General features: G+C 38.2%; 4 protein-coding genes across 7 annotated transcripts in view; 1 reads left to right on the forward strand and 3 right to left on the reverse strand.

Moving 5' to 3' along the window:
* The window catches only part of LOC111884496 (proteasome subunit beta type-6), a 2,636-nt gene extending 1,527 nt beyond the window's left edge, over window positions 1-1,109 (forward strand). Inside the window, exons 5-8 of the mRNA XM_023880815.3 lie at window positions 183-294; window positions 387-460; window positions 558-632; window positions 845-1,109. Coding sequence (XP_023736583.1) covers window positions 183-294; window positions 387-460; window positions 558-632; window positions 845-976 — 393 coding nt within the window. The 3' untranslated portion in view covers window positions 977-1,109. The remainder of the gene's footprint in view (window positions 1-182; window positions 295-386; window positions 461-557; window positions 633-844) is intronic.
* A 1,964-nt stretch (window positions 1,110-3,073) lies between these two features.
* On the reverse strand, window positions 3,074-5,108 carry LOC111884495 (AIG2-like protein D). The gene is made up of 5 exons (XM_023880814.3): window positions 4,711-5,108; window positions 4,075-4,147; window positions 3,908-4,000; window positions 3,749-3,832; window positions 3,074-3,380 (listed from the first exon to the last, which is right to left on the reverse strand). The coding sequence occupies exons 1-5, from the start codon at window positions 4,893-4,895 to the stop codon at window positions 3,270-3,272; spliced, it is 546 nt and encodes a 181-aa protein (XP_023736582.1). The 5' UTR covers window positions 4,896-5,108; the 3' UTR covers window positions 3,074-3,269.
* A 7,324-nt stretch (window positions 5,109-12,432) lies between these two features.
* On the reverse strand, window positions 12,433-22,757 carry LOC111884489 (L-arabinokinase). Its single transcript, XM_052764332.1, has 29 exons — window positions 21,948-22,757; window positions 21,014-21,121; window positions 20,840-20,908; window positions 20,646-20,729; window positions 20,399-20,475; window positions 20,120-20,186; window positions 19,490-19,547; window positions 19,340-19,407; window positions 19,187-19,249; window positions 18,812-18,865; window positions 18,624-18,729; window positions 18,440-18,549; window positions 18,241-18,360; window positions 18,072-18,128; window positions 17,787-17,968; window positions 17,552-17,708; window positions 17,195-17,278; window positions 16,796-16,921; window positions 15,913-16,043; window positions 15,669-15,750; window positions 15,488-15,575; window positions 14,978-15,021; window positions 14,762-14,857; window positions 14,605-14,681; window positions 14,077-14,271; window positions 13,826-13,991; window positions 13,681-13,752; window positions 13,373-13,588; window positions 12,433-12,978 (listed from the first exon to the last, which is right to left on the reverse strand). Exons 1-29 carry the CDS (start codon window positions 22,035-22,037, stop codon window positions 12,868-12,870), a joined length of 2,958 nt encoding a protein of 985 aa, XP_052620292.1. The 5' UTR covers window positions 22,038-22,757; the 3' UTR covers window positions 12,433-12,867.
* Window positions 22,758-22,932: 175 nt separating this feature from the next.
* On the reverse strand, window positions 22,933-26,644 carry LOC111884493 (uncharacterized). 4 transcript variants are annotated; one of them, XM_023880812.3, is made up of 4 exons: window positions 26,486-26,644; window positions 24,497-25,492; window positions 24,186-24,222; window positions 22,933-23,197 (listed from the first exon to the last, which is right to left on the reverse strand). In XM_023880812.3, the coding sequence occupies exons 2-3, from the start codon at window positions 25,315-25,317 to the stop codon at window positions 24,186-24,188; spliced, it is 858 nt and encodes a 285-aa protein (XP_023736580.1). In that variant the 5' UTR covers window positions 25,318-25,492; window positions 26,486-26,644; the 3' UTR covers window positions 22,933-23,197. The 4 variants fall into 4 exon arrangements, with proteins under 4 accessions (XP_023736580.1, XP_023736579.1, XP_023736578.1 ...); XM_023880811.3 differs by having other exon boundaries at window positions 22,933-23,218; XM_023880810.3 differs by lacking the exon at window positions 24,186-24,222.
* Window positions 26,645-72,089: the final 45,445 nt, after the last annotated feature.

Here is a 72,089-nt window from a genome sequence, read left to right on the forward strand (position 1 = left end):
CTTATTTTGGTTTTAATGAGCTTTTCTTATCATTATTTTTTTCTATTGTTCGCTAATAAAGTTATAACTAAAAATTATGTTTACTTGTAATATAAAATATCACATCTAAATTAGTCCATTGAAATATATGATTGTGCTAAATATTTCTATATATATATTTTATTCTTTTATTATTTTTATAGAACATGTTGCAAACGGGTATAATCGTTGGTGGTTGGGACAAATATGAAGGTGGAAAAATATATGGAATCCCACTTGGTGGAACAATCCTTGAGCAGCCATTTGCCATTGGAGGTTTTTTTTTTTTTTCCAACACTTATTTATTTATTTATTTAATTTAACCTTGTTTTTTCTCAACAATAAATAATTAAACATGAATATATTAGGATCTGGGTCGAGCTATTTGTACGGGTTCTTTGATCAAGCATGGAAGGATAACATGACCAAGGAAGAAGCCGAGGTAAAAAAATAAAAATAAAAAATTCTAGGGCTATTTTTTATAATAAGGGCATTTTCGTCTTTTCTCCCTTGTTCACATTTATGGATTTTTTTTGTAGCAACTGGTGGTTAAGGCTGTTTCACTTGCCATTGCACGAGATGGTGCTAGTGGTGGTGTTGTCCGCACTGTCATTGTAAGTAAAAACAAAAAAGATATTTTAAAATGCAAGAAATAAATCATACTTTTATATTTCTTGCTATAAATTTGCTATGATTGATGGATTTTTTTTGAGTACAATACAATGTGTAATGTGTTAATAAGAATAAAAATGAAGGTGAAATGTTATAATAGAAAACAAACTAGATTGTTATTTCTTGGATTTAATTGGAAGTGGTGGTTGTGTAGATAAACTCGGAGGGGGTTACAAGGAACTTCTACCCTGGTGATAAGCTTCCTTTGTGGCATGATGAGGTGGAGGCACATGATTCGTTGTTGGATATCTTGAATGCTGCAAATCCTGAGCCCATGAGCACTTAGAAAACTTGTTTGGAATTGCAATTGAATTGTTCTTATGATAGTAATTACTACTTCTTCCTAATGTACCTTTTGTACTCTTCGTTTTACAGAATTTGGTTCTTTTGGTTTAAGGTTTTATTACTTTGAGCTTTCATGGTTGTTGCTTGTATTTGGTTTGGTTAGTTGTCCTTTTATTCTATTGTGATTTAACTAGGCCCGACAATCGTGTCGTGTTCGGGTTGGCGGGTCAAAATATGCCAACCCAAACACGACCCATTTAAATATACAGGTCACGGGTTGGCGGGTTTGGAACTTAAATCCATATATGACCCGCCAACCCATTTATTTATACAGGTTGGCAGGTTTGTGGGTCAGATTTGGGTTCGTGGGTCCGAATTTTAGACATTTAAATCTTAAACATCCAAATGAAAATTAAAAACATTTATAGAAATATGTTACAGACTTAGCCTTAGAGGTTACAACTTACAACCTTAGACCATCCACCACGAGTCAAAATGTCAAAATAGTCAAATGGTCTATGAATCAATGGTATATATTATATAATACATATTAAATATTAATACTTGATATATAAATACATTTAAAAATAAAATAATTATTTTTATTAAGAATATAAACGGGTTGACCCGTTTATTTTTTGAGAAACCCATATATGACCCATTTAATAAACAGGTTGGCGGGTTGAAAAACTTAACCCAAACCCGTTTATTTCGTGTCGTGTTACGGGTCGTGTCGAGAATTGCCAGCCCTAGATTTAACCAAGGTTGATTGGACAAATAATGCTTTTTGTCCCATCCAAAATGGCTTAGAAAGTCTGAATACACTCCTCATTCTAGGCCTTTTGTTTGTGCAAAAGATGTGAATACACGATAGAAAGCAACACCAAATCTTTCCTAATGGAAATAGGGCTTTCACTAGGATCAAATATTATTACATCTTCGTTGATGAATATAATTTCTCGTGAGATTTTAGGAGGGGTACTAGGAATGAGTTGAAGGTTAGGTTGGAAGGCTTTGGAGGAAAAAGGCTATGAACCTACACAGTTAGAACGAAATATCTATTGTGCAATTTCAGTAGGGGTGAAATGGTTAATGATTAGAAGTATGTATTGGTAAGCAAATTCTATACTTAAATTAGTTATGGTACTAACTCTAAGATACATAAGGGAGAGTGGAGGATGACACATAAAGATGAGATGATTAAAATGGAAAGCAACCGCATGAGTTTTGGTGACAAGAAAGTCATGTTGAAATGAGTGATTCTACAAGAAAAATTCTAAAGGTTTGCTATGAAGTTGGCTTTGTTGTATGTATCTGAATGTTTGGTCGATTAAGAAGCATGAGAGGAAGATATATGTCACATAAATGAGGATAATGCAGTAGATATATGATAGAACTTTGTTGCACATTAGTGTATTACCAAACAAGCACTAGCAAATGCGGCCGGTGTGATGGGGTTACAACTTTATCCCTAAATTTTTATTATTTATATTTTATATATGTTAAAATAATTTATGTTATATTATATTGCCCTTGTTTTTCAAATTGTATTACAACTTTTTTTTTTCTTTTTTCGGACTGTATATAAGAGTTAGCGTACTGAAACCCACATGGCCGAATTTTATAATACCAAATTATTATTTAAGTTTATTTTAGTCATGGCATAGTTGGTGTATGGTTTCTGAATTTTTATGATTCTAATTGGTCATTGGGTATGTAATTGAAATCCACAACTTATTTTTTTTCTTTTTCAATTGAAATTCATCATAACGCATCATTGCTGCTCACTCAGAAATCAACTATCATTAATCCAATCCAAATATGTTTTTTTTTTTTTTTTTTTTTCGTTTTCAATAATTGTTTAGGACTAGTTGAATTATAACTATAGACTTGGGATTTAATTTCTTTGATAAATTTGTTATTTTTGTTATAATTATTGAATGTTTGTTTTTCTTGATTTTATGAGATAGATATTTTTTTATTATTTGGATGTTGTTGAGTATGATATAATTGTGTTATTCACTTTGCACCAATGGATGGATTAAGTAAACCACGAACACCAATATGCAAAAAAAAAAAGCCTATAAAAACATAGAAATACCCGAATATGAATCATCATAAAAACACGATTAAATTCAACAAGTGCAATTCAAGTCAAGGATTTTCTATCATCAATCATATGCCTATGAAAATGAGAAAATGCTAAGGCAAACATAACCTAACCAAGTAACCAGTTTTGTTTTTTATTTTCAGACTATACAAATATATGGATCTTTCAAAAGATTGTTGGCATATCATTCTGGTTTATAGTAGGATTCATAGGTTATAACTCTTGGCTTAGATTCTTCTTCCACAAACCCCATTGTCATATTCACAAAATCTTTCATCTTTGATTCCTTCCACACCTACCAACAAACATACATACCCACATTTCATTCCTTTCCAAACCCAAACACACTACATCACATCACATCACATCACATTCTGTGTTTGACATGTATTGGACTGAGGCTGGGACTGATACAGTAGAACAAAAGTAACAATTTTTTGTCTCACCCAAAGAGATGGGGCACTGACTCACCCTCAATCTCTTATCTGTGTAAAAGACATGAATGCCCTCATCCACATCGTAAAAATAGACCGCTTTTTAAACATGTTGTACATGCATTGGATTGAGATTGATACAATGAGACAATCACACTTGTTTGTGTAAAAGACGTAATTGCCCTCATCATCGTGTAAAAATTGTAATTTAATATGAAAATTGTGATACCTCAAAATCCCATTCTCCATATAAATTGCTGTCATCACTCTTGGCCCAGACATATGTATAAGCCTGTAAGACATCAGGGGTATCCTGTGGAAACAATTAAATGATGTAATTGTAAATTTGTAATGTAAGTGGTTTTTGTCTACCATTTTGTATAATTACCTTTAAAGAAACATCGACAACCCTCTTTTCATATTCAAAATCCTCAAATTTATCCAGAATTTCTAATTCTGGAAGAGTAATCCCCAATAAAACCTACAGCAAAACAATTACAATGATGAAATGAGCATAAAATCAAGAAGATTACATGAAATAAATGACAAACATACCCTCCCTGTAACTTTCTTGTTTTCTACAGGTAGAATGGCAGGATAAACACGCCCTTTGATGCTAAACCTATGACTACAAAAACAAGTTTTCATAATTCATACATGAGTGTATAAAAATACAAACCCATGCTATAAAAGGTCATGTCATTCATGATGTTAGTTGATGAAGATAATAAATGTAGAGTTCAATTATATATCAGAAGCCTATATACAATAATACAACCTGCTTCATTGCTTCGATTCTCGACATTTTGAAAACTTGTTTTGTTAGTTTTGTCATTTATTTGTCCAAGAAATTTATCTAAATTATATGCTGTTAAACTTTGTATTTCTTTGTGATACACGAAGTATATGTATGTATAACAAAAGCAAACAGATAAAAAATTGATCCGAACTAGTGAGGGCTACTTTAATATTAGCATAATTATGAGCAAATCAACCACAGCTAGAAGCTTTAACTCTTGAACAATAGCCCAATTTCCAAAGAATGACTACGATTGCAGGAATCGATTAAACCTAGATAAATTTAGGGCTTCTAATCGATTAAAACGTAACATCCAGAGTCATATGAACAAGAAATTTAAATACAATCAATAAATCAAAATTCAAATTACTGAGAGAGAAAGAGAGACTGACTAGCCGTGAAGGATGGCAGGAGAATTTTGAGGGATGCGGCGAAGGAGAACACGAACAACGTCGTCGGCTAATAGACTGCCGTAAACAAACACATTATGATTACTACCGCCGTTTGCGCTAGCGTTACCACCGCCAGCGCCACCACAGCTGCCAACTCCTGCTGTAAGGGAATTCACCGACGCCATAGAATGATTAGTTCAATGCGATTATTGCTCTTATAACGGAAGTCGCCGATCAACGAAAAGAACAAGAAGCTAAAAAACGAAATGGATGAATGAAAAAGATTCACAAAGTTTGGAACAATTGGCTTTGGCTGATTGGTGGTTATGTCGTTATTTACTTATTTATCAAGTTCAAGCTTTTGACGAATTGCACTAATCACCCTATTTTTTAGGATTTATTTTGGTTATGATAAAAGCTAAGGGAGGTGATATTTGTATTTGTGTTTTTAATACATCAAGTCATCAATTAATTTTTGTCTTTTGACTTTTATATTTGGAAAAATGACTTTTTAAAATTTACACATTTAGGTTGTGTTTGTTTTTTTTAAAAATCCTCTTCTAACCTCTTAGTGCTGCGTGGCGCAGCACACGCGCAACACTTTTAAGTTCGCAGCAGTTTGTTTTTCTACAGACTTTTGGCTCAAAAACCTCTTCCCGTCCTCTTCCCCACACATCATTGGTCTTAACTCTTCTAACCTCTTCTAGCCTTATTAAAAAAAATGCCCTACGCCCTAAAGAAAAAAAAAACGCTGCTCCAGCCTCTTCTCGTTCGTTCTCCTTCTTCTTCTCGCATCCTTCCCATCGATCAACTTGCTGAAGACCGGCTCCAACCTTTGCTGCCCCTCCATCGTCGGGCGCGTTTCCCCTTCAATCGCCGATCGCCACTGTTGCTGCCATCGTCTTCACGTGCGATCTTTGCTGCCCTCGGTTCATCAGGTAAGGTTTTTTTTTTTTTTTTTTTTTTTTTTTTTTTTTTTTTTTTTTTTTTTTTTTGATTTCTTCTACATTTGAGTATCGATTGTATGAATTTGAGTACCAATTTTCCAATTTCTTAGGTTTGGTGTACGATTGTATGAATTTATATGTTCAATTTTTTTGACATCACCGATTGTATGAATTTATATGCTCGATTTTTGCTGCCCTCTTTTCTATCCAATTTTTTTGACCAATTTTTTTGACATCAGGACCGATTGTATGAACTTATATGTTCAAATCTTTGTTGCGTTTCATCAGCTTAAACCTTTTCTGTCCAAATTTTTTGACATAAAGACTGATTTTCTGCTAAATTTTTTTGACATCAGTACCAATTTATATGTAAGTTTATATGTTGAAATCATAAATCTTTGTTGAATATGTTAAAGTCTTTGCTGAAATGGTTTTTTTTAACTTAATTATTGAATTGTTATCACTTGTATTTCTTGAATGAAGATCAAGTTTATGTTTATATGCAAGTTTGTGCTTAAATTGTTAAACTTGTTTGTTGATTGTGTTGTATAATCTTTGCTTATATGGTTTTTTTGTTCATTCATATTTGTTGATTTTGTTGAAATATGATTAATCTTTGTAGCTAAAGTATGTATTCTATATTTTCTTTTGTTGTTAGCAATGGGAGATAAACATACATGGACCAATGAGCAAACAAAATGCTTATTGCAAACTTGTATTGAAGAAGTGCAAAACGTGGGTAGAAAAGGTTTGAGTTTGCACAAACAATCATGACACAAGTTAGGAACAACTATTAAGGAAAAATATGGCGTGGATTTGAATCAACGACAATTAAAAAACGCCTATGATAACCTTAAAGCCAAATACACAGGATGGTTATACTTAAAAAACAAATCTGGAAACCTTTACAATCCACAAACAAATACTTTTAACTTAACAAATGAGGAGTAGGAGGACTTTAAAAAGGTATATATATATATATATATATATATATATATATATATATATATATATATATATATACACACACACACACATATTTACATGTATATTGTTTATATAGTTGCCATTTATTCTTATATTACTTTTGTTACATTGATTGCGTTTAGGGACATCCTAAAGCCGCTTCTTTGAAAACCGTCCCATTATTGTTTCCAGAGCTTTGTGCAGAACTCTTTGATGGAAATAGTGCATCTGGTAATCTCAGCTATGCCACATCCCAAACACCATCAGGACATGGATCATCTTCTTTCCATGGCGCACCACTACAGCTTATGGACGCCCCTTCCATTAACATAGATGAGGATGATTTCTTTTCCAATCATACTAGTGAGCATTTTACTCAGCCTCCACCTTCTGCTGCTTCACCTTCTGCTGATTCACCTTCTGCTGCCTCACCTTCTGGTAACCCCAACAAAAGGGCTAAAACATCAACTCCTAGACCTCGAGCTCCTAGTGCCTCACCTGATCCACCTTCTTGTGCCTCGACTAAAGATTCTATTATTGCTGATGATTTAGCATTGGAGATGCAAAAAGCTCTATGCCATTTGACTCAAGGGCCAACAATTCCCCAATGTTTAGAGAAGCTTGAGTTGCTCGAGTTAGACACAGTAGACCCTTTACGATTTGCTGCGTATCACATTTTTGGAGGGACGATGAATATAAGAGAGATGTAGGTAAATTTGCCTAACGATCCACAAATATTAAGAGGATGGATTGAGATGACAGCTACAGGTTTAGGAGTTCTAAAGGATGGAAAGATTGTTTGTTTGGTTTATATGTTTGAGTTGTTTAGGTTTTAATTGCATGTGTTGGAACTATATAGTTATGTTTTTTGGTTCTTTGCTACTTGAATGTTATTTGTAGTATTTAGTACTTGAATGTTATGGTATGTGGTACTTTGAGATGTTATGTTATGTTATTTGGTGCTTGAAATTTATGTTATGTTTTTTAGGTACTTGAGATTTATGTTATGTTTTTTGGTACTTGAGATTTATGTTATGTTTTTTGGAACTTGAATCTTATGTTATTATATGTTTTGTTGATTAATAGGTTTGTAATGGATCACAACAAAAAGATACTACTCATAATTCTTATGTACTTATACGTCCGCTACTTTTGGAAGAGGGGTGTCAAACGAGTGCGGGACAACGATTCGGAAATGACGGGACATGAGTTTACATTAGAGTTACTTCACCGTAATCCTCTACAATGTCTTGAAGTGCTACGCATGTCCCGTGAATCATTTGTCCGACTATGTGCTCATTTTAGAGTAAACTACGCATTAAAGGATAGCAAACATGTGTCGGTTGAGGAGAAGATGGCTATGTTTTTGATGATGATCGGTCATAACCAACGTTATGTGATTATCAAGCGGAGATTTCAACATTCAAAGCAAACAATTCATAAATTTTTTCATGAAGTGTTGAGCAAAATGTTGCTTTTCGCACATGACATTATAGTACCAACTTCCTTTAATCCGAATCCAAACATTCCGGGACATAATAGGAGGCTACGGCGGGTGTTTAAGGGAGCAGTTGGTGCACTTGATGGCACTTTGATACATGCTGTTGTCCCTGCAAACAAACGGGATTTATATAGAAGTAGAGGTAAAGGAGATTGTTACCAAAACGTATTGGCAATATGTGACTTTAACATGATGTTTACGTTTGTTGTGGCCGGTTGGGAAGGGATAGCACACGATTCTAGAATTTTATCAGAAGCATTAGCAAATCCACATGCACCATTCCCACTTCCACCACCAGGTAAATTTATGGTTATTTAAATAGTTTCATCTTAGTTTGAAAAATAAATGACTTTTTTTACAGATAAATATTATCTTTGTGATGCCGCCTATGCAAACATTCGAGGTTTTATGGCACCGTACCGTAATGTGAGGTATTGGCTTGGAGATTTCCGTCGAAGACGTGCATTAACGAATAAAGAAAAATTTAACCATGCACACGCAAAACTTCGGAATGTCATTGAGCGTTCTTTTGGTGTCTTGAAAGCACGATTCCCTATACTGAAGAGGATGGCACCATTCTCGTTGGTTACACAACGAAACATTACCCTAGCATGTTTTGCGCTTCATAATTTTATAAGAAGAGAGAGACTACATGATGAGTATTTTGCACGATATGATGAACCAAATGTCTCGGTTCGGAATAACAATGCAATCATTGATAATGATGAAGATGAGATTCCAACACATGGTACTGCAGCGGACCGTGAATATATGACTCATTTACGGGATGAAATTGCCGAACAATTGATGCAAAATATGGAATGAGAATTATTAAAGTTTGGTTGTATGAATTTTATTTAAAAATGTTATTGTAAGACTAATTTGGTTGTTTGAATTTTATTTCAATGTTTTAAGACTATAGTTATTGAATTTTTGGTATTAAAAAACTACTTTCGGTTTATTAAAGTACTTTATTTTAAATTTTTTAATATCTGCAACAGCCTGCAGACGTTAAAAAAACAAACATGCTTCTCAGTACAGTCTGCAGCACTTTGGTCCACCTCTTCTGCTGCAGAGGGCTGCAGAAGTGGTCCGCAGACTTCTGATAGTTTCACTTCGGAAAAACAAACAGCACCTTAGACTCTATTCTTTTTTTCTTGTAAAATAAACTCTTATACTTTATTTTTTGTAATAATGCAATCCTTGTGACCGGCTATACCCGGTATACTGGTTATATACAAATTTTCTTTTAGGGAAAATGACTTGATAGGGTAAGATACTTTTTGAATTATACACATTTAGTCATTATTTTTTATTATTTTTTTTTTTGTAAAATATACCCTTATACTTTATTAATATGTACACATTAGGTCATTTTCACCGGATTCTACAGGTTTTGCTGATGTGGAAGCATAAGTGGCACTAAATAGCAATTAATTAGCTTAGTCACCGGAGGTGGGTGATCCTCCAGCAACAAAAAAAGGGCGGCGACCCTTCTCTTTCTCGTCTCTCTTCCTTCCGGTCGAACAACAACAGCCAAACACCCTTTACCTGTTGTGTTTCTCCGATCTGTCTCTCTTTGCCTCCATCTTTGAGATATGTTGCCAGAAAAAGAAGAAAGAATCGACGAGGGGGCTACCAGAGCAGCTCCTCGCCGCCAACTACCGTCTATACTTCCTCCTGCCTCCCCCTTCGACCTTGTTGTTTTTGCCATCATTCGTCCTTGCTACCAGTGATGTGTAGGAACACACAAAGGAGTCGTTAGAGATCGGGGTTCTCCCTCTTTTTCATGATGAATAGAAGTTGGAAAAATCTCGTTGTGGATATGTGGATGCCACCTGGGTATTTCATTTCAACAAAATAAAAGAAAGGGAAAATGACTTGATATGGTAAGATACTTTTTAAAATGTACACATTTAGTCCTTATTCTTTTTCATTTGTAAAATAAACCCTTCCACGTCAGCAAAACCTGTAGAATCCGGTGAAAATGACCTAATGTGTACATATTAATAAAGTATAAGGGTTTATTTTACAAAAAAAAGCATAAGGACTAAATGTGTACATTTCAAAAAGTATCTTACCTTATCAAGTCATTATCCATTTATATTTCTGATTATCTTTTCAACTAAAATGAATGGTATAAAAGTAAAACATTTAAAATGGGTAAATGACACAAATGTCATTGCCTTTTTACTTTTTATTTTTTTTCCTGATTTTGACCCGTGTTTTTTTCCTGTTACAATTTGCTCAAAGATTCCTTTCGTGATATGAGTTAAATCATTATGTTTTCAATTTTTTTGTAATTTTGACCGGTTGACTTCAGGTCTGCCCGGTTGCACTGCTGATGTGGAGACATATGAAAAAATGGCGCAAAAACACTATGTTTTCAATTGTTTACGATTTTGATACTAAGATTTCAATCTTTTGCAATTTTGACACTAAATTTTCAAATTTCACAAATTTGCAACATAAATGAAATAAACATATGCAAAAAAAAAAAAAAAAACAATGGTTCATAAAAAATTGTTCCTTATTCATTTTCAAACAACGACATTTACCATAAAAACAATGTAAGTATTGAAAACATGATCTTTACCATAAAAACAATGTAGGTATTGAAAACAGGATCACGTAAATCCTAAAATACATCTTATTGATGATCTTGTTAAAATAAAATAAAAGTGGACGTTTTCGTTAATTTTGACAAAATGTTAAATAATCGAGATTTTTCTATTAAAAAAAGATTTAGGACTTTATTAAAAATTTTCCTAAAATAATCAGATTTTTATATATAAAACCATTTAATATTATCACTTAAGCCTAGATATAAAGAATAACCCAAGGACAAAATTTATACTTTACTCTATTTAGTTATATTTCAAAATTTTAAATTCACTTTGGTTTTCATATTGGTTTTTGGGTCGACTCCAATTGGTTTAATCACGGATTTAGATTTGATTTTTGATTTAAACATGGAAGAGTTGAAAGAAAATAGGCAAGATGAAGGAAATCAAATGAAAGCAAAAAAAGAAAACCAAAACGTCCTTTAAAAAATAATCATGTGCATGTAACATGACTATGTTATTAGAATTTTAAAAAGTGTTACCGTATGTATTTTTATTTGATATAAATTTTTATATAGATATCTTTATATGCTTTTATTTCAAAAATCCTTTTTATTCGACTTATTATTATTATTATTATTATTATTATTATTATTATTATTATTATTATTATGTCTTATTGTTTTTAAGTTATATGTGCCTTAAAAAAATATTTTTTTATGTTAAAAAGTTATAATTCATTTACGGCACATTCTTTATAACTTTAGAGACCATATGTATAAATTACTTATCATTTATTCATTTTCACCAAAATAATTGAAATAGTGGAATCTTTACCGTATGATCAACAAATCTATAACTCATAATTGAGTCTTGGAATATTCGATGTGTATATCCATTGGAATTCAAATCGATAATTGATAATTGTAACAAATGATCTTTACTATATAATCAACAATTCGATAATTAATAATTGAGACATATAGAATCAATGTGTGTATCCGTTTTGAATTCAAATTGATAATTGATAATTAAAACGACATATTCAAATTACAATATAAGACTTATGATGCATACTTTCAAATCGATGCACAATATATATTCATTTGAATTATTATCATGTATTGAGTCATACTCCCAATTACCTTGATTGATACTCTCATATCCCTGTCTGTATCCATATATCTACAATAATTAAATCATATTGAAGTTTTTTAAATTGACCAGGCATGTACTTGTAGGTTGTTATATGTTGTATTTTTACCGGATAATTTTCAAATTGACCAGGTATGTAATTTTATTCATCAAGTGTTCAACACCTGTGAAAATTTATTTAGTCCTACAATAATGTGTATATTCCACCAAAGACCATGTAGTAACTGTAAAATGGACCGGTTGATATACTAGATAATTAATAAATAAGTTATAGTTTATTTGCTATTATTTATTTTATATTAAATTATATTTTTATTAATAACACAAGGAAGGTCCAAACTAAAAAAAAATAGGGACATAACACGATTTCAGTAATTTACTATGAAAAAAAAAAGATAGGGACAAAACACAATTTGAATAACTTAATAATACTAACATCAATAATAATAATTATAATATTATTAATAATTAATAATAATGATACATTGATAGTCTGAACGAAAAAATAACACAAGGATAGTACGAACGAACAAAAAGACAAAAAAACAAAAAATAACACCAAATTTTTTTTTTTTTTGGGGGGGGGGGGGGGGGATAAAGAATTCCCCGTTAAAAACCGAACTTTTTTTAGAACGGCAAACACAACACACTCCCTACATTACTCCTAAACTATTCATTTCGTCCCTAGCAAGACTTGAACCCTCAACCTTTGGCTGATGGGCACCCTTTCCACAAACACATGATACCTCTAGGCTACAAACCCTTTGGTTTTAAAAAATGAACTAAACATTTTTGTGACATTGATTAGATTACATTTGCATTCAATTTGTCAAATATATTCTTTCCTACAAAAATTGTAAATAAAACCAAAATTTTACAAGACCCTGAGAATTGTATTTTTCAACCACACAACACCCCCAAGAATTGTATTTTTCAACCACAAAAAAAAAGGTATGCAACAAAATCTTCTTTTCCTAGTAAGAATACAAATATACGATTATGGATTTACATTAATAAAAAAATATTACTTGTTTTTGCTTCGAATTTTCAAATAACCAAATTTCCCTGCACCCGGTGATGAACCCTCAAAGACAAATGGCTTGTAGCCTGTTGCATTTTGGTATCTCTTTTGAATCTGCACACATGTTGAAAACACTACCAATTATGACATTGTACTTTTAACCTTTTTTTTCTTATTAAGACATTGTACTTTAAAAATCTACCCAACAATTTTTTATTAAATTATTTATACCATTATGACCGGAAATTATAGGTTTTGCCAGTTTTTTTTTTTAATACTTCCATGAAATTCCAAAATGGTCATTACTCACTAAACTTTTATTTGTACACCTGATACTTATTATTCATTATTAATAACAATAAAATATTTATTTCATTTTGATGAAACAATATTTTCGAATTGATTTGGAATTTTTGGAAACTTTCCTGTTGAAAGGAAAGGTTGAATCTCAGATTTTGTATAAAAAACAAAAATATTGTAAAAAATGTTTTGAGTAAATTATAAATACCTGAGTGATACGCTGTCTAGTTTGAGGAGAATTCTTTCCAAGAACACAAATGGTCCCACCAGATCCACCTCCAGTGATCTTTGCCCCATATAATAAGCTTCCATCTGTTTGTGTTGATTTATTATTATTATTATTGTGTTGCATTTCTTGAACCAATTGGATTAGTCTATCTGTTCCATATGACCCTAATCCACAACCACTGTAGCTATAGTGACACTGCATAATACACAAATAAGGAACCATGTACAAATTTAAATTTGTAGATGAGAAAGAGCATCTAGAAGTTTCTAGAAGTTAAAACATAATACCTGATACAGGAGTTCTCCAAGAGCAGTGAGTTGGTCTTCTGAAGGTGATGATGTTAGTAGTGCTTTGAAGGCCTGTGGATATGCAAGATTATATGTATAAAAAGAAAAACAGGAATTTAAATTAAATTAATACAAGATTTATAACCTTGACACGGAAATTTTCATAAATGGGATGTGTGGTAGCTGGTTTGATGGGGTAAATACATTTGGTATTGATAACTGTTGCTGAATCATTGTGATCCTTATATTCTTTCAAAAAGGCTTCACCAGATATAGACTCGGGTAGATTCTTAACATATGTATGTTCATATCTGGATAATAATATTAATATGCAAGTGATTTAGTAATGGAAATGGGTGTTTTTTATTTAATACAAAAGAAAGGGTTAATACGTACCTATGTGGGGTGAGATTGCATAAATGATTTAAAGAAGCTTCGGTTTTAAGTAGGCGAATGTCATGCTCATGATTATTATTATGCCCATTACTATTTGAAGATGCTTGAGAAATCATAGAAGATGCAATAGATGTGATAATTTTTCGACCCATAAAGGCTCCTATCCTTACAGATCCATAATCAGCACCCCCAATACTGCAGAAATAAATAGCAATTTATTTTTATATTTTAGCATCCTACTTCCATTTCTTCATGTTACAATCTTATACTTTGAAAATATAATGTCCTAATAAGAGAGGAAGATTGATGATATAAATTATAATTGGGTAAGATTTTTGAAAAGACACTCCATGTTTGATGGACTTCATCATTCCTAGAAGGAATTCAACTCTATTCTCCGTGTTTTTGTTAAAAGACCAAAATACCCTCATTATATATATATATATATATATATATATATATATATATATATATATATATATATATATATATATATATATATTAACTAGAGGAATTGGACAGATATACCTGTGGCGTATACCAGAGTCAATTCCCCAAAACTGTATGTGACTAGGAATATCCACTAGCCCTAATACCTCAGCAGGCTGCACAAATTTTGATATAATATTATCTTCTCAAGCTAAATATTTATTTAATGTATAAATCCATTTATTAAGAAATATACCTGACAAATCATTGCAAGAAGCTTGTTTTCTTCACCACATGCACAAGTCATTTGGTCCATCACTCCACATGGTGTTCCAACCACATAATTTTCCACCTGTTTGTATAATAATAAGTAATGTCATCTGTTTACTACTTTACTGATGGTGTTTTTTTTTTTTTTTTTTTTTTGGGTTGGGGGGGGGGGGGGGGGGGGGGGGTTCTCAAGTATTTGTACCTTTTGGCAGAGTAAAGCAAGCTCTCTTGGACTGATATTTAATCCTGGGAAACAAAGACGAGGTACATCTCAAATTCCCAATCATTTACATTTTTTAAATTGTGTTTGAATTTAGGGTTTGTTGAAGATGAAGGAGATGGAAATGGAGAAGACAGGGGTAAAAAGGTCATTTAGCATGGACTTCACATATGGATTACCAAACATGCAACTAAACTAAAGTAGGCAATCTCTGCAACAAATCAAACAACTCGTCTAAATCCATATCTTTTGAGATAGTACAGGGACTAGAGTTGTAATATAGTCTAAATAAATGCAACCTTTTTTATGTTTAAAGTTGAAAGTAACTAAGGAGTTGTTTCTTTTTGATATAATGGGATAAAATGAGTGAATGGGTAAAATGTTGAGAGATTTGTATTTTTGAATGTAAGGGTAAAATGGACATTTAAGTTGCTAATGAGTATAGATGAAAAATGTAAGATGCTAAAGGTGGAAGAGAAGTATTTGAATTACCATGTGCATAAGCAATAGCTGACATAGTAGCTACCTCCACAGATGCAGAAGAAGAAACGCCTTTTCCTTCTGGAACAGCAGAGGAAACCTGTTTATTTATGCAACATAACTTTTTAAATAAAAAACCGATATCTAACATGCTTTCTTTAAAATATATATAGAATTGGATTCACTAATATACCAGCATGCTGATGCTGCTTTCAAACCTGACATTCAATTCTTTCATTAAAACAATAATGGCACCAGCAACATATGCAGCCCATCTAAAAAACCATATTAGTATAGAATATCATTTAGGCCCCATCTGCATAACATAACATAAACATAACATAACATAACATAAACATAACATAACATAAGTACATAACATAGCATAGCATAGCATATACTTTTGAAGAGAGAAACAAAAAATAAAGAAGGAAGACCTTTGAGATGTATCTTGGGAAAAGTAATGTTTTGCCTTTTCATATGAAATCGGTTTCCCTCCATCCATAAAGTCTGATATGTCCATGTCAAATGTTGGACCACGATTACTCAACTCTGATCCATATGACACCTGACAAAAACATACACTTTTGAAGAGATTCTTTTAAAGGCTAAATGCAAGAAATAACAATACATATTTGTATTATAGAATTCTACTTTCATTATATGCAAGAAATAGGCAAATAGAAACATACATTCATTGATTTGTTTATTAGAAAATTGCAATTTGACTAATATTGCAGGTTATAGCAAAAGCCATTCAAAGTTAAAGCAAAATTCATTGTTATAATACTATAGAGTAAAACTTTCAAGTTTCAAGTACAATGTTTAATGCCTCTTAGTAAGAAAAAGAAAATTGAAAGTAGAGTGTTGTAACTTGTAATAGAAAGAAATGGAAGTGTGATGCTTTACCCAATTGTAACATCATACTATCATTTTTTTTTCCTATTATAGCAGTAAATTGTTTTGTATTTGGATGAAATTGCTATAATTAGGTAGAAAGAAATAAAGCAGGATTTATAATAAGCAAATCAACAAAAGTAAACTTCTATTTCTTGCATCTAACCATTCTTTCAACTACCAAGTTTTAATATATATAGCTTGATGCTTCTTAGTAGATACAAGTTAATCCCGTTTCAGTGATGCATTCCATATTTATAATTTTTATATGCATTAAAATCCAAAACAACAGAACAGCAAATTTGGCCTCTTTTTTATGGGTTTTTACCTTTTTCAAGGTTCTCATTTATCTTGTAGTGTTAAAAGATTTCTATCCAATTTTTTAAATAAAGTGTAGTTTTAGTAAATATTATTTAAACTTACAATTTGGAGAACAGGTGTTTGTTTTTGTCCTTTGGCTTGCTGTCGAGCCTGTGCATGCTTCCAGAGCCTCTGTTTGGCTGGTTGAATCTTTTGCACAGCAACATGGCAAGCTTCTCTAATTGGCATCTGCAATAATACGCCAGTTGATTTTCCAAACAAATGATACGTAAATAAAATAGAATTTGTAATTTCAATACATCCTTATACCATATTCTCTTTTAGCATACTAGTCTAATATATATGCCATGTTGGAAACATTATAGGTTATGTATAGCTGGCATATAAGCCTATATATATAGTCTGTTTCTCCCTCTGTATTTTTCAAGTATCACAGATAAAAAGATATGGAGATCCTCCAAAACTTTCTCTAGTTTAGTTTCATTTAAAAAAAAAAATTACCTGCAAAACTAGGCTTCCAGAGTAGTCTGCAATTCCTCCAACCACATCTAATCTTCCTGGTGCCCTTGCCACATATATCTCTTCCTGTATAAGTAAACAATACAACAAGAAGATTGGAACTTTCTTAAAAAAGGAAATAACAACAACTTTCATCTGATCTAAATAAAATTTAAAATAAGTTGCATGATTGATTTTGCATTAGAAAACATTAAGGAAATCTTGTCTTAGTGTGACATGGATCTTTCGTATGTGTAAAGGACATAAATACCCTCTTCATGATTATCGAAAACACCCCCAGAAAGCAGTTTTTTTTTTGAGTGAAAAGATAAAAAATAATATTTTAATTTGGAAACAGACCTCCCAGTTAAAGAGAGCAGCTGCAGCCTTGCGTTCTCTTATGCATGGCTTTTCAGAATTATGAGAGACACGTAATTCAGCCAAACTTTTCAAAAAGTTAATGGTGTCTGGAAGACCCTTTACATCTCCATGAAGAATCTCAAACTCATCACAAACTCTACACAAACATATTCAAAACTCATCATGATGTTGAATTAATATAGTTATACACTTGTAATGAGAAAAATGAGCTTACGAATTCTGAAAAAAGCTAGAATTATTATTAGCAGCATCAGATGATTGTGGTGATCCTGTACGAAAACCAAGTTCATTTTGAGCATTAGTATACCATTCTGGGATACTGATATCTCTTCCTGAAGCTCTTTGTAATTGAAATCCAAGCACTATGGCATCACACAATCTCCTTGCCCCACTATCCTAAAACAAAAATATTAAATTTTAAACTTGTAGAAAAATAACAAGATTTAGTAGTAATTTCTTTCAAAAACATTAGGTTTGAAGTAAGTTGTAAATTTTCAACCTGATCTGATTTGTAATTCTTTCCATGAGCTGCATCCTGCAAAATCTTGGCTGCAACCTGAATTTATATTAAATCAATAGCAATGTACTCTGTATTTTACCCAATTTACCCTTGTTAAGTCTATCTAAAAAATATGATAATTTGCATAGAAGATGAATATAATATATACCTCACCACCATTGACACCACCCTCATAGCTAGGTTTCAAAGTAGTTGCTATTTCAAGATATGGCCTCCAATGACCTACAAGTAAGTCCCTTCTTATCATCTCAACACCACTTTCATGATACTGTAATATCATCAAGAATTTCTTAGTTTCTTCATGTTGTAATAACTTTTAAAAAGTTGATAGTTGTGTTTTGTGTTACCTCAAGCATATTTCTCAAAAATGGTTCTTCATTGAAATAATCTCTACGTACAAACACAAAAGGTAATTTGTATGCCAAAGCTTCACTACAAGTTCCATATCCAATTTTACCTGAAACACTTTATGTCAAATGAATGCAAAAGGAAAGAAAACTTTTTTTTTTTAAATATATTTTTATCACTAACCAAGCATGCAGTCAGATGCTGCCATGACATCAGGGGTATAAACGTCCTTTGCCAGCTTCTTGAAATTGTGAGGAAGCTCCTGCTGATTGTCATGTGCTCCACAAACCTGAGCCATACAGCTTTTTGCACAAATTTTTTTTTTACATTGGATACAAAAGGGTAGATATGGAAAAAGCGAGAAAGAATACCAGGCAAATCCAACCAGGAGGCAAGTACTCCTCCTTTAAGTTCCAATCTAATGACTGCAAATTTTCATGCATTGAAGGTTAAAAATTAAGTTATTTTATAGCATTTTGTCAGTTTAAAGTATTTCATATTTATTATTTTAAAATTTTGCAACAGACCCACTACGAAATAGGTGGTTATGTTGTTAAAAGGTTATGTAAATTGGTCAATTTGGTCATTTTTTGATAATACCTAAATTATATTTTACTAATTACTTGTGTTCACTGAGTATCTTCTAAGAGAGGAAGCAAAATTATTACTCCATTGTTAATGATGAATGAAAGAAATTAGTGAATTATGAAAAGTTAAACTATCACAAGAAAAGATCCTCAACTTACTTGTCCACCAAAGTTGAGTACCATGGCCATCTCATTGTCTTTGATACCTAATTCGTCTCTTACCTGTGTTAGAATACAACACAAAAAAGAAAAAAATAATAAGAAGAAATAAAGAGGAAGCAGTGTTAATGTAAAATGATTTTAAAAAAAAACCTCCTTGCGTGATTTTCGTGGCTTCCTCACAACCAAAGGTACATCAACCACATCTCTAAAAGCAGGCACTTCAGATGAAATTTATTTTTATTTAAATCATTAAAATCTTACATATTGAAATATATAAGAGAATATGTGCAATCATCATACTTGGACAAAATCCTGGAAGACGTATCAGGAATTGACAATGTGAATAGTCCTCAGCTATCTGTATCAAATTTTGTCAATGGGTAAAAGTAAAACAGTTAAATTGCATTGATATGTAGCTAGCCACTTACTAATAAAGAAAGTGTTTCTTTTTCAATGACATTAAAATAAGGGCATCCACAATCCATTCAACTCTACAAAGTTTATTTCTACAATCCATCCAACTTTTCAAAACTTTAATAAATTGACAAATCAGCATGCTATTTATAAATCATTTAATTAGAAATAGGGATTCAACTCCCCATTGATTCAACCTCCCATCATCAACTTATAATGCATCTAATTCCCATTCAATGCCACATCAACCCTCTCTCTCATTGTGGATGCTCTAAAAATCAATGATTTAGTATTTTTTTTTTTCTGAATCCTAATCTCTTTCTACAACTAATTTGAAACTCCTTTTGTTAGTACTTCAAGATCCATTAGCATCTGTTATTTTGGAATGAATATTATAGATTCGTAAAAAGATACAGTTTAGGTTTAGGGTTTAGGGTTTAGGGTTTAGAGATGGAAAGAGGAAGTGTATATTAATTATGATGAAGTTTGATATAAGAAACATAGAATAGTATATACCTGCCAAACTATTGATCTATGATGATATCCAGCAACCACAACATATTCTGCATAAATGAAGTCCCAACTGCAACAATCAAATTTAAAGATCAATTGAAATTGGCAGATAGCTAAAGCAATTGTTCATCTTCCATAAGGAGCTTGCTTTTCACTCTCAAAGTTGTATATAATGAGCACCTCATTCTAAAAAGTAAAAGGTAACATGCCTCATATGGTTTAATGGATTAAAAGGTTATTATATATGGAATTTTTTAGAGTTTCAAGAAACCATTCAGCTACCTGAAATTTGTTACACAAACTGCACGAATACCAGCATCAGCTGCTGCACGACAAGCAACTGGAACAACATCTGATACCTGTTTTATAACAAAACCACATGGAAGAAAAGTTTGGTGAAGATAGAAATGCTAAAGAAGCTTCAATTCAATCATCTATATTTACATAAATACAACTTAAGAAAAGTGGTATTGTTGTTGTAAGCAAATTAGAAGTGCCAAAAAGCAAAAAAGTATAAGTAGGTGATTACCACTAAGTCTGCCTTGATGGATTTTAGCCACTTCACTTCTGTTGCCAAGATAGAATCACGAGGAACAACTGCTGTCTCAGAATACTAGATTAACCAAAAAAAAGAACATGAAAATAATGATATTAACTTAAGACAGAATTATCTATATAAACATGCAATAGAATAAAATAAACAACCATAAGTACTAGACTCACTTTCTCCAAGGAAGCAAGTCTGTCTACTGTTAAAGCATCAGCTTGAACTACTCCACAGTCTATCACTAGCTATCACACAAAAAAACATATGACCAAAAGAATTTATAGATAAAAAAGCAGGATTTTTTTCCCTAGATCAAGTAATGTACATGAAACAAGAGCTTTTAAAACTACCTTTCGAAGGAAAAGTCGTGGAGATTGTATTTGAGAAGTGAAGACAAAATCAGGAGCACCAGTAACCACATGAACATCATGACCAGAGAGAATCAGATGATGAACAACCTGCACAGAACCCCAAATATTAAATAATACATAAAAGAGACTAATTAACAATCATTTTGTGGCACTGAGCTATATGTACATAAACAGTAACATGCATACAGTTTATCAAATACAGATAACATAAAAGCTAATTAACATGTACAGAAGAATCAATGCAAAAGAACTATAAGCTTTGCCAATGTCTTGAGTCATTTTTGTTTCCATGATTATATGGAAAGATCCAATCCAAAACCCACAGCTGCTCTCTACAATTATATAACTACAATCTAATCAAATCATCACAACCCAATAACACCTCTGTGAAGTGTTTTATAGGAAATCACAGCGTTCAAAATTGAAGCTAATACAGTTATCAATTACAATAAGCCTAGAAACTCCAATTCCGTGGATTTGAATTGGAATTGACACAACATATATACTGCTGGATTTGAATTCTAATTTGGACCCTACATTGGAGAGATATACATATAAAATTCCAAGTAATAACCACTGATACAGCGATTTCTTTCCCACCATTGATCCTAAATGCTATTTTACTCTTATTACGCAGAGGAGATATTAATTTTCGCGACATTCTACTTCTTATGCTAGCAAATGACCAGTATCGTTCCCACGTCATGAAACATCAGCAAAAATTAGTATTCATCGGTAATTGAGTATTTAAAATTCTATACGGTTATCGTGATTATTTGTCGTCTTCGTCATTATCGTCAATCATTATCACTCAGAAGAGAAGCTTATAATAAATGAAAAAGATCAAATAACCCGATTACAACATTACAAGAAAAACACGAACCAAATCGAAGCAGTTAACTGATACATTTACCTCAACGCAACGAGTTGCATGCCCGAATCCATGGCCAGTAACATAATAAGCGAACACCAGACGGTTTCCGGTCTCCGATTCCTTAGCCATATTCTATCGCCGTCGGAATTGCTGATGCTGATTAAATGGAGCAGATTTTTAACAGAAACAGAGTGGAATTAATGCAGCTAATCGGATCGATTTTCCACAAGAAATTAACCAACTGAAATGGGGAGATCGAAGATAGTATCGGAGGAGATAATAGTATAATACATATTTGACATGAGATGCACATTGTACAGTCGCCACCTTATGATTTCTTTCGGTTATTCTGTTGAGTGGCAGAAATAATATTTGTCTGTATGCCCTGTAACTATCAGACATTATCACATTTGGTCCTTTCTTATTACTTAATAGCTCATTAGCCCCTAAGGATTAACAAAATATAGCATTTTTTTGGATAACGTTTCAATCCAAATATATATTTGCTTTTTACTAGTAATAAAGATTTTGGTACATACAATCATTCTAGTTTATAGACAGGATGAAAAGAATTAAAACCCATAATCACAATTTTATGATCTTTTGTAATATATCATCATATATGTAGCAAAAGTCATACATTCTTTTTAAGTTTAGAAAGAGATAGAGAATTCTGGAAGTTCGTAACACTACCAAAATTCATAATTTGTAACATAAGTGATGAATATAATCAACAAAATATAAATATCCGAAACTCATTATGTTTGTAAATCTTCTAGAACTTTTGGTAAACATCGATTGTTAAATATATAACTGTATTGAGCTTTTGACATTTTTATGAAATTATCCTAAAATTGACTACGCAAAAGACATAAATATGCTTTCTTATCATCGTCACATATGTTATTATAACAACCACAACCTAAAATTTATTAGGATCATTGTGTATAACAATTAGAAATTAAAAAAAAAAAAAAAAAAGTGCTAAGGATCCATAATTATTCAATTCTACATAGACAATAGATGCTAAAATCATTGTGTGTTTTAAATTTGTTTGAGAAAGAGTTCCATCAATCAATGTACAAGGGTCTGAATTTATTCAGTGATCCATGCAGGAATGAACTCAAAAAAGCTTAAATTTGGATGAAGGTAACAAACATAAAACCATGAAACCATCAACAAAATTCAGCACACAGGATCACATCGCACATATTAAATGTCTTCTCAGGTTGCAAGCCTTTTTCTTCAATGTCTTCCAACCAGTGAGCTTCCTTTTGCCACGTGGAAATCTAGCAAATTTCAACAGAAAACTTTACATAAAACCAAGAAATGATTAGATATTAGATAAAAAAAATTCTATATATACATCACATCACTTAATAAATGTAAGATAATAAAAATCAAATTGACTACGTTCCAAACAGAATTACATTACAATAAAACATTAATAGAGTAAAGTACAGTTTTTGTCCCCATGCTATAGTGGTTTTTATGGATTTGGTCCCTGACATTTTTTTTTCTTTTATGCTCTTTGGGGTTCAATTGTGTGTTGGATATGTTCCTTCCCATTAACACTGTCAAAAATAAGGACCTTAAATATGTGAAAATTACTAGTTTGCCCCTCTAAATATTTTTATTATGTACTTATAAATTTTAATTATTATGATTATGATTAGAGTAATATAATGTGGACCCTTTCTAATGCACTAAGTGTAATAAAAATATCAAAAGGAGGGGCAAACTAGTAATTTTCACATATTTAAAGTCCTTACTTTTGACAGTGTTAATGGGAAGGAACATATCCAACACACAATTGAACCACAAGGAATATAAAAGAAAAAGAAAATGTCAGGGACCAAATCCGTAAAAATCACTACATTACAGGGACAAAAACTGTAATTTACGTTAAAACATATTTTAAGTTATTTACGGAAACTTAAAAGTTTGTTTGATTAAAGTTTGTAATAATAAAAAAATAATGGTGTTGTAGGATAAATAAAAGTAAATTTATTCCATCCCCAAAAAAAAAACAGCCCTCTCCTGTGATAGGTGATACAAAAATTGCAATTTATTGTACGTGCAAAAAGACACGAATGCCCTCCTCACCTTCATCATAGAAATAGCCCTAGAAAACTTTTCCAGCCAAGTCCCAGTACAAACACATGAATTAAAAAACCTATTGATTTTCCTATATAATGGGGGTATTTTGGTCTTTTAACAAAAAAAAAATGAAGAATGACACTGTATCATGAATAGAAGTGAGATGTGTTGTTGTACCTAATTATAATTGAAGCGGGAAGGACGTCTGCGAGAACTGTCACATATGATATTAATACAAAACAGGTAATTACATTAGCAAAAATCTACTTTCAACAAACATCAAAAACTTACTCATCTATGAAATACAACATTTCATTGTAAAATACCTAAACTTTAACAAAAATACTAAATGCAAAAAAATAGCAATGTACTTTCAATGAAGAAACAAAAGTACATTGCTATTTTTTGCATGTTATGTTTAATCTTTAATGTTAGTAATGTTAGAAAAAGATTAAAGATAAAAAAAAAAAAAAAAAAAAAAAAATCACCTTCGATGCCCTGTTCTACCCCTGGATAAGCTACTACTACTCACAAATTCATCATCCCCTTCATCAACTCTATACTCTTGAATCTCCATAGACACCACTGAGCCTTCATCTGAATTTGAAGTATCATAACTCATTCCACGATTCTCTCTACTCACTCTCCCCCTTCTTCTATTTCTAGAACTCCTAAAATTATCAAAAACTTGATACAAAATACAAGAAGTCCACCAATTCCCATCATCACCTGGAAAATCTTCATACTCATCACCAGATTCATTATCCCCATACTCTATAACATAATCCCCTAACACCACCCCATGTGGGACCTCTGAATGTATAGTACTCAACACATCGATTATCTCAGAAGACTGCTGAAAATTTTCCCAATCTTGTTGTCTTGCGGGGTCCACTTTTGAAGGACACGCGTGTGGATGCTCTGTTTGCGCGTGTTCACGAAGCTCAGTGTAAGTTCCTGAGAATGTGCATTTTTCATCTTCACAACATCGTTTTTTTTCGTCCAATTTTACCCTTGCCTCTTTGATCACCACCCAACCCGTGACATCGCCTCTGCATAGTGGGCATGATGGTTTGTTTGTCAATGTCCCGGTTGACTCGGTCAATTCCCCGGTTGACTCGGTCAATGTCCCGGTTGCGATACGGAAGCGGTGTAAGCAATTGGAGTGGAGATGATCGGTGTCACAAACGAAAGGGCGACAGCCTTTATTGTAGGAGGTGCATTGGAGAAGAACAGAGTTGTGGGGGTAGGATAGGCATATGGGACATGTGATGTCTTCCCATTTAGTATCAAGATGAAAACCCTCCATGAAAGTTTGAATTTTTTAAGGTTTATAGTGGAGTTTGAGTTTGATAAGAAAATGTGAGTGTCAACATGAAAACTTCATTATCTGATAGAATTGGAATTAGGGTTTAGGGTTTAGGGTTTGGGGTTTGGGAGGTCAGTAAAAGGTAATTGATCTTCAACAATATGAGCAAGTGTACCTGGTAAAAGGACAATGAAAAATAGATCACTAATTGTAGTAGTCAAAAACCAATAAAAAGATATAGTCAAGAGATTTTCCATAGGAAATCGTAAGTGTATCTTTTAAAAACATGAATTACTTCAACTCTCCACATAAGTAGTTATGAATTTAAATACTATGATGATGTTTATGTGTTATGTTGTTTTGTGTATATTGGTTTGATAATTGATAGTTTGATACACATCTATCTGTATGCCCATATTTCCACATTTTAATTACCTGGATGTAGTTCATTTTTGAGAGCCTGGATTGTTCCACCTCATTTCCAGATTCTTTATGGTTTCTAATTTTATTCCAACTCACTAATTTGAGATAAAGGGATTTGCTGTAAATGTATTATACATGCTTCTCAAAGTACCATGGTTTCCAATTTTAGTCTATCCAACTATGTTGGAATTCTCATGGTTTCCAATTTTAGTCATTCCTTTACTATTCATTTCTCCCACAAAATCATTTATAGAGAAAGGTATGGTAACTTATCACATAATCCCTATAAAATCAGCATGTTCCTAGTCATTCTCTTGTCCATTTGTTACATTCTCCATAAGAACATTGATTCATGAAACCTAATAGTATTTGGTATCTCACGAGTTACAGCCCTAAACTTATACAGCAGTTAGGTTGTATATAAACATGATCATTTTAGGCATATATGCACTCAGAATCAATAGAAAATCAACAAAATTACCCGAAAATAGTCAAACAGAAACTGTTACAAACCAACGAGGAAAAAAAGTGAATTTATCGACTAATAAATGTAATATTAATGCTAAACTCTCCAATAAATCAGCAAACATTATGAAATTGATCAAATCAGATTTACCAACCCTAACACGAACAAAGACCTATCACTAACGAACAATACTGGAATCAAAATATTGCAAACAAGCAAAATTGAGCGAATAAAGAACCGATAAGAGATGAAAAAGAGATTTTACGAGTTGAAACTAACCTGGATGATGACCGATGATGAAGCAGTTGAGTGTTAGATTCGAAGGGTTTACTGAAATCGATCGGGGGAGGAGACTTGGGAAGGGAGATGGCGAGGGCTGAGAAGATGACACGCTAACTGTGTTACTTTTCTTCTTTGAGTATTTATATAATAATAAAAGTCGCTCTCTTTTACTAATATTTATTTTCGTAACGTAGTTAGAAAATGCGCACTTCGGCGCACGTAAGCAATGGCTCTTAATGCCAATACTTGTAATTATTAATAATAAATATTTGGAGGTAAACAACATATTTTTATTATATGTCTTACTCGGTGTATATTTAATTATTTAAAATTTATTTAAATACCAAGTTACAAGAGAATGTCTAAAAGAAAATGTTTTTAAAGTTTATCGATTAGAATACCTCTAATAGAAAATGTTTTTAAAGTTTATCGATTAGAATACGTCTAATGGTTAATTTATATATAACTCAGAATAAACGTCATATTATAATCTTTTAGGTTGCGTTTAGTTGAGAAAAATGGTTGTTTTCAAAAAACAAATTCAAGAAAAATGAGGATTTTAAAAAAGCGTTTGGTTTGTCTATTTTTCTATATTATTTATAGAAAATGAAAATTTTCAATTTTCTAAAATTATAAAGAAGTTGAAAATTTTAGGAAAGCTAATAATCATTGTTTTCCACATTTTTCTTATTTGAAATTTTTTCTAAAATATAAACACACACTCAGTCACACCTCTACTTACCCCCACCTTAATACCTCCAACCCACCACACCCCTACCTACCCACTCTTACTCCTAAGCCCACCCTCACAAACATACACATACACACACATACACAAACACACACCCACCCACCCACACACAACACCCCCGCAAACAATCCCCCCCTACACACACACGCACACACACAACCATAAACACACGCCCACACCCACCCCTACAAACACCTACATACATACACCGATACCCACCCCCATCCCCACAAACACATACACACACACACAAACAAACACCCACCCCAACCCCAACCCTCACCTACACCCACCCACCCCCACAAATGCATACCTACCCCAACCCTCACCCACACCCACACCTCCACAAACAAACATGTAACGACCTAAAAATCAAGGGTAAAATTTTCATTTTCGTTATAGTCAATACACAAATATCATTTAATCCAAACAATCCAAAACGTTGCTAATTAAAAACATTTATCAGAGCTTATCTCAAAATCACATATTGCGGAAAACACCGGTGTGCGTTGCGATCAAGCCGGACCCTTCCTTTCCAAACCGATGATAGCTGAAACCATAAACAAAACTACAAGCACGAAGCTTAGTGAGTTCCCCAGAGTACACCCCACATAATCTACATAACCTGAAACCATAAACAAAATTGTAAGCACGAAACCCTCCAAGGTCTTACACACATAATCACATAAATCGTATCAACTACACAAGTCATACATATAAACATATAGGGATGCCCTAGAAACCCTCCAGGGTCTTACTCCGGGTGCCATGGAAACCCTCCAGGGTCTTAGCTCACTGTCATGGGAACCCCCACATGGTCTCACTAATTACTAATCAAACCATACATACAAACATATGTGCTAAACATGCAAACATATAAGGATGCCCTAGAAACCCTCCAGGGTCTTACACTGGGTGCCATGGGAACCCCCACATGGTCTTAACTAAGGATGTCATGAGAACCCTCCAAGGTCTTAAACCCTAGTGCCTCGGGAACCCCCCGAGGTCTTTACCTAGGATGCCAAGAAAACCCTCCAAGGTCTTACACCTAAGTGCCTCGGGAACCCCCAAGGTCTTTACCTAGGATGCCGTAGAAACCCTTCAAGGTCTTACACCTAAGTACCCCGGGAACCCTCCCCCCCATGAGGTCTTCCATGCAAGTATCATAGAGACAACTAGCATATCACATAACACATAATCAATTAGATTACCACATAGCACAAAATCAACTAGCATATCACATAATACATAATGGGTCGACCTTGGTGCCCTTGACCCATTGGTATGGTGAGGAGACTCACCTCACACTGCTGAAGTCCCACGGATAAAACTCTAGCTGCTGGTTGACAGGTTTCCGAACTGTCAACATCAAAACAACACCCAATTAATAATTGGGTTCCAATACATAACCATAAGTCCATGCTTGGGGTAAAAAGACTATTTTACCCTTAACCTAACTTGGTCCAAAACCAAGGTCCAAACACACACTCTGAAGGCCCAAAAACCAATCAATGAACCAAAGCCCAACATATGGCCCAATATTCCAAATTGGGCCCAAACTTCCACATGGACTTATCTTGAGGCCCAACCATTTATTCTAGTCTAAACAATTGGCATTTCGATCGTCCAATATCTCATAATCATCAAGGCCCGGTTATGGCCCACTTATGGACCAATTTTCCAAATTGGGCCCAAGCCTTTCCAATCGGCCTTGTCCTAAAGCCCAATAGTTTCCTTAGTCCATAAAATTGTTCCCTTTTGGCCCATTTGGCCCACAGCAACCTAGTCCAAGAAATGGCCCAACAAGAACCCAAACCCAATTAGGGTTTTTCACATAAAATGACGATTAGGGTTAAGTGTTCCTACTCAACCCATTAAGGACTTAATTCATTAAGTCCATTACTCCACTAGACCAAACTTACAATGTGGTCGGGCATAATTCAAAATTCCAAATCCAACGGTCCAAATGCGGGTCTCGACAAATCTAAAATACACATTTCTAAAATTAGGGTTTCCAACCAAATAAAAAACCAATTAATCCAATAGTTAAGTTTTTACAATAATTAAAGTCTAATCAAGTCGAGTACCACCCACTACCACCTCAGGCAGTGGTGGTTGGCGGTGGTTCACGACGGCAGCCATCACCTCGCGGTGGTGGTGGTTATGATCTTTAGCCAAAACAACACCAAAGCACTCCAAATATCACTCCAAACGCATCCAGAAGCCCACAACCAACTGAGATGGTGGCTAGCAGTGGCGGAACGGCGACAGAAGGTGGCGGCCACCACCTCACGGTGATGGTGATGAGTTTCCTTTGTGTTCCTGGCCAAGAGAAAACCATACAACATTAGGCTCAAGAGCTACATTCCTGCACACACTAATTCACGCACACAGCCACCTCATCACAGTGGCTGGTGGTGGCAGAAAAAGATGATATGGCGGCAGCCACCATGGTTGGCAGCTATGGTGGTTTTTCCTGGGTTTTCTGTCCAATCACGCACCCACTAACACTTCACGGTTCTAACAACAACAATCATATATCAAGGCACGAGACCACAGCTCCCAACCATCGACTAGGTGGCTGAGGAGGTTGGAACAAGCAGAAACGACGACCCTAAGGCCACCGGCGGTAACAATCGACGTTCCCAATGTCAACCCACCGAGAAGAGCGAAGGAGAGGAGAGAAAAAGATGGCAGATGGCCTTACCCGAAGTTTTCCGGTCGTTCACGACCCTCGCAGCAACAACTCAGCTCACTCGTCGGTCTTTGGTGATCTGATTTTAGATAAAAAAAAATTATTTTGAAATTTCAAAGCAAGTCTGATTTTAAGAAGATTTTTCGTTTTTTTACTAAAATGTAACCAAAGGTTAATGAAACAAAGTGAACATGAAGTGATTAGGATGAAAAGGCTTACACATTGACATAAAGCGAACATGAAGTGACTAGGATGCAAAGGCGTACACATTGATATTTGAAGGGTAGAAATTTTTTAAATGTTTAATGCAAATAAAGATAATATACATATTATATAACATTAAAATATGAAATATCATTTGGATATTAAGGTTATTTTAGTAAATTGTTAAAATGATTATTTGAAATAATCATTTTAAGATATTGTTATTATTATTGTATCATGTTCTTTTTGTTTTTTTTCCAAGACAAATGCTATGAAAGCCACTAAGTTTTGTTAAAAATTCGATTTTGACACTCAAATTTTTTTCTCTCAATTTGGATATTATGTTTGACTTTTTGACTCACTTTTGACAATTTAACTGGTTGGCCGATTAACCCTTGGTAATCCCCATCATGCCTTCATCCATGTGATCACCCTAATTTAACCTACTGCCACATTACACCCCCGATTTGTCACACCCCAAAACCGGAACGGCAGAAACGTTCTGGGGTGGATGACGTCATGTCAAGTATCACAACACATGCATTATAGTAATCAAAGTAAAACAACCATTGCATTAATAGTAATAGTTTTACATGGTTTACATATCAATACATCAAAGTAATACAAGTAATAATATAAGTACAGCTTGGTACTAAGCTATCTTCATCAACAGCTCCGGGAATGTACTTGTCTAAAGTTGACCTGAGAATACAAGTTATTTGAAAAGTGAGTATCAGCATTTTTACAAATACTGGTGAGTTCATAAGCATTTAGTGTCATTTTATCCAAATAACTTTAATAAAAGTGGTAGTTTTAGAGTGTCCATTACATTAGTGTCTTTTCCAGAAAATCCTATATTTTCTTTAATAAAAGTAGTCTTCTACCAAGACTGGACGAAGTTATGTGGTAAAAAGTAGTTTTCCCTTAATTGCTATCATTATCAAAATACATAATTTGATTATTAAAGAAAGAAAGAGAAATCAGGGAAATAACATATGCCTCAGCAGTGAAGACTGCTGACTAAGGCAAAGGAATCATAGACTCCAGGAGAGTATCGAACGAACGACACGCCTGGCTCAGTCTAACAAAAGAGACACAGACCCCAGACGGTACCAAATGAAAGGTACGGCTAGCAATGTCTAAAACCAAGAATACATACCCCAAACAGTATCAAATGAAAGATATAGCTAGCAAGGTCTAAAACAAGGAATACAGACCCCAGATAGTATCAAATGAAAGATACAGCTAGCAAGGTCTAAAAATAGTGTGACTCTGAGAGTGGGTTTTCAGCATACCTTGTAAAGTACAGTGTAAAATACAGTGTGAAATACCATTACCTTAAGGCTATGAATTATAAGGTAACCTGGGATACTCGTAACCATACTAACCGACACTAGAGTACCTGACACCCTGCAAGCGTCTATGAAATGTGACATTTGTCACCCCTTGGCTTGGTAGGTCGTGGACTGTAGCTAGTAGTTAGGGTGCGGGGGTGTCAATCCCGTATAGATCTATACACACAATGTCCGCTCTCCCTACAGGAGACTCTGGTTACCAACTAGACGACGGAGAAGGCCGTGTCCTGAAGATGCATCCCAAATAGTGGGTAGTGGGTTTCCAATATAAGTGCCGAACTAGAGGTAGCGACTCATAACTGAACTGACTAGAGTAAAGCTATATGTCTATGCTCATATACGTAATATATAACTAATGAATCAAACAACCTTCGAACGGACATCCGATCCCACCAGACCACATCTCAACGAAGAAAAGGAAATAGGGCGGACAAGCCTTCCTAAGTCCTTCAATCATTGTTATACAAGCATAGACATACATCTAACTACGTCTGAGTGTGTAACAAGTGGAAACATATCGTGAAGTATAACCAAATCGTGATGTATAACCGAATCGTGTGGAATAACCGAATCGTGAAGTATAAGCGTACAGTGTGGAATAACCGAATCGTGAAGTATAAGCGTACAGTGTGGAATAAACGAATCGTGAAGTATAAGCGTACATCATGGAATAACCGAATCGTGAAGTATAAGCATACCAAATATAAGTGTATTACGAAGTGGAAGCGACAACAAGTGAAGTAAGAGCGTCTAATAGGCATAAGCGACTACAAGTATAAGTGAAATAGAGGCAATAACAAGTATAAACGCATCACGAAGTGAAGGCGTTATCAAGTAGGAGTTTAAACTAAGAGGGAGTATCAAAACATGGAAAAAAACCTTTATACTTGAGAAAATCACAACTTGGTGTTCTTTGGTAAAATAAGTTTGAAAACCTTTAGAAATTCTTTGGAAACTTTTCATAAACCAGTTTAAAATGAACTTTGATAAAACAATATAAGTAAGAGTTCTGAACAAGTGAAAACCTTTTGGAAAACCATTTATAGTATTCTACTTGGTAAAACAGTTTACAGTGTGGTAAATCCTTGTACATGTGGGTATTAATCACATGTGATTGATATGATAACTGGCATGTTTAACTTGTATTTATAAAACATGTAAAAACATTTAAAAGGTTCATTCAGGGGTATGAACTCACCTGATGTAAGTGGATCCGACGAAGGTGTCGGTTGGGTGCTCGGTGTCAAGTAAAGACTTGGACACACTTAATGACCTATTTAACATATGATAACATATGTTCACATACAATTAGTACATTTAATACTAATTTAACAAGTATACGCACTATATGGAGCGGAAAACACGTTGGTTAAGGGTTTGGGGTGTCCCGGGTAACATCTAAGGGTGTGAATGACTTAGGAATGAAGTTTATTATACACTTAGTTTACGGCCCTGGGACAACTCCCCATGAGTTTACGGCCGTAAACTCATGGTGAGGGTGTTCTAGGATGCTACAGGGTCTCATATCAATTGTAGATTTATGCTAGGTCCAAAAATAAATTGTATGAATGGATTTAAGGCTTTACATGGACCATTTGAGGAGTTTACGGCCCTAAGCAAGGGAGCTTACAACCGTAAGCTCCTATACACTCATTCTTTTGGTCTTTTGAAGTCTTAAATGGTAGAGGCTAAAATCCTAAGCATGTTTCCAAGTCAAATGGGGAGTTTAGGGCACCATTTAACCCCTTTATAGGAGTTTATGGCCCAGGTACCCTTTCATGAGGGGTTTACGACCGTGAATTCCTTATGGAGTTGTTTTAATTGAGTTTAAGGTCCCTAGCTTGTTTGTGGTTGATTCTAGAGTTTAATCCAAGGCCATTGGTGTGTTTAAGGGCATTTTTAACACACAAATATGAGTTTACTCCCCATGAAGAGGAGTTTACGGCCCAAGCATGTTCTTGGGCAGTAAACTCATGTTTACTCTTCAAAAACTCGTTTTCAAGGTGTTCTAAGTCTGAATATGTAAGCCTAAAAGTCATATCTAAGCCTTAGGGGCAATTTGGAGGGGTTTTGGGGCTTAAAAACCCCATTAAATGGTGTTCACGGTCCAAGAGTGTTCTTGGGCCGTAAACACATCATTTTGTCCCTATTTTATGATTTAAACACGAATTTTCATGCTAGATAGGCTATACAACGAGTTAGGATAGTTTACCTACTCGTTTGGGGCTCGAAACGGACGATTTTTGGCTCGGGAAAAAAAGTTGTAGAGAGAGAGTTTAGAGAGAGAGAGTAAAAAGGTTGAAATGGAGTTTACTCCCCCTTATATAAGGGTTGGAGTTGAAGCTTAGTGGGAATCTACCCAATACTACCGTTAAACGGGCCTTTTGGTCGCGCCCGATTTAGTGGTCGTAATAAAATTAACTTTTTCCAAATTAATATGGAAATGTAACTTAAGTGTTTTTGCTTTATTTTACTACGACAAATAATGACATAGAATATAAATAAATAAAACATTTATTTATTTGACGACCTCTTATTAACGGAACTTTTATACAGTGGAATATTCCGTTAACGGAAACGGGGTAATGTAACAGAATAAACTTTGGGTTGTCACATCATCCCCCTGTTAGAGGGAATTTCGTCCCGAAATTCAGGTCTAGGCAAGGGAGTAGGTATGAATGATAGAGGCAGGAGGGTACTTCCTATTCGGTTAGTCCTCGCATTCCCAAGTGAACTCTGGTCTGTGTTTGACATTCCAACAAACCTTCACCTACGGGATGCAGATTCCGTCTCGTGTAGTTAGTGGGTTCCGATTGGTGTATCTACGAGGTTAGGGTTCTCAATGGTTTCTATCAAGATGAGTGGGATGCGCAGAGTGACGTCGGGTAAACACATATTAAGTCTAAGAAGTGGATCGATCGGGTGTGAAACTTGTGGAATATCCGGAAGTAGTAGTGGTCTGACGAGGGTTGGACCAAATCTCCGCGAGGATTCTCAGATGGTCCTAAGCTCTCGGAAGGGTAGAGCTTTTCAGTACTTAGAACATAGTATACTTCTATGGCAAGATCATCACTGGCGTGATCGCCATTCCGAAGTTCCTAACGTTCTCTTTCATACTGGTAGTGTAATCCTTCAGGTTGGTTCTTAGGAAGCTCGGGTTGTCTTTAGTTTCGCGTTTCCTGTCAATTGGCTTTTAGAGCCTTTCTAGATCATCGAATGGGTTGCGTGTCTACGGTTATCTATTTGCTGTAAAGTGTCTATCTCAAGCTCATGCAAAATGAACCTGCACAATGAATCTTGAGATATTTCTAACAGAAACCCTCGGGGTCAGGGAGATAGGGTTTCACCAGACGAGTGTTGGACTATTTCGGGAGATGGTTCTACTATCTCTACGTGAGATAGTATTCGTGGAACACCTAATAGTTGAATGAATCTCTAAGACTTTGGCTTATTCTAGTGCGGAAAGCGCATGCTCCTACATAACCCCTCGACTAACACCAAGGTTGGTGTCAAGTCTAAAATCTCTTCGGGATCTGGGTCATGAGGCTTAACGCAACTACTTTCGCACTTTGATCAAGTATTCTTGGCTGCGGAGGTTATCCTGTGGTTCTCAGTATTCTAGTGTTTACTTCGGAGAATGAAGTCTATCATCTACAGGGCGATGACGATTTCCTCCATGCGAGAGGGTGGAGGGTTATAGTGTAACAACCCGATATTTCAACTCTTTGTAATGACCTAAAAAGTCAAGTATTGTAACCACTTTTGAGTTAATAAAATTAACTTTGATAATAAAATGTCCAAAAAGTTCTATTTAAATTCCCTCTATGTTTAAATGTCATTAAACCATGATCCTACGTAAAAAGAGCGCCCAAATCCGGCTTCGTATATTGAAGTTAAGATTTTTCCAAGTTCAGCTTAGCAGCAGACAGCTAAAAACTCGAATCGGAGATCGAGCGACTTTTGGCCGGAATGACCTAAACGAGAATCGAAGGTCTCGACAATGGTATCTCAGCGGTGAAAAGTCTGGCAAAAACCGACGTCAGATAAAGAAGTTATGAATTTTTAAAGAAATTCCTTAATCACGTCATTTTATAAATAAATAATAAAAATAATTTCGGAATTTGCCAACGGAGTCTAAACGAAAGTTGTAGAGCGTAGTCTCACCTACACGTGGATATAAAGACCATCGAAAACGGAGTTCGTATGAAGAAGATATGATTTTTTGAAGTTTATTAAATAAATTATATATAAATTTATATCAAAAATCCGGTAATATCCGAAGGAGGAGTCAGCGTCCTCATCCGGGTTACGCGCTGCGTATCCTCGTACGCCCCGCGTACCCGAAGGCCTTGGTCTCGGTCCGTCCACGTCGCCCCTATGCGAAGCTACCGCCCCGCCCCATCCGACCCGTCCCATCCGATCCGTCCCATCCGAAGCCGAGGCAGTCGAGGACTCGCTCATGCATGACGTACGCGTACGCGCTGCGTACGAGCGTACGCCCCGCGTACCGAGGCTTCTCAGGCCCCCTATAAATAGAAGTGCGAGGGTTTCCGAAAAACTTGCTCATTTCTTCTCATTTCCCTTGCGTTTTGCCTCGTTTTCCGTGCCCGTTCAAACCCGAAGCCCTGGTCATTTTTACTCAAGTCCCGAGAGTCGATTTTACTCCCGAGATTCCCGAGAATCCCGAGAAAGATCCGCTTCCCGAGACGAAACTCTGCCCGGTTTTCCATCTCGCTATCTTCAAACTTCCAGGTGAGTTCATACCCCTACAAACACTCTTTAAATACATTTTTAAATGCTTTTATACACTTTTAAGGGGGGGGGGGGGAATACAAGTAAACACACGACTAAAATCGTGTGAAACATCGATCTTTTGCTATACTTTTCATACTGTTGTTTAAACTATCTTCTGAAGTTATTATCATGCAAAACACCTCACAACACAACTTTACCCTCTTGGGGTACAATATGTTTTATAAATAGAAATATGTTTTATTTATACGTTTACATACAAATACATCATATCAAGGGTAACCATCTTTGCTAAACCATTTTATACTTTCAAAGAACTTATGAATTATGCTTTGTCAAACATTGTGAAAAAGAATAAACTTTGCATACAAAACTATCACTTTAATACAGACTTAGTTGAGAATCCGTGAGACGTGTACATCTTCAAATACTACCTTTTGCTAAAAGGTATCGCTACAAGTCCTGTCTATAACCAGAGTCTCCCGTTCGGAGCACGTGTCAAATGTGTATAGATCTATACGGGAAGTCATGATCCCGCGCCCTGACTGTTAGCTACAGTCCGTCTTTTGGGGTGACAGTTGTCATAACGCTACGACGCCTGAAGAACGTCGCTACAGGCATATTATGTTTAGTATGGTTATAAAACTCACCGGATATACAATTATTATGGTATTATGCTTTTATGAATGAGTAGCTATTAAAACTATTCTTCATCTAACAAGTGCGATCTTCGTATAGCTTTATTATATAAAACTATGCCACAACTTTTAACCACGTCGGTTGCTTGCGATTTTCGGTCTTAGAGGCTGCCAGTTCTGTTAGGAAAATAAGGGTTTTTCCTGATTACAAACCAAACAACTATTAGGAAAATGAGGGATTTTCTTGGTTCAACTAGCGACATTTTTCAACACAAATACTCTCATGCATTTCATACTTTTATAAGAAAATAAGGGATTTTCTTGGAAAATATACACTCATTTTGGAATGGCATTCAATGTTTCTAAATCACTTATGAACTCACCAAATTAATTGTTGACACTTTTTCTTTGAAATAACTTGTATTCTCAGGGAACCATTAAGCAGGTTTGGGAATCAACTTTTGGGGATTAACGCGCTGGCGTTAATTATTTCTTTTGAAAGATGTTTATGCATTTATCTTTTGAGCATGTAATGAATACAATGATGTGAACATTTTTGAAACCTTTATATATGTATGGTGGTGTGTACTTTCCTTTCTATGAACTTTATGATACTGAATATGACGTCCTTCGCCCCCGAACGTTTCCGCCGTTCTGGTTTGGGGGTGTGACAGATTGGTATCAGAGCGTCGTTTATAGTGAATTAAGTATATCAAAACCATTTTTGGTATACAACTATAAACTCAACTGGGCAAAAACACTATGAGAAGAGTCATACTTTTGAAATTAAATTTATTTAGTTTTTTTAAAGTAAGCATGCATTCATTTTGTACTAATAACAGTTTCACATCGGACCATTTTAGAAGTATTATAAATAAGCTGTGCAGTGCAGGTACGCCTTGGGACATGTAATCGGAACTGGGAAGGATATAGCCTGATCAACTATATTTGTCCGAGAGCCGACTAACGTGTGCCGAGGAGTGTCTGCAGTGGACAACAAATTTCAATTTTTTTTTACCAAAAACACGTCATTGCATAATACTAAGGGAGCTTTTGTGTTGTCATCAACCATTTAATGTGAGGGTAAAATAAATGTGCTCTAGCTTATAGTAAATTCCTAACCCTATTCTCGTACAGACTAAATGGCTGGATTCCATCACCCCAATGACCCCTACTTTCCCAACCAAGGCAATGGAGGATGGATCGAAGAAGATCCCGAAGAAGACGAAGAGCCGATAGAATTGGATGAGGGAGATGACTCTGGTACAGATTCAGAGCCAGAGGTTATCAATCCACCGGCCCCACAACCTCCTGTCCATGTGAGGAACTTCCAAGGACCCACTCCTGTGTGGGGAAGTCACCTCCACCATTGGAGCCGACAACAAAGCTTACGCCATCCCTACGGCATGTGCCGAGACTTTTATGATGTCAAAGGCGGGGGATCGGCAGACCGAGCACTTCCGGTCATGGTTGGCAAACTAGCCAACCAATGCTATCAATCCGGAGTTCAAGCCAACCGGATCCGCGAGATCAACGTAGAAGTGCAGGTCCACACTTCTGACATCCGTAGGCTGGATGGAATTCAGGACCATGCCCAACTCCAATCTGAGGCATTTCAGGCACAGATGATTGCAGCCCTAGCCGAGTTAAGGGAGCAACAAGCCGCTTTTGATAGGCGTCTAATGTAATCGAAGCAATCAGATGCGGAGTCAAGCTCCAAGCGCAACCTACGTCGCAAATAGTGCTTGCCAGGATTTCAAATTTTGTTATAAATTAGGACTTCGGATAAGAATATTCTTTTCTTTAAAAACTTTCTGTAATCGGAGACCTTTAGAAAGGTCAAAAAGTTTTGTCTAAACTCGGATGTAACACAACTATATGTTTAATATATATAGGGCATATCTCTTTCTTGTTTTAATTATGTGTAGTCCGTTCAATTCATAATTACATCCATTCAAACGTTATTAATGAATCAAGCTCAAAACCTAGTGTTGGCCAAACCAAATTCTTAATCTATTTAAGGTAGTTAACTCAATATCATTCAACTCGCAACCACCGAAACTTATAATATCTCATTTTCTCTTGGCAGCACAATGCCTCCTCGTAGATCAGCACGTACCAACGCAACCCCACCACCACCTCCACCACTAACTTATGATCGGGCAATGGTCCAGGCTGCTATCACAACAGCAGTAGCAGCAACCCTCTCTCAAATAAACTCCAATGCAAATGGAGGTACAGGAAGCAGCACGAATCATCCCAATCGTGGTACCGGCCAGGGCCATGTAAGGGAATGTACCTACAAGGAGTTCTCCAACTCAAAACCAAAGACTTTTAATGGCAGTGGAGGATTCATTGCACTAATGCAATGGTCGAAAAGACCGAAACAGTCTTCGAGATCTGCTCGTGCCAAGAAACAAGCAAGGTTAAGTTCGCTGCTTGCACCTTCATAGATCGAGCTATCACTTGGTGGAAAAGCCATGTGAATTCAGTGACGCTCACTGTCGCTAACGCCATGAGTTGGGAAGAACTGAAAGTTCTACTACTGGAAGAATACTGCCCAAGGGGCGAAGTGCAAAAGCTTGAGCAGGAGCTCTGGAATTTGAAAATGGCTGGATCTGATCTAGTCACCTGCACAGCTAGGTTCAACGATCTCGCTGCTTTGTGCCTTACCATGGTCAACCTAGAATCAAAGAAGGTCGAAAGGTACATTTGGGGGTTGTCACCCCAGATTCAAGGGCATGTCCTAGCCTCCAACCCTATCACCTACAACAGCGCTAAACGCCTGGCTCAACGTCTCATCGACCACGGAGTGAAACAGAGTACCATTGCAGCAACCGCAAATCCACCTAGGGAGGCTCAGGGCCAGAGTAAGCCTTGGAACAAGAGGAGGGGACAAACCCTCCAGGAGAACCCCAAGAAACAACAAGTGGTAGCGACCCACGCTATTATTGTACCTACCAACTCTGCCCCCACAAGTTCATACAATGGAAGACTACCGAAATGTAACCAGTGCAACTTCCACCACCACGGTCTTTGCCGTGACCTTCAATGCACCAGGTGCAATAAGAAGGGTCATACAGCCCGCTATTGCAAAGAGCCAGCCCAACAATCCGCCCCTACTACTAATATCGGAATAAGCCGCGCCTGCTTTGAGTGCGGAGGCACAGGGCACTACCGCAGGGACTGCCCGAAGGCAAACAACAGGAATACCGGCGGAAGGGGCCGAGTTTTCGCAATAGGACAAGATGAAGCCATTGCGGACCCTACTGTTGTTACGGGTACGTTTCTTCTCGATAACTCGTATGCATGCATTTTGTTTGATAGTGGAGCGGAAAGGAGTTTTGTGAGTCACGACTTTAAAGGCATGCTAAAACCAATACCACAATCATTAAGTGAACCATTCATAGTAGAAATGGCCAATAGGAAAACCGAAGGCACTAAGGAGATATATTTAAACTGCACCCTAACTTTAAACGATAATCTCTGTCAAATCAACCTCATTCCAGTCTCGATTAAGAGTTTCGATGTCATTATTGGCATGGATTGGCTGAGTTCACATCGTGCGGACATTTTATGTTACGATAAGGCCGTTCGCCTTAATCTGCCAACCGGCGAAACCTTCCTTGTCTTGGGCGACAAACCTAGTACCACTCTTAGTATCATCTCAAGTATCCAAGCTCAGAAGTACCTACGCAAGGAGTGTCACGCATTTTTAGCACATGTTGTAGATGTGAAACGCGAAGTCCAGGACGTCAAGGATGTGCCCGACGTATGCGATTTTCCCGACGTGTTTCCCGAGGACCTTCTAGGAATACCACCCGCAAGACAAGTCGAATTCAGAATCAATCTGATTCCCGGAGCTACCCCAGTAGCCAAAGCACCCTATCGATTAGCCCCGACAGAGATGCAGGAGCTATCCAGCCAACTGAATGAACTACTTGGAAAAGGATTCATCAGGCCGAGCTTCTCGCCATGGGGAGCACCCGTGTTGTTCGTGAAAAAGAAAGATGGATCGTTCAGGATGTGCATCGACTACCAAGAACTCAACAAACTTACCATCAAGAACCGATACCCCCTACCCCGAATCGACGACTTATTCGATCAACTCCAAGGAGCCAACTACTTCTCCAAGATCGATCTGAGGTCGGGATATCACCAGCTGCGAGTCCTAGAGAGTGATGTTCCCAAGACGGCCTTCCGGATGAGATACGGACATCACGAGTTCGTAGTGATGCCGTTCGGACTAACCAATGCCCCGGCCGTATTCATGGATCTAATGAATCGGGTATGTCGTCTATTCTTGGATAAATTAGTGATAGTATTCATAGACGATATACTCATTTATTCAAAGAATAAAGAGGAACATAGTCAACACCTGAGACAAGTCTTAGAGACGTTACGAACTGAGAGACTTTATGCAAAATTCTCAAAATGTGAGTTTTGGATTAGAAAGGTGGACTTCCTCGGTCACGTGGTCAGCAAGGAAGGAATCCACGTGGACCCCTCAAAGATCAAGGCTATCGAAAACTGGTCTGCACCAACCACACCAACCGAAATTCGCCAGTTTCTAGGTCTTGCTGGTTATTATCGAAGGTTCATCCAGAATTTCTCTAGCATCGCAAAGCCTCTTACCACTTTAACCCAGAAAGGTGTGACCTACAACTGGGGAGAAAAGCAAGATGCTGCGTTTCAGACTTTGAAACAAGCCCTCTGCAGTGCACCTATCCTTTCTCTTCCGGAAGGGACCGAAGATTTTGTGGTGTATTGCGACGCTTCGAAGCAAGGGCTGGGCTGTGTGCTAATACAGAGGGGAAAGGTTATTGCATATGCCTCATGACAACTGAAAACGCATGAGGTCAATTACACCACTCATGACTTAGAACTTGGAGCAGTGGTCTTCGCTCTTAAAATCTGGAGGCACTACCTTTACGGTACCAAGTGCACTATCTTTACAGACCACAAGAGCCTCCAACACATCTTCGACCAGAAGGAGTTAAACATGAGACAACGACGTTGGGTTGAATTGCTCAACGACTACGAATGTGAGATTCGCTATCATCCGGGAAAGGAAAACGTCGTGGCCGATGCCCTTAGTCGAAAGGAGTACTCTGGCCGAAGAGTGAAGTCATTAGCCATGTCGATCCATTCGCACCTGTCAGCGCAAGTCAAGGAAGCTCAAATAGAGGCCTTGAAACCCGAAAACATGATAGGTGAGGCCCTTAGGGGAATGGACAAGAACTTAGAAATCAAGAGTGACGGAGCACGCTACCTCATGAACCGGATCTGGACACCCAAGTTTGGTGGATTCAGAGAGGTAGTTATGAGCGAGGCACACAGGACCCCATACTCCGTACACCCAGGGTCAGACAAGATGTATCTAGATCTCAAACAACTCTACTGGTGGCCAAACATGAAAGCGGAGATTGCTACTTATGTGAGCAAGTGTTTAACCTGCGCCAAAATAAAAATAGAACACCAGAAACCCTCAGGCTACTCCAACAACCTGGAATACCTGAATGGAAATGGGAGCAGATTTCCATGGACTTCATAACCAAACTGCCCAAAACTCAGAGTGGCCAAGATACTATTTGGGTAATCGTCGACAGATTAACCAAGGCAGCCCATTTCTTACCGATCAAGGAAACTGATAGGATGGAAAAACTATCAAGAACCTACATCCGGGAGATCGTACAACTTCATGGAGTACCGATGTCCATCATCTCAGATAGAGACAGCAGATTCACTTCCAGATTCTGGCAATCATTGCAAAAATCCATGGGAACAAGGTTGGACATGAGTACAACATACCACCCGCAAACTGACGGACAGAGTGAGAGGACGATCCAAACCTTGGAAGACATGTTGCGAGCATGTGTAATCGACTTTGGTAAGGCATGGGATGTTCACTTACCTTTGGTCGAGTTCTCTTATAACAATAGTTACCATACTAGTATCAAGACCGCTCCATTCGAAGCCCTTTACGGCCGTAAGTGCAGATCACCTTTGTGCTGGACGGAAGTGGGCGACACGCAGTTGGCAAAAGGCCTAGTCCCTAATAGCACCCTCACTGGTCCGGAGATCATCAGGGAAACGACTGAAAAGATCGTGCAAATACGAGAACGACTGAAGTCCTCAAGGGATAGGCAAAAGAGCTATGCCGACAAGAGACGTAAACCCTTGGAATTCCAGATTGGCGACCGTGTACTACTAAAGGTCTCACCCTGGAAGGGCATGATACGCTTTGGAAAGCGTGGAAAGCTAAATCCTAGATACATTGGACCCTTCGAAATCATTTCGAGAGTTGGTCCAGTGGCCTACAAACTCCAACTTCCAATTGAGCTTAACAAGGTACATCCAGTATTCCACGTATCGAACCTGAAAAAGTGCTTGTCCGACGAAACACTTGTAATTCCACTCGATGAAATCGAGCTAAATGAAAATCTTAACTTTGTGGAAGAACCCGTCGAAATCATGGATAGGGAAGTTAAACGAACTAAACAGAGTCGCATTCCAATAGTAAAGGTTCGATGGAATGCTAAGAGAGGACCCGAGTTCACATGGGAACGGAAAGACCAAATGCAACAGAAGTATCCGCACCTCTTCCTCAGTCCCTAATACTTCTATTTGTATTAAAATTTCGGGACGAAATTCTCTCTAACGGGGGGATGATGTAACAACCCGATATTTCAACTCTTTGTAATGACCTAAAAAGTCAAGTATTGTAACCACTTTTGAGTTAATAAAATTAACTTTGATAATAAAATGTCCAAAAAGTTCTATTTAAATTCCCTCTATGTTTAAATGTCATTAAACCATGATCCTACGTAAAAAGAGCGCCCAAATCCGGCTTCGTATATTGAAGTTAAGATTTTTCCAAGTTCAGCTTAGCAGCAGACAGCTAAAAACTCGAATCGGAGATCGAGCGACTTTTGGCCGGAATGACCTAAACGAGAATCGAAGGTCTCGACAATGGTATCTCAGCGGTGAAAAGTCTGGCAAAAACCGACGTCAGATAAAGAAGTTATGAATTTTTAAAGAAATTCCTTAATCACGTCATTTTATAAATAAATAATAAAAATAATTTCGGAATTTGCCAACGGAGTCTAAACGAAAGTTGTAGAGCGTAGTCTCACCTACGCGTGGATATAAAGACCATCGAAAACGGATTTCGTATGAAGAAGATATGATTTTTTGAAGTTTATTAAATAAATTATATATAAATTTATATCAAAAATCCGGTAATATCCGAAGGAGGAGTCAGCGTCCTCATCCGGGTTACGCGCTGCGTACCCTCGTACGCCCCGCGTACCCGAAGGCCTTGGTCTCGGTCCGTCCACGTCGCCCCTATGCGAAGCTACCGCCCCGCCCCATCCGACCCGTCCCATCCGATCCGTCCCATCCGAAGCCGAGGCAGTCGAGGACTCGCTCATGCATGACGTACGCGTACGCGCTGCGTACGAGCGTACGCCCCGCGTACCGAGGCTTCTCAGGCCCCCTATAAATAGAAGTGCGAGGGTTTCCGAAAAACTTGCTCATTTCTTCTCATTTCCCTTGCGTTTTGCCTCGTTTTCCGTGCCCGTTCAAACCCGAAGCCCTGGTCATTTTTACTCAAGTCCCGAGAGTCGATTTTACTCCCGAGATTCCCGAGAATCCCGAGAAAGATCCGCTTCCCGAGACGAAACTCTGCCCGGTTTTCCATCTCGCTATCTTCAAACTTCTAGGTGAGTTCATACCCCTACAAACACTCTTTAAATACATTTTTAAATGCTTTTATACACTTTTAAGGGGGGGGGGGGGAATACAAGTAAACACACGACTAAAATCGTGTGAAACATCGATCTTTTGCTATACTTTTCATACTGTTGTTTAAACTATCTTCTGAAGTTATTATCATGCAAAACACCTCACAACACAACTTTACCCTCTTGGGGTACAATATGTTTTATAAATAGAAATATGTTTTATTTATACGTTTACATACAAATACATCATATCAAGGGTAACCATCTTTGCTAAACCATTTTATACTTTCAAAGAACTTATGAATTATGCTTTGTCAAACATTGTGAAAAAGAATAAACTTTGCATACAAAACTATCACTTTAATACAGACTTAGTTGAGAATCCGTGAGACGTGTACATCTTCAAATACTACCTTTTGCTAAAAGGTATCGCTACAAGTCCTGTCTATAACCAGAGTCTCCCGTTCGGAGCACGTGTCAAATGTGTATAGATCTATACGGGAAGTCATGATCCCGCGCCCTGACTGTTAGCTACAGTCCGTCTTTTGGGGTGACAGTTGTCATAACGCTACGACGCCTGAAGAACGTCGCTACAGGCATATTATGTTTAGTATGGTTATAAAACTCACCGGATATACAATTATTATGGTATTATGCTTTTATGAATGAGTAGCTATTAAAACTATTCTTCATCTAACAAGTGCGATCTTCGTATAGCTTTATTATATAAAACTATGCCACAACTTTTAAGCACGTCGGTTGCTTGCGATTTTCGGTCTTAGAGGCTGCCAGTTCTGTTAGGAAAATAAGGGTTTTTCCTGATTACAAACCAAACAACTATTAGGAAAATGAGGGATTTTCTTGGTTCAACTAGCGACATTTTTCAACACAAATACTCTCATGCATTTCATAATTTTATAAGAAAATAAGGGATTTTCTTGGAAAATATACACTCATTTTGGAATGGCATTCAATGTTTCTAAATCACTTATGAACTCACCAACTTAATTGTTGACACTTTTTCTTTGAAATAACTTGTATTCTCAGGGAACTGTTAAGCAGGTTTGGGAATCAACTTTTGGGGATTAACGCGCTGGCGTTAATTATTTCTTTTGAAAGATGTTTATGCATTTATCTTTTGAGCATGTAATGAATACAATGATGTGAACATTTTTGAAACCTTTATATATGTATGGTGGTGTGTACTTTCCTTTCTATGAACTGTTATGATACTGAATATGACGTCCTCCGCCCCCGAACGTTTCCGCCGTTCTGGTTTGGGGGTGTGACATATAGGCACTACTTGTCTGTAACAGGGTGGACGAAGTGCCTGAGTAGTGCGAACATCTTCTGCAACTACTTTTCCGAAGTTGCAGAGTGTTTCCCGGTCTAGGTGAAATCTAGTGAGTATAGGGTTCCATTACTCGGAACTTTAATCCCTTTACTAACTGAGGGTATTAGCTACTATGTGGGCTTAACTGGCATGGCAACAAACTTCAGATTTGTGGTCATTATAGTGGCTCAACCCGCAGTGGTTCTCTTGACTCCATCTCCTGTTTTATGGAATATGATAAAGGGCTTTACTATGAGGTTCGTGGTAGAGCTCATATTCGGCTTAACCACTAATACTTGGTGTATGCAAGCCGTATATAATTGAGGTCGGCAGGATGTTCAGTTGTGCGACTCCACCCCAGACCCACAACCCAACGAGGAACAGGGAGTAGGGAGGAAGCACACATCTTAAATCTTTTTGATCTCAACTATATACCACCTTTATGCATATACCTGGTTATAGTGGTCAGTCTCATGAGTTCTCTCCTCTAGGTTCACGAACCTGATGTGCAAGGTGCGAAGGGTGTTTCTGGGGAATCTACGAAGCATGCTTCAGATGGTTATCGTCTTCTGGAATGCTTGCAGTGTCTTTCGCTTAAGTTTTCATATGACTAAGAGGGGTCGGTCAACTGCGCGCGGTACCCTTCTCTTGGGTACTTCGGAAGGTTTGAGATAAGAGGGACGACTGACGGATCGCATTAGGTTTGATTATTTGTATTATGTTTAGGTTCGGGAGAACCTTTATTTGCCGACATGGCTACGGAGAAAGTTCTTTTTACACAGCACTAGGGATGTACACATGGTCGCACTACGTCAAACCATGATCGATAGAGTCGTCAAAATTGGCATACCTCGACATGATATAAAATGAGGATCGATAGAGTCATGCGCCGAACAGGCACACAAGTTCTAGGCGTCTCGGGTTTCGTCCTATGTATCACTGCCGTGGATACTTGGACCGATAGAGTCGACGCGGAACTATAGAGAGTCCTAAGTGTTTCTAAGTGGAGTACCTTCTCATGAATGGATTCTCACGAGGCATTTCTATAATCGCCTAACATATACTAGTCATGTATAATTAAGGTGGGGAGGACTGTTGACTGAGTGACTCCGCCCTAAATCCACAACCAAACGAGGAACAGGAAATGAGGCGGCATTCACTCACTCTAGGTCTATCCATCTTAACTATACATGGTCGTAACGTATATGTTTAGCCATTATAGTTTTACCTGATGAAATTTAAATTTTATAACAGTGCTGCGACTTTCGCCTTAATGGGGAAGTATTTACATTTGAATTAGCCTTTTAATGTTTTCAGTTTAGTTATCTGAGATCGAGAGACGTACCAAAATCTTCCGGGTTCCTTGATGCTTCTCCCTAAGCAGTAGAGTTAGGCTCCTCCTGTGTCCTTGTCTTTTCCTTCGGTTGGGCAGTCCCTTTTGAAGTGTCCAATCTCACCACATAGCCGGCAATTTGGATTGGTCATCACGTTGGTGATTGATGCAATACGCTCCACCAGAGTTCTGCATACACGAGCAGTATGCCCCTTCATGTTGCACCTAGCACATATGAGTTCCCGGCAGACACCATGATGATGGTAGCTGCACTTCCTGCAGTGGGGAAGGTTTCCTAGGTATGGCCTTCTTGGAGTCAGGAGGGAAGGATTGACAGGGGTATAGACTGCCTCAGCTTATTGCCCTTCGGAAGGTCCTTGAGCCGAGGCACCTCCGTCCTCGATCTTGAGTTTTCTCTTTAGTGGATTCGATTGAGGTTCTTGGGTGGCTGGGTATGTAGGGGTTGGTTGCTGCTGTCCATTGCTAGGATCGGAATTCCCGATAGGGCCCTTGCTAACATTGGCGTTGTTAGCATTCAGGTGAGCCATGACAGCTGCTACGGCTGCCGAGACTGCAGCTTGGAACGTAGCTTCATTGACGAAGAGAGTAGGTTTCTTGCTTGTGGACTGGTTGCGCTTCTTTCGTGGCATGGTTTTTCCTACACGGGAAGGAACACAAGATAATGAGAGGCGATAGTTAACCCTGGACCTATCAGTCCTGTCTTTATTAGGCGTAAATTTTTCCCGTGCCTCGGGTACTGGTTGTCTGAGTGTCGACCTACATCCCTATGATGTAGTCCTAGTAATCAAGGTAGGAGTGTGAGTATCGGAGAAAGGCCATAAGATGCGAGTCGTTCCTACTACGTTACCTTTATACTGGGAAAGGTTTCACTCTCCGACCTGGAAAGATTTGAGAACAGTTCGGAACGAACACCGCGGAAAGAGAGGCTCATGAAGACTTATGGCTAAATGCTCTCAATAGAGGTGCGTGGGATCCACTCTAATCGTGTTATTGGCAACGGGAAACAACGATTTACCTAACAGATGGCGTGAGTAGTGTAACCACTAACTCACTAAATTGTATTATTTTATGGGTGTATTAGCGTGACGAACATGAGGAAAAGACACTTCTCGGGTTCCATGTACTAGCTCCCTCTGTCTACCTCGTAGATTTGACTGAAATCGGCGTTGGTTTCCATCGGGTAGTTACCTAGGGTTCTTCTCTTGTGAAGACATATTGAATTTCTACTTCGCCTCACTTCCGAATCCGACTCCGGGTGTCATCACTTCATGATGGATGACTGGAAATTTCGGAAGTTTAGGCGAATTTCTCACCGATGTCCCTAAAAAGATATAGGCACTTGGTGAATTCAATAGTCTCGACCCAGTTCATTTATTTCCGAACAGGAAATCTCCTCAATGAACCTCCTCTGGGTCTGAATCAACTCTTCTGCCGAATACTGAAGTGGATAGGGTTTTCTACAGGGTTCGTGCGAGAATAGAAATGTCTAAAGAATCCTAAAAGATTATTAACATTTCACTCAATGATCCATATCGAGTCCTGCTACGACTACACAGGGTATATGAATCATATATAGCTTAGATCCGATAGGCCTTCGAATATGTGATACTACTCTATATCCACATCCCAACGAGGAAAAGGAAGTAGAGCGAAACCACACATTCTTAGCCTATGGGATCTTTATTATATATAACCTTGGGAGTACACTCTCTGTAATTGTAGGTATATCAATAAGGATCTTTTTAGTTCTTCACACAAGGTTAGTTATGGATCCTAAAATACCCCTATGGTATTTTAATTTCTTGTTTGGTTCTTATCTTCTGAATATGGTTCTAGGATTAGTGTGAATCTTTTAGCGTTCCAAAATACTCCTATAGTATTTTAACTTTGTATTTGGCTCTAGCATTCCTAGTTGGTAAGTTGCAGACCTGTTGCAACACCACTATCACTCCCAAGCACATGTTCATCGCATCTCGAATAAATGTAGTTGATCAGGTTACATTTATTCCAGCTTACGCTTACATAACTACCCATGTTTGATGGTAATGCTCATCATCCGAAGACTTTTATTCTTGTTGTTCTTGTGATACTTGTGTTCGGGTGTTTAGATTCTGGATGTTCTTATACTTTGGTAAAATATGGTTATATTTTAAAGTATAATTCTTGGTCAGAGTGTTTTATCCCTTTGTATTTATAGGCTGTATATCTTTTATGAATTGACATACTTAGCTCACTATAAACAATGCTCTGATACCAATCTGTCACACCCCAAAACCGGAATGGCGGAAACGTTCTGGGTGGATGACGTCATGTCAAGTATCATAACACATGCATTATAGTAATCAAAGTACAACAACCATTGCATTAATAGTAATAGTTTTACATGGTTTACATATCAATACATCAAAGTAATACAAGTAATAATATAAGTACAGCTTGGTACTAAGCTATCTTCATCAACAGCTCCGGGAATGTACCTGTCTAAAGCTGACTTGAGAATACAAGTTATTTGAAAAGCGAGTATCAACATTTTTACAAATGCTGGTGAGTTCATAAGCATTTAGTGTCATTTTATCCAAATAACTTTAATAAAAGTGGTAGTTTTAGAGTGTCCATTACATTAGTGTCTTTTCTAGAAATTCTATATTTTCTTTAATAAAAGCAGTCTTCTACCAAGACTGGACGAAGTTATGTGGTAAAAAGTAGTTTTCCCTTAATTGCTATCATTATCAAAATACAGAATTTGATTATTAAAGAAAGCAAGAGAAATCAGGGAAATAACATATGCCTCAGCAGTGAAGACTGCTGACTAAGGCAAAGGAATCATAGACTCTAGGAGAGTATCGAATGAATGACACGCCTAGCTCAGTCTAACAAAAGAGACACAGACCCCAGAATGTACCAAATGAAAGGTACGGCTAGCAAGGTCTAAAACCAAGAATATAGACCCCAGACAGTATCAAATGAAAGATACAGCTAGCAAGGTCTAAAAACAGTGTGACTCTGAGAGTGGGTTTTCAGCATACAGTGTAAAGTACAGTGTAAAATACAGTGTGAAATACCATTACCTTAAAGCCATGAATTATAAGGTAACCTGGGATACTCGTAACCATACTAACCGACACTAGAGTACCTGACGCCCTGCAAGCGTCTATAAAATGTGACATTTTTCACCCCTTGGCTTGGTAAGCCGTGGACTGTAGCTAGCAGGTAGGGTGCGGGGGTGTCAATCCCGTATAGATCTATACATACAATGTCCGCTCTCCCCCGCACCCTAACTGCTAGCTACAGTCCACGCAATACAGTCATCCCGAGCTCTTCCCCTTGGAACCAGAAGTACATGAAACATAAACTAAAAATCATAAGCACAAATCTTAGTGAGATCACCCAAAATACTACATACCAAACATACAATAAACATATAGTGGGCCCCGCCCAGCTTCGGACCCCGTCCGGCATCGGGCCCCGCCTTGCATCAAGCTGAGCTAGGTAAACGGCCCCCGCCCAACATACAATGACATATATCAAAATAAACACATACGCATGCAATAATCACAAAGATACATAGCATACAGATATCCATCAGACCCCACCCGACATCGGGTCTTAGCCCAGAAGACATATAAACATAGGCACATGCAAGAGTCACAAAGACAACTAGCATACTAACAACATAATATAAACATGGGCCGGCCTTGGTGCCTTCAAGCCGCTAAATCCGGTAAGGAAACTCACCTCGAATACAGAGAAAGATAGCTGGACGGATCTCGACTCCGAGTATCAACTCTACTCAACCTATAAACATAAAAGACTTCCTTAAGTTCAGCAAAAAATATCCAGAAACCCCTTAAAGGTCAAACTTGGTCAAAGTAGAAGTCAAATTCAACGTTCCGAGTTGACTCAACTTGCCGAGTTGTCCTTCAACTCGCCGAGTTTCCCATTAATCAACATAATCGCGAAGATTCGATCCAACTCGCCGAGTTCACCCATGAACTCGCTGAGTTTCCCCTATAGTCAGCAGAATCGGGAATAATCGATCCAACTCGCCGAGTTCTTCACGAAACACACCTCTTAATCTATTAAGTCACCATTCTCGAAACTAAAGGTCCACAACTCAGATCTTAATTAAAATATCATCTAGAAGGGTAAAGTTTCCAACTTTACCCTTAAGAACCATCCTAATGGGTTTAGAGCACAAACCCTAAGCCAAAAAGGTTAAGGCCTAAACAATGAACACTTATTCATCAAGACAAGCCCCAAAAGTACACATTTGGACCTTAGAGGCTGCAAAGACATGTAAATTTTCCAACTTTACTCTCATGCATGACTAGGAGAGCCCAAATGCTCTAAAGAATCCATAACAAGTACTTAATGGATGCATGGAGCTCTTAAGACCACAAAGTTGGCACCTTTATGCCAATATAGCTCATAATGATTATGGATCTAAAAGAATAACCTCTTTGGGGCGACCTACACTCCATTACTCACTCAAAATAGGCTAAATCATGCAAACTAACCCCAAAAAGTGATCTAAAGGAATATTAAGCAATGATAGAACTTTATACTCGTAATATGCTGGAAATGGTGCAAAGAATCAATATCTTCAAGGCTCCTACTTGTATCATCACCTTGCACCAAGCTTCTCTTTCTTCCAAGGGCTTCAAACACACCAAAACACACTCACAAAAAGCTCACTATACTAAAAAAGGCTTTAGGGTTACAAACAAAATAGGCTGGAAATTAGGCCAACATCTGGGACTTAAGGTGTTTAAATAGGGTGCAAAACAATAAAATTAGGGTTTCTTCCTGAGTGGCCAACTCGTCGAGTTGAGACTCCTCAACTCGTCAAGTTGCCTCATGAAACTCCGCTGCCAAAACAACTTCAACATGTCTAGTTGGGGCTTCCAACTCGACAAGTTCTTCAAGAAAAATGCAATACTTGAATTCAAATCGTACCAGAAAATAAGGCATTGTAATTCTCCCCCACTTGAATAAGACTTCGTCCTTGAAGTCCGCTGCCTCCAAAAATCCCGGATAACTCTCCCTCATCTCCTCTTCGGGCTCCAAAGTCCATTCCGACCCCTTGCGGTGCAACCACTGCACCTTCACAAGCTCCACGACCTTGTTCCTCAAGGTTTTTTTCTTTCGATCTAATATTGCCACTAGTTTCTCAACATAATTCAGGCGGTCATCCACCCGAATATCCTCCAAGGGTACAACTGCGAAATCATCCACCAAACACTTCCGTAGCTGAGAGACATGGAATGTGCGATGAATCTAGCTAAGCTTGGCTGGAAGATCTAAACGATATACAACTTGGCCCACCCGAGCTGCAAACCTGAAGGGACCGATATATCTGGGGCCTAACTTGCCCCGCTTCTTGAACTGGATGACACCTTTCCAAGGTAACACCTTCAAGAGAACCATATCTCCCACTTGGAATTCCAAATCTGACCGGTGCTTGTCGGCATAGCTTTTCTACCGACTCTGAGCTGTCTGGAGCCTGCTCCGAACCTGTTGAATCATCTCGGTAGTCTTGAGTACCACCTCGATACTCCCCATGACTTGCTGACCGACCTCGCCCCAACAAATCGGGGTCCTGTACTTCCTCCCGTAGAGCATCTCAAAGGGAGGTCGATCAATGCTAGCGTGATAGTTGTTGTTATACGAAAATTCTTCTAACGGAAGATACGTATCCCAAATCCCACCAAAATCTAGTACGCACGTACCCAACATATCCTCAAGAGCCTGAATCGTCCGCTCACTCTGCCCATCAGTATGCGGATGAAAAGCTATACTAAAATGGAGACGAGTGCCCGTCTCGTCATGAAACCGCTTCCAGAATCTGGAAGTAAAGTGAACATCCCATCGGAGACCACAGAAACCGACACCCCATGACGTGCCACCACCTCACGAACATAAATCTCGGCTAGCTTCTCAGCATAAATACTCTCTTGGATCGGAATAAAGTGCGCGCTCTTGGTAAATCGATCCACGATGACCCAAATAGAATCCACTCCGCGCGCTGTCCTGGGAAGCATCGTGATTAAATTCATCATGATGTCTTCCCATTTCCATACGGGAATCTCCAACGGCTGCATATTGTCGTGAGGTTGCTGATGTTCCGCCTTAACTTTCCTGTAAGTCAAGCACTCCTCCACAAACCATGTTATATCCCGCTTCATGTAGGGCCACCACTAATCAGGGCGAAGATCCCTATACATCTTCATCACCCCGGGATGGATAGAGAACCTCGACTTGTGATGCACACGTGGTTCATGAGGTCCATGAATGCGGTAGGAGCATTGGTGAGCCCAAATGGCATCACCACAAAGTCATAATGACCATATCGAGTCCAGAAAGCTATCTTCTGCACATCCTCGCCCGTGACTCACATATGATGATAAACCGATCACAGATAAATATGGGAAAACCAAGATGCACCCTAAAGTTGGTCGAAAAGATCATCAATCCTTGGGAGTAGATAATGTTCTTCACCATTACCTTATTCAACTCGCGTTAGTCGATACACATGCGATGAGACCCGTCTTTCTTCTTCACGAACAGAATCGGTGCTCCCCAAGGTGAACTGCTCGGCCTAATAATTCCCTTGTCTAACAGCTCCTACAGCTGTGTAGACAACTCCTACATCTCGAGAGGAGCCAACCGATACAGGGCTTTGGCTATCGGAGTCGCCCTTAGAACCTAATCAATCATGAACTCCACCTGCCTTTCCGGAGGTACCCCAAGCAAATCCTCTAGTAACACATCTGGATACTCCCACATAATTGGCACATCGTCCACGGTCGCCTTACTCTTATCCTAGGTATCCATGACATAGGCGACGAAACCTGCACAACCCTGATGAAGGTAACATCTGGTCCTCGCTGCAGAACACATAACTGGCCCATGCTGTGATCTCTCACCCTGAATCACCAAATCTCCCCCACTTGAGGTTCGAACTCGAACCAACTGCTTCTTACAATTGATCACTGCCCCAGTAGGGCTCAACCAATCCATGCCCACGATAACCTTGTTCCCACGCAAAGGAATAGGAACCAAATCCACTGGGTACTGCTCGCTGAACAACTGAAGAGTACATCCGAGATGAACCCTTGCAACCCGAATAGACCTATCATCAACAATCTCCACATCAAGAGGACGATTTAGCTCCCCTGGAGCTCCAACTAATCTCGTGCTAAGCGCAAGAGATATAAAAGATCGGGTAGCCCTCGAATCAAATAACACCAAGGTAGGGATACTGTTCACGAGGAATGATCCTAAAATAACACACATAAACAGAAGCAACAATTCAATATAAATAAAGGGATAAGGAGAAGATACATACCCGTCACAACGTTAGGTGCTGTTCGCACCTCCTCTTCCGTTAACTGGAATGCCCTACTCTTCGCTGCTAGCACATCTGCCCCGCCCTGACGGCCATCAGTGCTAACAACGGTCCTGCTACAGCTAAACTTAAACAATAAGCCTTCTTGTGGCCCCTATGATTACACTAAAAGCAAATCAGATCAGATACCGGAGTGATGGGGGTGGTAGCAGTATAATCTCTGTTGATGTGACTAGTTCGACCGCACTTGAAGCAGCCAAAACCCACCCCTCTGCACGTCCTCTCGTGTGACTTGTTGCATTTTCCAAAGGTGCTACGGCCATGCTAGCCTCTCGATCTAGAATCAAAGACCTTGGGCCTCTTACCCGACCCCTCAGCACTCCCTCTTTCTCTCCATATCCAAGTCAATCTCCCTCTCCCTATCCCTCTCTATCATGTCCTCCAGTATCTTGCAACTGGATCCGCTCACAAACTGTCGGATATCTCTCCTTAACATCTCGTGGTACCGGGACTTCTTCATCTCCTCGTCTGCCACATACCGCAGAACCGGGAGGGCCCTCTCCCTGGACATAGCAGTGATCTCAGTCATGGTCTCAGTAGTCTGATGGAGATCCTGAAACTCTCGCAACAACTGCTGCACCACGATCACCGGTGTAAACTTGGCTAGGAACCTGGTCGAGAAATCACTCCACGTCATCGAATCGATAGCATCACCTCCTACAACATGCTTTACCTCCTCCTACCAATCACAAACCCTGTCGTTCAGGAGGCAGGAAGCTAGTCTGACCTTGTCCCCCTCGGGACAACAGATGGTATTGAAGGTGTTGGCGACATCTGTCAACCACCTGCTGCTCGCAATGGGGTCCCTAGCCCCATGATAATTTGGCACTCCACAATCCCGAAACTCCCTAAAAGTCAAAAAAGCACGTCCTGATTAAAGCCACAATCTTAGCGCGAAAAGCGCTCAATCTCTCATCAAGAATCTCCATAATACCCTCCTTGACCGTGCTAAAGATCACATGAGTCTGATCAAGGATGTTGTGCGTAATCTCAGAAGGGATGAACTCTCTCGTCTGGTCATCAAGCTGCCCAACTCCAGAACCCAAGCCTGAACCCTCCCCGACACCGGAACTGCCCAATGACCTGCCTCGTAATACCACCATACTGAAAATAGACCATAAAACTATCAGAATAAACATCAATGCACATATTGGGGAAATCATAACTACACAAGCTCCCTGACTTCATTACAACCCTCCTTGAATCGAGTATGGATTCCCTGTTTCCAGTAGTATGGGCCATACTACCTTCCACATCAATTTGTACTTTCCTCAAGAAGTGCCTTCACTCAGCAAGTTACTCTATAACCATCAGATCACTCGTAGCTAAGCTCCCAACACTAAATCTCATCCTAGGTTTTCCTAGGGCAGACTCCATATCACTATCTACCATCAGCTGCAGAAGGAACTTATGCTAACCTTCTCTAACTAGCTCATGAATACAATTACATATTACAAAGACCAGATAATTCTTCGAATGCGAGGTCTCTCCTTACAACGGTTGGACTCAAACAAGAGTTGTGCAATAGGACTAAACCTAACCTTCTGAAATTACTTAGGTTTCATAATATATAACTTATCATATTCGCTTACTTACTATCTAAGATTAGCAAGAATTCCTAAAAGCACAAAGCAACCAGCATTCGAGCATCAAGTAAACAAAACTGAGCATAACCTAATCAGGCCATCATATCACTGACTAATCAGTACTAGCGTGCAAATCTAGAAGTTCATACAATAGACATACAATGGAATATCTCCTAGATCCTTAGCCCTAATCTAGCATGCGATTCACAATTCATATATAAACATTGTTGTACCCCCGAACCAGCGACGGAAACGTCCAGGGGTTTGTGCGTGACTTCATCTTGAAATATCATTATAGTGAATATAATTGAAACATAACATCATCATCATCATCAGACATGTATTATAACAACATTCATTGTTTACATTGAGTATTGTATTTGAATATTACATGCCAAAATAGTAAGAGTATGATGAAACAAAATATAACACAATATCCATTAGTTTGTTTCATTCATCCTGCTTCAACGGTTTCCTGAGAATACAAGTTATTTTGAAAAACGTCAACATATATAATGTTGGTGAGTTCATAAGCAATATGTTTGTGAAAATGATTTGTATAACTTTGAAATCACCAGAAAATCAGATATTTTCTGCAAACTGTTTAGTATGTTCGTGTCAGATCTTGTATTAATGCATGTATGTTTTTGTTTATTTGAATAAAACTGGTAAAAAGAATGTATAGGGAATGTAATGAGCATGTAAATAGAATGTTACCAGACAACCTGATGTTGCCTGTAAAAGAGAAAGCTGCCATACCAACCCCCGAGGTTGAGTACCAATACATGTGTGTTCCTGAGTAATCCAAAGAGAAAAGAGAGTGGTCTTCCGTAAACTTCATAACGTTAATTCCTCTAAGTGAGTCGTCATAACCATACTAAATAATGACAATTTCGCCTGTCTTGGCGTTGTTGGACGCCTGTTTTGATTTTTGATTATAAGATTTTTGTCACCCTAGACTGAGTTAGTCTAACTGTAGCGAACAACTCAGGTGTGGGGTGTCATCCCCGTATAGATCTATATACAAATCCCCGCTCTCCCTCCAAGAGACTCTGGTCATAACTACAGGCTATGATCGTACACTTAATAGGTGTCAACCGATAAAACTCATTAGATCCTTAATTGAATTTACGCGAAGAAAGGTATAATCTCATTCCAGGCCCAATGAACCATGTAAGTGAACCACTAAGGCATCGCTAAACATGTAAATCATTTAAAGGCCCAAATTGGAATGAAATTATATAACATGGGTCCGAAATATATATATGAAAGGACAACTAAGGCCTATTTCACATGTAAGGTATTTACAGACCCAAATAGCACACAAATAGTATCCAAGGTCCGTCGCACATGTTAATGGGTCAATGAGGCCCAGTAAACATAGAAATAGTATACAGGACCTATCACACATAAAAATGGGCCAATAAGGCCCAATAACGTAGAAAATGATCAAATTAGTCCGTTTGTTAGTTATCGTTGATTTTGGTTCAAGTATTCACTAAAATAGCATGAAAGCCCACTTTTTGTAAAAATGGCGTTCTTGGCCCAATAAGCCAAAAATTTACAATTAAGGCCCAATTCTTATAAGAATAACACTTTTGTCTCCATTTTGTTCAAAACTTGTTTTGATGACTAGTGTGTGGTAAAAATAACATTTTAAACCCATTTTTCTTAAAAATGTCCTTTTTGGCTTGATTTTTGTGAAAATACACATTTTTCTGGTTTTTGACTTTTCTGAACCGGTTACTGGAAAATTTGTAGAAAATTCATCCTAAGTCGAAAATAGGATTCGTAAACTCTGGAAGTTTGTAAATTTTGTCTATTTTGTTCATAATTTTTCTCATAATTTTTGATGGTCCGAAATTGCTCACCTTCACAGGCTGGTCCGAAATTATTTAAAATCTGATAGGCAGTTTTGTAAAATTCACCAAAAATTGTAGAAAAATCGTATGAAAATGAGAGTAGTCATTTTAAAGGTATAAATATGAACTTTATCCATGTAAAACAGTTTTGAAAAATATTTCCATTAGGAGGGTCAAAACAGTTCGAGATTTTACTAAAACTTTCCTGTTAAAAGCTGATTTTTTAGTATAAGTTATAGATCTTTGGGCACAACACTCATTTTTGCTATTTTAAGTTTATAATTCCTAGATCTACAAGTTTATATGTAATATATGTCGTAAAACACACTTTTCTCAAGGTTCTTATGAAGATCCTAGTGATAAACTTCAAGTTTCTTAACATATTTTTAGATTAATGAAGTAATTAACACATAATCACCAAATGATTTAAGCAAACACACATAATGATGCATATATACATAGATCTACACATAAGACTTGTATTCTCCCCCCAAAGCAAGTAAAAACCGAAAACAAGGGGGTATGAACTCACCTTGGGGTTGATGGTTCGGTTTTTGGATGAAGAAAGAGAGAGATTACGGCCTAGCTTGCTTCTTGAGAGGATCCTCAAAAATATGATGTTTCTAGTAGTATAAACAAGAGATTTGTGATGTTTTTAGGAGGATCCAATCATAGATGAATTTATCCAACGTGAGAGTGAAGTAGCTTACCTAGTATGTGAGTTTGATGAACTTTCTTGTGCATACACACCCACTTACGGGTTTATGAAGAAAATGGAAGAGTTCTTGAGGTTTTTGGAAGTGAAAGGAAACTTGAATGATTTTGGTGAGGGAGAATGGCCTTAGGCTGAGATTAAGAAGAGATAAGGAGGGAAGAGAGAGTAGTGTGATGGAATGGTTGTATGGATGTTTGTGATGGCATGGGTATTTGTGGGATAATTTGCATGGATATCCCCCATGCAAAGATGAGTTGTCATGCTTAGAATATTCAACATTTCCTTTTTTTTGTCAAATTTATGGGACAAACATGTGGGCTAAAGAAAATGAAGATGGAGGGATGTTTGGGCCTATCCTTGGCCTTGTTCGAATTCATGAAGTTTAAGAATATTTTTTGGCCCATTGGGCCCCTAGTTAAGGTTCTTGGCCCAATGAAGCCTCATTAAAGAGTTTACGGCCCATTAGGGCAAATGAAATCCTTTTATGGCCCAACAAGGCTCATTAGTGATAAGATGGATTATTTTAGGCCCACATGGCCCAAAATGCTAAAGTTTTATGAATGTGGTCTATTTAGAGCCCAATTAGGGTTCCTAGGCCCGAGGTGATCAAGCTGAAAGTTTATTGGTCCATTAGACCCAATAAGAGAGTCCTAGTTCATAATGAACTTGAACCGGGATTTCTAGGGTTTTCAACCCATAGTTGAATGTATGAGGTGTATTGTATTAGGTCTTGAACCTCTTAAGAGAGTTTTGATTTCAAATGGATGATTTTGATTGAGCATAGAGTGTGATTTTCACTTAGAGCACATGCCTTACAATGGATGATGTTTATATGAGAATGGAATTTCCTAGCTAAAAATGCTAGTTGTGACATCATCCCCCCGTTAGAGGGAATTTTGTCCCAAAACTCTTTTGAAAGGTAGGATAGTGAATGAGAGAATAGGTGAGGGTACTTTTACTTGATCTGTCTTCGCATTCCCATGTGAAATCCGGTCCGCGCTTGGCGTTCCATCGAACCTTCACAATACGACTCTGCTTCATACTCTTCACTTCTCTATCTATGATTTCGACTAGTTCTTCAGTGAACAGGAGATTCTCATCTACTTCGATCTCTTCTAAAGGAATGATAAGTGTTTTTCCTGGTAGGAACTTTTTCAAACTCGGGGCATGGAACATGGGGTGTACGTTGCTGAGCTCCGAAGGTAGCTGCAGCTTATAAGCCATTGGACCACTTAGGAAAAAAAATTCTCGAATGGTCCGATGTATCGCAGGTTCAATTTTTCCCGATTTTCCAAAGCAAATCATTCCTTTCCAGGGAAAGAATTTCTATAGTACCCGACATTAGACATGGAATTCCATAGGTTTTTGTCATTTGTCAGCATAACTCTTTTGTCTGACTCGTGATGCTTGAAGTCGAGTTCTGATTTGGATTATCTTCTCTGTCGTTTCTCGAATGGTTTCTGGTCCCGTGAGAGTACTGGCGAGTGATCTGCATTTATGACCATAAAGAGCCTCAAAAGGAGCAACCTTGATGCTCATGCGATAGTTGTTATTGTATGAGAATTCAATAAAGGGCAACCGGGTATCCCATGACTTGCTGAATTCAAACACCCAGGCTCAAAGCATGACTTCGAATGGTTGAATGGTCCGTTCGCTTTGGTTATTGGTTTGAGGGTAGTAAACAACGCTCCTTACTAGCTATGTTCCCATAGCCTTCTGAAGTGACTGTCAAAATCTTGAAGTAATCCCGTTATCCCGATCCGAGATAGTAGACACATATATTACCTGGAGTCTCACGATCTCTTTGATATAGATCCATGTTAATCTTTCTGTCTTGTTTGATTTTTGTATTAGTAGGAAATGGGCAGGTTGGGTTAACCTATCGACGATCACCCGGATAGCGCCCAACTCAACTCTTATCACAATAAGCTTCATCTTTTGACTTCGAGAGTTCTATCCATCCATGCAGTGCTTCCTCTGTGATATTCTTCGGCTTTGATACTTTTAAGGCCGGTCGTAGATGTTGACAGTGTTTTGTTCTTGCTTAGTGAGCAGATGAGTATGTTATCAATTTAATGAAAAGGCTGACTAGGAATGGTTGGGAAAACTCTGTTAGTAGGGTTCATGAATACCGTGGGAGCATTTGTTAGACTGAAGGGTATGACAACGAATTTGAAATGGTCGCGACGAGTTTGGAAAGCAGTTTTTGGAATGTCGTCTTTTCGGACTCGAAGTTGATGATAACCGGTTCTTAGATCTATTTTAGAGAAGTAACTAGCTCCTTGGAGCCGGCTAAATAGATCGTCCATTCGAGGGAGTGGGTATCGGTTTTTGATAGTGAGCTTATTCAATTCCTAAAATTGATGTACCTTCTGAAGGATTCGTCTTCTTGAAGAACAAGATCGGAGCTCTCTAGGGTGAGAAGCTTGGTCTGATGAATCCTTTGCGCAACAATTCTTCTCAATTGACTGGATGACTTTTAAATTTTCGGCGAGAGCTAACCTGTAGGGTGAATTGGCAATTGATGTGGTTCCCGATATGAGGTTGATTCGAAATTCGACCTGTATCTTGGGGTCTTCCCGGAAGTTCTTCGGGAAATACATTCGGAAAATCATATGCTACTGGAATACCTTGTATGCTTACTTCTTCCTTGGTCTTGTCCACAACATGAGTGAGGAAAACCTAGTTCTTCTGGTGCAGACACTTCTGTGCCTTGATGCACGAGATAGGACGAGGATTGGCGCCAAGTTTATCACCATGGATTATTAGAGTTTCATGATTGGGAAGGTGAAGGCAAACGGCCTTCTCGCGACACATAGTATCAGCATGGTGGGGGCTTAACCCGACCATGCCGATTATCACATCAAAACTCCTAATATTTATTGGCATTAAATTTTATTTGAAATGAATGGTTTTTTAGTGTTAAGGTATACCCTACATAAATATCTTTGGTTGATTCGGTTTTCCCATTAGTCATCTCCACCGTTAAGGCGTAGTTTAGCCTCTGGAGTTGTTGTTTTAGTAAGTGTTTGAATATGTTACTAACAAAGCTTCGCTCAGCTTCACTATTGAATAAGAGGTAAGCGAAAGAGTTGTTAAGTGGGAACATACCGGTAACAACTGTCGGGTCTTGGACTGCTTCGCCTTGACCCAAGGTCAGGACCATTTCTGATCCTTCTGCTCCTTGATTGTTAGCCTTGGGGAAATTGCGCCTGAAGTGACCGGTTCCTCCACACTCATAGCAGGTGTGACTGGCCTCATCATTGGTGTTGTTGTTAAGGTTGTTGCGATTGTTTTCGTATTCGTTTGGTTGACGATTCTGTCATGGATAAGTTCTACAGTATTTGGTGGTGTGACTCTTTCGGTTGCATTTCTTACAATGCAGCTCCCGACAGGCTCCCTTATGATGGAACTGCACTGGTTGCATTGTGGAATGCTTCCAGCATATGGTCTCGTGGCCATTGGTGTAGTAGGGGTCATGGTCGCATGAATAGCAACAACATGTTGCTTCTTTGAGAACCCTTGAGTGGGTTGCCCCTTTCTCTTACTTCCAGACTTCCGCTTTCTGCTCTTAAGCTTTGGGTTTGGAGTTCCTTGATAAGTTGTCACTTGTTGGTTTCCATGTTCGTTCCCTCGGATGGAGTTGTTGATGCTATTTCCACCTCTATTAGTGTTTTTTGCGTTGAGTTGTGCCATAGCAGCGGTTACTGCTGCTGTTACAGTTGCTTGGAATGTAGCGAAGTCCATCCGCATGATTGGTGTCTTACGGGCATGCTTGTTATCTTTGTGGGATGACATTTTCCTACTGCACGTTGATAAGCCAGATCATAAGTAATGATCGTCATTCCTGGTTGCACTCTATAAATTTTTCATTTTGTTGTATAATTCTCATTGTTTCCATCTACATCCCTATGATGTATTTACAGTAGTAGGCAATTGCAGATTTGGCATGATTGTTATGTCTATCCTTAGAGTATATGGGTGGTTTTGGTTTCAGGATCCTTAAGTATCTAGCGGTTTCGAGGGTTTGGTTATGCATATAATTGAATTTATGCAATAACATGAAATAAAGATAGCACATAATTGTTTCATTGGCAAGTACCATCTTAGTACATGAAAGAGATTTATATCGGTTGGTAGGGGAAGAAAAAAAGGCCAATCCTAATTGTGGCGGAAAGTGTTTGGTGGTGGTGCTGATGAAGTGGATGCACCTTGGAGACGAACTACTTGTCGCTCAGTATCTTGTAGTCGTGCTTCCCAAACTGACTGCCTTGTTTGGGAGTCCCGATCACTTCCTCAGTTTGTCTCTAAGTTCTCTCAACAATAGCCCGCATTTGGTCCATTTGATTGTGGGTGTCCTGAGTTTGGTTGCCAATGTCTCGGGTGCACTGGACCATGGCTTGGAAGGCCCAGTCAGCTGGTCCTCTATGACTAAGATCGAAGAGACCTTGGTTCCTACCGTAGTGTGGTCGTATTCCCTGCTGGTGACTCCATCTCCAAATATCTTGTGCCCATGGGACGTGGGGCCATCGGGGCCCATACGATAAGCCGGTACTCGGGCTCTGTATGGAGGATTGATGACATCAGATTCTACATCTGAGTCATCATCATCATCGCCCTCGAGCTCTTCCTCTTCGATGTTCACTACTGGCTCGGCGGGTTCATCTGCAAGTTCTACTTCATGTTTCTCCTCTGGTTCTTCCTTTGAGTCTCCTTCTGGGTCTTCCTCTGGGTCGAGCCACCCTGTTTTTCCCTGACTAGGGAGGTAGGGGTTTCCTAGCTAATAATGCCCATATATAGTGTATTGCACGAAGGGGTATAATTACTAGAAACAAATAGCACACCAAATACTCCTATAGTATTTAAATTTTGTTTAGGTTTGATTCTATAAGCTATTTGGATAATTAAATGGTAAGTTTTTGATTCATTGCCCATCACAATTACTCCCAAACATATGTTGGTTGTATTTTGAATGAATGTAGTTGATCAGGCTACATTCACCCCCAATACGACTACATAACAGTCCGGGTTTAATAGCGATGTTCAAATCCTCCAAAGACTTTTACTGTTCTTGTTGTGTTATTACTCTAAAATGGACACATAGGTATGTATTTTAATTATGATGTTAAGAGTTGTTTAGTCCCATTGTATTTATAGTTGCATATCCTGTATGATTAGTTATGCTAGTTCACTATAAACAATGCTCTGATACCAATCTGTCACACCCCCGAACCAGACGGCGGAAACGTCCGGGGGTTTGTGCGTGACTTCATCTTAAAATATCATTATAGTGAATATAATTGAAACATAACATCATCATCATCACACATGTAATATAACAAAATTCATTGTTTACATTGAGTATTGTATTTGAATATTACATGCCAAAATAGTAAGAGTGTGATGAAACAAAATATAACACAATATCCATTAGTTTGTTTCGTTCACCCTGCTTCAACGGTTTCCTGAGAATACAAGTTATTTTGAAAAACGTCAACATATATAATGTTGGTGAGTTCATAAGCATGTTTGTGAAAATGATTTGTATAACTTTGAAATCACCAGAAAATCCGATATTTTCTGCAAACTGTTTAGTATGTTTGTGTCAGATCTTGTATTAATGCATGTATGTTTTTGTTTATTTGAATAAAAGGGGTAAAGAGAATGTACAGGGAATGTAATGAGCATGTAAAGAGAATGTTCCCAGACAACCCGATGTTGCCTGTAAAAGAGAAAGCTGCCATACCAACCCCCGAGGTTGAGTACCAGTACATGTGTGTTCCTGAGTAATCCAAAGAGAAAAGAGAGTGGTCTTCCGGAAACTTCATAACGTTAATTCCTCTAAGTGAGTCGTCATAACCATACTAAATAATGACAATTTTTCTTGTCATGGCATTGTTGGATGCCAATTTTGATGTTTGATTATAAGGTTTCCGTCACCCTAGACTGAGTTAGTCTAATTGTAGCGAACACCTCAGGTGTGGGGTGTCATCCCCGTATAGATCTATACACAAATCCCCGCTCTCCCTCCAAGAGACTCTGGTCATAACTACAGGCTACGATCGTACACTTAATAGGTGTCAACTGATAAAACTCATTAGATCCTTAATCGAATTCACGCGAAGAAAGGTATAATCTCATTCCAGGCCCACTGAACCATATAAGTGAACCACTAAGGCATCGCTAAACATGTAAATCATTTAAAAAACAAAATTGGAATGAAATTATATAACATGGGTCCAAAAAATATATATGAAAGGACAACTAAGGCCCATTTCACATGTAAGGTATTTACAGACCCAAATAGCACGCAAATAGTATCCAAGGTCCATCGCACATGTTAATGGGCTAATGAGGCCCAATAAACATATAAATAGTATACATGACCTATCACACATAAAAATGATTTTATTTTGAAAATCTCTACCAAATCCTTAGTTTGAGTTTAGACACACCCGAGAGAATGCTCGAATCCCTCAAACCACGGCTCTGATACCAACTTGTAACATCCAAAAATATGGTCCCAATTTTTTTCAATTTATTAATAGTTATAATAGTAATTCCAATATCATCCAATCATCTTAAACAAAAACAAATGTATCAATTGTCATAAAATCAGAGTAAAACATCATGTGCGGAATCCCAATGGTGTGTGCGATGCAGTCATCCCGAGCTCTTCCTCTTGGAACCAGAGGTACCTAAAACATAATCCAAAAATCGCAAGCACAAATCTTAGTGAGTTCCCCCAAAATACCACATGCCAAACATACAATAAACATATAGTGGGCCCTACCCGGCTTCGGACCCTATACAACATTGGGCCCCACCGGACATCGAGCTGAGCTCGGAAAAAGGGGCCCCATCCAACATACAATGACATATATCGAAATAAACACATACACATGCAGTAATCACATAGATACTTAGCATACAGATATGCATCATCCCTTTCCCGACATCAGGCCTTAGCCCGGAAGACATATAAACACAGGCACATGCAAGAGTCACAAAGACAAATAGCTTACTAACAACATAATATAAACATGGGTTGGCCTTGGTGCCTTCGAACCACTAAACCCGGTAAGGAAACTCACCTCGAATACAGAAAGGTAGCTGAATAGATCTCGGCTTCGAGTATCAACTCTACTCAACCCCTAAACGTAAAAGACTTCCTTAAGTTTAGCACAAAAGTATCTAGAAAACCCTTAAAGGTCAAACTTGGTCAAAGTCAAAGTCAAAGTTAACGTTCCGAGTCGACTCAACTCACCGAGTTGCCCTTCAACTTGCTGAGTTTCCCATCAATCAACAGAATCGCTAAGATTCGATCCAACTCGTCGATTTCACCCATGAACTCGCCGAGTTTCCCCTTTAGTTAGCAAAATCAACAAAAATCGATCCAACTCGCGGAGTTCACCCATGAACTCGCCGCGTTCTTCAGGAAACATACGTCTTAATCTATTAAGTCACCATTCTCGAAACTAAAAGGTCTACCACTCAGATCTTAATTAAAATTTCGTTTAGAAGGGTAAAGTTTCCAACTTCACCCTTAAGAACCATCCTAATGGGTTTAGAGCCCAAACCTTAAGCTTAAAAGGTTAAGGCCTAAATAATAAACACTTATTCATCAACACAAGCCCTAAAAATTTAAATCTTGACCTTAGAGGCTGCAAAGACATGTAAACTTTCTGACTTTACTCTCATGCATGGGTAGGAGAGCCCAAATGCTCAAAAGAAGCCATAATAAGGACTTAATGGATGCATGGAGCTCTTAAGACCATAAAGTTGGCACCTTTATGCCAAAAGAGCTCATGAAGATTATGGATCTGAAAGAATAACCTATTTAGGTTGACCTACACTCCATTACTCACTCAAACTTGGCTAAATCATGAAAACTAGCCCCAAAAAGAGATATAAAGGAATATTAAGCAATGATAGAACTTCACACCCGAAATATGCTGGAAATGGTGCAAAGAATCAAGAGCTTGAAGGCTCCTACTTGAATCACCACCTTGCACCAAGCTTCTCTTTCTTCCAAGGGCTTCAAACACACTCACAAAGAGCTCACTATACTCAAAAGGGTTTAGGGTTAAGGACAAAGGAGGCTGGAAATAAGGCCAACACCTGTGAGTTAAGGTGTTTAAATCGGGTGCAAAACCCTAAAATTAGGGTTTCCTCTTGAGCGGCCAACTCGCCGAGTTGAGACTCCTCAACTCGTCGAGTTTCCACATGAAACTCTGGGCCAAAACAACTTCAACATGTTGAGTTGGGGCTTCCAACTCGATGAGTTCTTCAGGAAAAATGCAATACTTGAATTAAAATCATAGCAGAAAATAAGGCGCTACAAACATCAAAGTCTCCCTAAATCATAAGTCATAAACAAGAGGATGTGTAAGGTCGTGCCTTCCCCTTCCTACAGTCATCCGCAATACCTGAAACATAACACAAAACTGTAAGCTAACGCTTAGTGAGTTTCCCCTAAAGTACCACCATCAAGAATAAGTACAATAAAAAATAACATGCATACATAGCCTTCATCCTGTCTTGAACGCCGCACCAACCTACAAACTATCTAGAACGCTCACAGAACCTTCAACATGACTGGAACACCTCACCAAGCCTTCAGCCTATCTAGACCATTCTATGGGACTTCGGGCTAACTGGTACGCCTCTCAGGCCTACAGTCTATTTGAGATGCCCTGGGTCTCTTGGCCTTCAGTCTACACTGGTCCGCCTCAACCCAACAACACACAACATGTCGACATATACATAATAGATAAACATTCACATAACCATTCAATCGACAATCATACATATCTTACAGATCACTAAGCATAGCATCATCCTATATACCAGGATACCGCTCTAACAGATCACTACAACACAATATCATACTAACACATTGTTGGGTTTTGAGCATTCTAACACATCCTAAGTGTACATGCAACCCTAATAAACCTTGGATCTATGTTTGTCTAATACATGCAATATAATATTTTCCAAGGTTTATAACCTATCTAGCATGACATGGGGAACTTTTAAACATAAAAGAACTAGATGAGATTACATACCTTTTGTTGATTGTTGATTCCTTGGAGTTTGAGAGCCAAGCACCAATAATGTGAATGCCTCAAATGGAAATCACAAATCACCACAAACTTGGAAAATCTATGAGAGAGTATACACACACTCTAGAAATCGGCCACACACAGGCACACACACTAGTAGCTATTTCATGCAACATAATCATGCTTATATAGGGTACATGGTTAGGGTAAACCCTAATAACGCATGACTTTTCCTTTTCCAAGGATCCATGGGTTAAAAGCTCCATGGATCATCCATGGACTTCCATATAAGCCTAGCCCATTAACAAATAAGTGTTAGCCCACACCATATAAAATACAATAGCCCATAATTTAATTAGTCTTCCTTTTAATCTCTAAATTAATTCATAATTAATTTAAGACTAAGACTAATTAAATAACATGACTTCATATTAATATATTATAACTTATAATATATTAATAAACATATGTGTATAACTCTCATAAAATTATCCATAAATAGTTCGGGTGAAGTGCAACCCAAATGGACCATGCCGGGTCGGGTCAAGTATATGCCAAATAAGTTATGGACTTAGACACCTTATCCAACAGGCTCCCACTTGGATAAGTCTGATAACTGTTTTTTGCCTATATTACTTCAGGAACCAACTGACAATCGTAGCTCTCGAAAACTCTGTTGAACTATGAAGCGCCATTTTAGATAAGTGATCACATAATCCTCTGTTCTCATGATATCAGCCGGACAAACGCATGGAACTATGTCTTGCTTATTGTCTGGCAGTTGTTTCCCGATTTCCGATTTGTTTGACAAAGTACTTAATTGAACACATCAACTTAGTTCTGACCGGGCCCGGTACATGGGTCAACACAAAATCATCGAGGGGCCCAGATATCGCTTCTATTTCTAGAAGGAACAGATAAACTTCGACTCATATGCTTGTTCTACTACTTGCTGAATTGCACACAAAGGCACGTTTTATAACATCAAGTTACTGATGTGTTTACGTGCAATCAATGCACAACCAACTCATAGGTAACAACTCATATCTCTAGGTTTTAAGACTTATATGATATTATCGTCTCACGATCACTCGAGATAAATTCCATGAAGTGATACAAGTGAGCGTGGGTTTATTCCAATACTCATAACTTATGAGTACTCATGAATGTTGTAGCAACCTTTGCTATGTCTAAACACTTTTAGCCATCTACAAACCCAATTCATGACAACCCTAATTCATACCTACTTCCGACATATGACCGATTGTGGAGGTTTGAATAAGTTAATTATTCTGGAAGTCAAAACATGCAAAACTGAAACAATAGTAAATAATTGACAATGATAGCAACACCTTACTCATAAATAAATCAGAATTTTATTCATCATCAAACGACAATTACATTTTACAAGTTCCAGGAAAAGCTATCTAATCTGTAAAACTAATATCGTCCCTCAGCCTGATGCGCCTCGCATGCTGAACATGCTTAACCCTCGTCCGTCCCTTCGTAAGGGGATCCGTAGGGTTCTTATCTGACAACATCCTCTTTGCCACGAGGAGTCCTTCTTCTATCTTGTGTCTTATGAAGTGATATTTTCTGTCAATGTGTCGGGATCTGCCATGATCTCTCGGTTCCTTAGCTAAGGCAACCGCACTATTGCTGTCACAGAAAATCTCCATAGGCTCCTTAATAGCTGGTACAACTCCAAGGTCTCCGATGAAGTTCTTCAGCCATATTGCCTCCTTTGCTACTTCACTTGCTGCTATGTACTCTAATTGTAACACCGTGAATTTCAAAATAATTTTTCGCAAATTATAAAAACATTCCTCATTTAATTTTCATAAAAACATTAAGTTTAAATCCCAATTCACATCATACAAAATCCCAAGATCATATATATATAAAAAACCCCATGCGTGTGTACAGATCAAGCCGGCGCCTTCCCACGGTCATCGCTAGTACCTGAAACAACAACACTAACACTGTAAGCACAAAGCTTAGTGAGTTCCCCAAAATACCACATAAACATATATTAGCCACTCGAGGCTATAACTCTATGGGTCCGTGCACCCAAGCTCTGTGAACCCTCAGGTTCTAACTCTGGGAACCTTCCGGTTCCAACTCTATAAACATGCACAGCATAAATCACATAGACATCATGCAGTACAACACATAGCATACACATAACATACACATACTCTGACACATAACTCTGATTACCTACTCAAGGTAAAGTATAGTGAGAAGACTCACCTCGTGTATCTCGATAACTCGCGAATCCTGGAAATCACTCGTGCTCGATCCTCCAAGCAATAATCCTCCTATAACATCATATATCTCTTAATTAACACTTTTACCACTAAGGCTGACTACCCCTATCAAGTCAACTCTGGTCAACGGTCAACGGTCAACTTTGACCGGACTCAGCGAGTGCACTAGTGCGACCCGACGAGTCTATACATATTCACCAACTCTTTAGGATTCTCTTTCGACACATTGAGTACTCCCCTGAATCGACGGGTTCCATCTGGCATGAACAGCGGGGCTACCACGACTCGACTCGCCGAGTCTCAAGAACAACTCGGCGAGTCCCAACTCGACTCAGTCCAACTGTCAACCCTCACTAACTCTCCCTGACTCACTGATTCGACCCTTAACTCGGTAGGACCACTCGCTGAGTGGTTAAGGATAATCTTCATGCTACTCGTCGAGTCTGTTCTTCAGACTCGGCGAGTCCATGCCATGCGTCAACTCAAACTAGTTTCTGAGGTCAGATCCGCACCATCCACTCATAGATCTGGCCCTCCTAAGCTTATTCATCACGTAAAGTCCATATCTTGGTTACCATACAACACCTACAAGGCTCTTTTTGGAGAAATAACCTCTAAAATGGCAACCCTAGCCTCCAACCCAAAAAGGGATGACATAAAGCATGACATTAGGGACTCTCTGGACCTACTAAGGTCCAGATCTAAGCACCATAACCCCATGGGACCTCTCACACTTCCAATACAAAGCAAATAAGGCATGAAGAAACCCTATATTTGACCAAATCAACAAAAATACGGAAATGAGCTCTGAATGATACATCAAGAAGCCTCCTCAGATGAAATGAAAGAAGATCCCAGCTCCCCAACTCTTCTATCTTGACTTTCCTCTTCCTTTCTTGCAAAAACACACAAATTTGGTGAACAATAGCCTCTTATCTCACTCACACGAATCCCTCAGCTGCTTTGGTGCTCTCAAGACCCAGGTAGCCGCAATGAAGGGCCATAAGGTCCTTTAAATAGGGCTTAGGACCGGGAATTTGGGGTTTCATTAAACAGCGAGGACTCGCCGAGTCCATTCCTTGGACTCGTCGAGTCCGGGCGCGAACCCGCGTCCTGAACCGCGATCCTACTCGGTGAGTTTGAGCTCCAACTCGCCGAGTCCCCTCACAAAACTCCAAAAATATAAGCATAAAAGATACCTGGAGATCCGGGCTGTTACAATTCTCCGCCACTAGAACTAGACTTCGCCCTCGAAGTCTCGCTCTACAAATAGCTCCGGATGCTGCTCACGCATCTCACGCTCCGGCTCCCAGGTCATCTCCGATCCCCTCTGATGCTGCCACTGAACCAACACTAGGAGTACTTCCTTGTTCCTCAAAACCTTGATTTTCCGATCTCTGATGGCCACTGGTCTCTCGGCATAATTCAGGCTAGCATCCACCTGAATATCCTCTAATGGAACCACTGCCGACTCATCGGCTATACACTTCCTCAGCTGCAACACATGAAAAGTGTTGTGAATCTGCCCCAACTCTGCTGGCAAATCCAAACGATAGGCGACCCGACCTACCGTCGCGATCACACGGAATGGACCAATATACCGGGGCCCCAACTTGCCCCTCTTCCTGAATCGAATCACTCCTTTCCAAGGAGAGACCTTCAGGATAACAAAGTCGCCAACCTGAAACTCAAGCTCGGACCGGCGCCTGTCTGCATAACTCTTATGTCGGCTCTGAGCGGTCAACAACCTCTGTCTGACCTGCTGAATCTGCTCTGTCGTCTGAAGCACGATCTCTGTACTGCCCATCACCCGCTGACCGACCTCTCCCCAACAAATAGGGGTCCGACACCTCCTCCCATACAACACC

Source organism: Lactuca sativa, chromosome 5 (assembly GCF_002870075.4).
Source record: "Lactuca sativa cultivar Salinas chromosome 5, Lsat_Salinas_v11, whole genome shotgun sequence".
Taxonomy (NCBI): domain Eukaryota; kingdom Viridiplantae; phylum Streptophyta; class Magnoliopsida; order Asterales; family Asteraceae; genus Lactuca; species Lactuca sativa.

Coding starts and splice junctions, on each gene's coding strand:
- LOC111884493 (XM_023880809.3), bottom strand. CDS start 25,317: ATGGAGGGTTTTCATCTTGATACTAAATGGGAAGACATCACATGTCCC. Junction 23,219..24,496: donor GGTAGAACAGGGCATCGAAG/GTGATTTTTTTT, acceptor TTTTATGTAAAG/TTTTCTGTTGAAATTTGCTA.
- LOC111884489 (XM_052764332.1), bottom strand. CDS start 22,037: ATGGCTAAGGAATCGGAGACCGGAAACCGTCTGGTGTTCGCTTATTAT. Junction 14,858..14,977: donor TTGCTTTACTCTGCCAAAAG/GTACAAATACTT, acceptor TTATACAAACAG/GTGGAAAATTATGTGGTTGG. Junction 13,753..13,825: donor ATGAAAATTTCCGTGTCAAG/GTTATAAATCTT, acceptor GCATATCCACAG/GCCTTCAAAGCACTACTAAC.
- LOC111884495 (XM_023880814.3), bottom strand. CDS start 4,895: ATGGCGTCGGTGAATTCCCTTACAGCAGGAGTTGGCAGCTGTGGTGGC. Junction 4,148..4,710: donor CCTGCCATCCTTCACGGCTA/GTCAGTCTCTCT, acceptor TTGTTTTTGTAG/TCATAGGTTTAGCATCAAAG. Junction 4,001..4,074: donor ACAAGAAAGTTACAGGGAGG/GTATGTTTGTCA, acceptor GTTTTGCTGTAG/GTTTTATTGGGGATTACTCT.